Genomic DNA, 72,089 nt, shown 5'->3' on the forward strand with positions numbered 1-72,089 from the left:
GTTTGGGTTTTGGGATACAGGGGTATTTTAGGGTCCTGGGCTAGGTTTGGATTTTGGGGTACAGCGGTATTTTTAGGGTTCAGGGGTAGGTTTGGGTTTTGGGGTACAAGGGTATTTTAAGGGTTATGGGCTAGGTTTGGGTTTTGGGGTACAGGGGTATTTTAGGGTTCAGGGGTAGGTTTGGGTTTTGGGGTACAGGGGTATTTTTAGGGTTCAGGGGTATGTTTGGGTTTTGAGGTACAGGGGTATTTATAGGGTTCAGGGCTAGGTTTGGGTTTTGGGGTACAGGGGTATTTTTAGGGTTTAGGGATAGGTTTGGGTTTTGGGGTACAGGGTAGATTTATAGGGTTAAGATGGGTTAGTGTTTAAGGGTGTTGGGGTATTTTATAGCGTAAGGGTGGTTATGATTATGGGGTGCAGGGGTATTTAAAGTAGGGGTGGGCGGAATTGGCGCGAACTTGGTACAATAAATCCGCAATATTTCGTTCCGTCAGATTTCCAATTATTAAAACAGAAACCTCATATATTCCAGGTAAAATAACAAGTATTTCTACATGCTAAAATGCATATAGTCATTTCACAAAAGTGAAATTAGCTTCTAGCAAGCAGTGAGAGAGGTGATGAATTTGAGATCAAGCCCCTGCAAACCATTATGGGACGAGATTAGCAGTGGGAAGTGAATATTATAGTATTCAAATAATTTTACAAAGAGCTGCAGTTCACCTCGTTCTCCCCAGTTGTCCCCAAGAGGCAAATGCAATAGCATTTAAAATATTATACATCAAGCTGCAGTTCACCTCATGGTCCCTAGATGTCCCTGATGAGGCAAACGCAATAGCATTTAAAATATTACACATCAAGCTGCAGTTCACCTCAGGTCCCTAGATGTCCCTGATGATGCAAATGCAATAGCATTTAAAATATTATTTATCAAGCTGCAGTTCACCTCGCCGTCCCTAGATGTCCCTGATGAGGCAAATGCAATAGCATTTAAAATATTATACATCAAGCTGCAGTTCACCTCGTCAGCCCAAGATGTCCCTGATGAGTAAAATTCAAAAACATTGAAACCCTTTCATGAATGCTAAAAATTATGCTAAGCTTATCCCATAATGCTTTGCAGGGCCTTTTAGTTGTATTTTTGCCCATAACTGTGCTTGGGGTGGTTCTAAGAGAATGGGACCACCACTGAATTACTATTTAAAGGGAGCAGGAATGTATAGAACCTGGGAAGAAAAAACAACCCTCGTGACGGAATGCCCCCAGCGATTGTCACTCCCCCAGCACACACCCACAGCACAATGCAGACACGCCCACAAGGGACTACTTTGCTGGCACGGTTCTTTTACATTTTAAATGTATATGGTGGGCGTCTGCATAGCCTATGTCCTTCTGCTGCAACTGCCCTTTCCAACTCTGTATTGGGTGTTGTGATTGATGGTGTGGTTCCTGAGTTTACCTGGCCAAAAAGTGCAAGTTCTCTCTTTATAATAGTAGTATAGATAGATATATGAGGTTTCTGTTTAAATAATTGGAAATCTGACGGAACTAAGTATTGTGGATTTATTGTACCAAGTTTGCACCAATTCCGCCCACCCCTACTTTAAATACCCCTGCACCCCATAATCATAACACACCCTTACTCTATAAAATACCCCAACACCCTTAAACACTAACCCATCTTAACCCTATAAATATACCCTCTACCCCAAAACCCAAACCTATCCCTAAACCCTATAAATACCCCTGTACCTCAAAACCCAAACCTACCCCTGAACCCTAAAACTACCCCTGTACCCCAAACCCCAAACCTACCCCTGAACCCTAAAATGCCACTGTACCCCAAAACCCAAACCTAGCCCATAACCCTTAAAGTACCCCTGTACCCCACAAACCCAAACCTACCCAGAACCCTAAAATACCCCTGTATCCCAAAACCCAAACCTAACCCTGAACCCTAAAAATACCCCTGTACCCCAAACCTAGCCCTGAACCCTTAAAATACCTCTGTACCCCAAAACCCAAACCTACCCCTGAACCCTTAAAATACCCAAACACCCCAAAACATATACCTCAGTACCCCAAAACATATACCCCTATACCCATACTTGCCTTATCCAAACATTTAAAGAAAACATGCTTTTATCATTCATGCATTTACAACGAATTTCGTTGTAAATGTATGCGTGGTAAAAGCATATAAAATGAAATGCCACGCGTTATAATGGCATTGCGGAATCATGGTACTTTCGTAATGAAAGTATGCGGAGTGATGGTATGCGGAAAGAAAGTTGCAGAATAATGGGTGTTTATCCTCCCCCGTAAGTACATTGGTGGCACGGCGGCCCACATCTCCAGCAACATACTCATATTTTTTCACCACCGATTGGAAAAATGCACAGGTCTCTCTCATTGATGCCCAGCACCGACATACACTTTTAGACACACCTCCCACCACAAGTTCTAGAATTGCGAACTTTAGAGATGGGGAGCTACGTTCGAATCTTGGCATCAGCTCAACATCCTGTGATTCCAGACAAATCGCTTTGTCTCCCCGTGCCTACCACAAATGAATGTGTTCTTCTGTGATGTAAATTGTGCTCATGCCATGTTGTCGAGTTTGCGCTATATAATATTGCAAGGAAAATAAAGTAGGGAAACTCGGGTTCACACACTACTGAACGCACACTCTTAAGTGCATCAGCAGTGCACTGTGAATCGAAGCGTTTCACAGGCCTGTCACAGATAAGAAATGCTATCAAAACTAAATCCTACGAAACAATATACTACTGGCCGGCAGTGATGGTATGCGGAAAGCAAGTTGCGGAATAATGGGTGTTTACCCTCCCCCGTAAGTACATTGGTGGCACGGCGGCCCACATCTCCAGCAACATACTCATATTTTTTCACCACCGATTGGAAAAATGCACAGGTCTCTCTCATTGATGCCCAGCACCGACATACACTTTTAGACACACCTCCCACCACAAGTTCTAGAATTACAAACTTTAGAGATGGGGAGCTACGTTCGAATCTCGGCATCAGCTCAACATCCTGTGATTCCAGACAAATCGCTTTGTCTCCCCGTGCCTACCACAAAGTCAAGTCAAGTCAAGTCAAGTAATTTATATAGCGCACTACATACCCAGAGGGTCTCAAGGCGCTTAGGAAGGGGAGGAGGATTACTTGTCAAATATCCACGTTTTAAGTTGCTTTCTGAATGCTAGGTGGTTCTGGGTAAGGCGAAGGTAAGTGGGGAGTGAGTTCCAAGTTTTAGCGGCCAGGTATGAGAAGGATCTGCCTCCCATGGTGGTCTTGTTGATGCGAGGTACAGTGGCGAGGGCTTGGCTGGAAGAACGTAGTTGGCGGGAGGGGGTGTAGAAGGACAGTCGTGAGTTGAGGCATTCTGGTCCGATGTCGTAGAGTGATTTGTGTGCGTGGGTTAGCAGTCGGAAAGTGATTCTCTTATTGACGGGTAGCCAGTGGAGGTCTTTCAGGTGACCAGAGATGTGTTCGTTGCGCGGGATGTCTAATATGATCCTGGCTGAGGCGTTTTGGATTCGTTGGAGTTTCTTCTGGAGTTTGGCGGTAGTACCTGCGTAGAGGGTGTTTCCGTAGTCCAGACGGCTCGTGACCAGAGCATGGGTGACTGTTTTCCTGGTTTCGGTGGGGATCCAGCGAAATGTTTTTTTGAGCATGCGAAGAATGTTGAAGCAGGATGAAGAGACGGCGTTGACTTGTCGGTTCATTGAGAGTGAAGAATCCAGGATGACGCCTAGGTTCCGTGCGTGGTCTGTCGGGATGGGTGCTTTTCCAAGGGCTTCCGGCCACCAAGAGTCGTCCCATGCAGAGGGGGATGTACCTAAGATGAGGACTTCTGTTTTATCTGAGTTCAGTTTCAGATGGCTGTGTTTCATCCATTCGGCAACTTCTTTCATTCCTTCGTGTAGGTTAGTTTTGGCGGTGCCGGGGTCATTGGTGAGAGAAAGGATCAGTTGAGTGTCATCCGCGTAAGAGATGATGTTGAGGTTGTGTTGGCGGGCGATGGCCGCGAGGGGGCTCATGTATACGTTGAAGAGGGTGGGGCTGAGTGAGGATCCTTGTGGTACGCCACAGATGACTTCAGAGGCCTCGGACTTGAATGGTGGAAGGCGGACTCTCTGGGTTCTTCCGGTGAGGAACGAGGTGATCCATTCAAGTGCTTTTCCTTGTATTCCGATGTTTCTGAGGCGTTGTAAAAGGGTGCTGTGGCAGACTGTGTCGAATGCTGCAGAGAGGTCGAGGAGGATGAGGGCGACTGTGTCTCCATTGTCCAGTAGAGTTCGAATGTCGTCTGTTGCTGCGATGAGGGCGGTCTCAGTGCTGTGTTTTGCTCGGAAGCCAGATTGTGAGGAGTCGAGGGATTTGTTGGCTTCGAGAAAAGCGGCGAGCTGGTTGTTGACAGCTTTCCCGATTACTTTGGCCGGGAATGGAAGGAGCGAAATGGGGCGGTAATTTTTGAGTTCGGTGGGGTCCGCTGTGAGTTTTTTCAGAAGGGCGGTGAGTTCAGCGTGTTTCCAGTTTTCCGGGAAGGTGGCGGAGTTGAAGGAGCAGTTGATGACGTCTCGGAGGTGCGGTGCTATGACGGAGTCTACTTTGTTGAAGATGTGGTGAGGACATGGGTCTGTGGGTGATCCTGAGTGGATGGAGTTCATCAGGCGGATGGTGTCCTCAGTGGAGATTGGGTTCCAGTCGTTAAGGGTGTTCACGGGGGGAGAATGTGCAGCATATGGTTGGGTGGGTTGGTCTCCAGTTTGGTTGTCGAAGCTGTTGTGGATGTCTGCAATCTTGTTGTGGAAGAATGAGGCTAGGGAGTCGCAGAGGGCTTGAGAGGGTGTGATGTCGTTGGAGTTGGCCGAGGGATTGGAAAATTCCTTGACGATGTTGAAAAGTTCCTTGCTGTTGTGGGCGTTGTTGTCAAGTCGATCCTTGAATGCTGTTTTCTTGGCCTTGCGGATTAGTTGGTGGTGAGTGCGGGTGGCGTTTTTGAAGGCGTCCTTGGTGCTAGTGGTTGGGTCTTTTTTCCAGGCCTTTTCAAGGGAGCGGCAGAGTTTCTTGGACTTCTTAAGATCATCGCTGAACCATGAGGCCTTCTTGTTGCCAGGTTTGCTTTGACGTTTTTTCAGTGGTGCTAAGGTGTCGGCGGTGTTGGATAACCATAGGGTGAAGTTGGCGGTGGCTTGGTCTGGGTTGGAAGAGTGGACTGGGGTGTTTAGAAGGAGCGATGAGGAGATCTGGTCGGTGGTGATTTTGTTCCAGTTTCTTTGCAGAGTTGGTTGGAGGTGGTTGGTGGGTTTTGGCTTGTTGTAGGTGAAGTGAACGCAGCTGTGGTCAGTCCAGAGGAGATCCGTAGTGTGGCTGAAGGAGACATGATTGCTGGAGGTGAAGATGGGGTCGAGTGTGTGACCTGCGATGTGGGTGGGGGAAGTGACCAGTTGTTTAAGTCCGAGGTTGGCGAAGTTGTCCAAGAGGGTGGTGGTGTTGCGGTCGTTGATCTTTTCAAGGTGAAAGTTGAGGTCTCCCAGAAGGATGTAGTCTTTGGAGGGGAGCGCGTGTGGAGTGATGAAGTCCGTGATGTCCTCACTGAATTTTGCGCGGGGTCCTGGTGGTCTGTAGAGGAGGGTGCCTCTGAGTGTGGTCTTGGGGTCGATGTGGATCTGGAAGTGAAGGTGTTCGGAGTTGGCGAGGTTGGCGTCAGAGCTGGTTGAGATGCGGATTGATTTCTTATGGACGATAGCGATTCCTCCTCCTGTGTGGCCGGTACGGTCTTTGCGAGTGATCTTATAGTCTTCAGGGATGGCAATGGTGATGTCTGGGGCGGAGGAAGCGTTCATCCATGTTTCCGTTAGGAAGGCGATGTCTGGAGAGATGGTGTCTAGTAGATTCCATAGGTCAATGGCGTGTCTGTGGACCGAGCGGGTGTTGAGAAGGATGCATTGTAGGTGGTTGGGGTCGGGAATCTGTGGTGTGGTCGTGGCGGAGATGTTGTCGGTGCCGCTGAATTTGCAGGAGTAGCAGGAGAAAGGTCCATGGGTGTGTCCAGGAGCAGCTTGGACGCAGTTGGGGGCGCGACCGGGGTTAAGGGCTAGGAGGGTGGTGGCATCGTAGGTAATGCGAGAGGGCTGGGCAGCGCGAGGGCCAGGGGGTATGGCGCTGGGCGCGGTCCAGGCGCGAACGGGCGTAGACGGGCTTACCTTTGGCGCACCTTCAGCGCGGATCGGGCGCGGTCGCTGCGCGTAAACGCTGCGAGCGGGAACTACTGTCATATATGGATAGTGAAGGGGGAGGGGCGAGGGCGGCTCAGCTGGGAGGCGGGGCGGGCTGCGCACGACAACAACAAACAAAATGGAGGAGGGGGGAGCACAACAGAGCGCTTGGGGAGAACGCGCTAATGCAGCATAAAAGTACAATCACAATCAGGTTAAAGCGCCTACAGAGCAAAGCGGCAGCCAGGCACAGCTGAAGGCTGAAATCGCGAAGCAAATTCGGCAAGAGCGCTAATGCAGCATAAAAGTACAATCACAATCAGGTTAAAGCGCATACAGAGCAAAGCGGCAGCCAGGCACAGCTGAAGGCTGAAATCACGAAGCAAATTCGGCAAGAGCGCTGCTAACGATACCAGTGAGGCGCTAGGGGCACTGGGAGCGACCACTCCGGCAAAAGCGTAATGTGTTCTTCTGTAATGTAAATTGTGCGCATGCCATGTTGTCGAGTTTGCGCTATATAATATTGCAAGGAAAATAAAGTATGGAAACTCGAGTTCACACACTACTGAACGCGCACTCTTAAGTGCATCAGCAGTGCACTGTGAATCGAAGCGTTTCACAGGCCTGTCACAGATAAGAAATGCTATCAAAACGAAATCCTATGAAACAATATACTACTGGTCGGCAGCAATTCATACCCGGACAACGTCGGGATGGGCTGCTAGTCATATATAAAACGCATAAACTGAAGACTAACACCAACTGTGTCCAATTCTACATGGAACCACCTCACTCAACACTCAATTGGCAAGCAGTGATGGTCATGCACACCTCAAGTTGCTTGACGTGCTTCATACAGATGTGAAACACATAACATTACATATTCCGTCTTTCATACCTACTCTTGACAAACAGTCCGCTTAGACAGGAAACACCCACCATCTGGGGTTCAAGTGCTGTATGCGAAAAACTCAGGTTTCTTCCAAAAATGGCAAGCACTAAAATACATCTAAATACATCCATACACACTTTGTTACTCATGTCGTAGCTGTCATTTGGAACGGTTACAAATGTGTTTGCAACTATGTACAATGTGAGCTAGTTAGAGTGTGTGTGTGTGCAAGAGAGAGAGAGAGAGAGAGAGAGAGAGAGAGAGAGAGAGAGAGAGAAAGAGAGAGAGAGAGAGAGAGAGAGAGAGAGAGAGAGAGAGAGAGAGAGAGAGAGAGTTTGCACGCGCCTGTGTACCTTTTGTAACGTGTATTTAGGACATTTAAACGAGTTTTGGTTAAAAACTCTTGTCCTATCTTATCAGCATTTACTGTTGTTTACCACGCACGTGGACTGCAGTTCTGTAACTGATCTGCAAACACAAAGCATGCTCAGTAAATCCCACTCCCCCTAATTCAAAGCGGAGCTACAGAAATAAACAGAAGGCGCTTTGCCAGCCATTAGGGCCCTGCTTACCAATTAGCATTACCGTCAGTGAAAATCACTATGGGCCGTTTGCAGAGGTTGTTAGGCCCAGTGTAAACAGTAGTATAAATAACACAGATTAGGTGAGGGAGGGCTGGCCATGGTGGGCTCCAGAAAGGATATTGTCAGAGTGTTAATTTCCCAACAGGGACAGGTCACTTGGAAAAACCAGTTACTTGATTTATCTTTTACACTTGACCCATGAATTAAAGACAACCTACACAAGCGAAGGAGGGAAAAGGATTCTATGGGAGGGAAGCCATGAAACATTCTACACTGTGAAAGGAGGGCAGCCTTTTCTAGCTGTGCTGGCACAATACAGAGCAACACCCAAACAGTTCCCAACACCCCGCAATCTCATGCAGCTCCCATATGACTTCTAAAACAACAAGACACACTGGCAATGGCCACAACTGTGGAGAGAGACGGCCCAGGCTGAAACCACTTTGCAGCAGTGAAAAACACGCGTCTGTTGTGATGGCACTTGTGAACAGTAAATAAGGGCAATCTACAATGAACGCTGCTGAACCTCTGCTGCATAATTTGACCCTCTCCTGTCGCATAATTCCAGTTGCCCTGATTATAACCATCTGTGGTTCAACAGCAGGACTGTTCGCGGTCTAGTGCTTTACTGGAATTATCAGCTGTAAAAAGACTGGCAAATACTTAAAACTAATCCAAAGCTAGATAACGAGGCTGCAGTTGGGCCAGATTAGGACCCGTTTCAAGATAAGGCTGACAGTTTTCTGTTGTATTAGTAAAAGTGAAGAAATTGTGCCTGACCTTGGTACGGTCGCCACAAAGGCAGTCTCGCCCATGTGCATGTGTGGTGCTTGGTGTCATGGCTGTCACTACTGCTGTGCGTGTTTGGCCCCACAGTTTGCTGATGCCAGGTAGAACAGGGATCAGGGGTCTGTCTGGTTCAGCTTGTGATAGCATCCCCACAGACTGAGGCCAGAGAGGTTGCGAGAGTTGTTGCAGGAGCTGAGGAAGCCACAATGCAAGAGAGGCAAAGCCAGTCCCTGGTAGACCACTGAGTGCTACTGTTCCCCGGGCAGAGTAGCTAGCACCCAGGCATGGTAAGGGAGGGCGTCTTGCGTACCCTACAGTACACAAGATGTTTACTACAGCAGAGCTAGTAATGGGCTATGATCTGCTGCACCTCTGCCAGCACGGTCCCCGAGAACAACTGGATAGGACCCTTTACTGCCAGCCTGCCCTGTACTTCTCCTCTTTGCAAGCGGCCAAATTACTCACCCAAGAGCAGCCGAAGGTGAGAGAATCACAAGCCCAGGGCATCTGACAAAACGTAAGTATTGACTCTCATGAGTTAAGTGACGCGGAAGGTAAAACAGCAGGATTTGGGCTGTCAGTGGCAAAAGAGTTCAAAGCTCCATTAGGGATCTGAACTCATCTGCTGTGCAGTGTTGCCACATTTTTGAACCCTTCTTTCTGAATGTGGTGTAACGGCCAGAGCAGCTGACTTTGTACTCTTTGTACACGTCTATACCCTTATCACTTAGCTACTTGTGTAGCAATATGCGGCCGTTCCGCATTCAGATTCATGTTTCACAGCTGCCACATTGAAATCCAGTGCCTGAATAGTGGGGCAGTGAGATGGTGACGTTACAAGAGCCTTCATATAGGGGTGGGGAGAGCGAGAGAGCTGCAGTAAGCGGGCGTGTAGGTAAAAGGCACGCTGTCCCAAAATTAAAATAATGAAAACCTGCGATTGTGAAAATAAAAGCGGGCATTTAGTTAAAAGGCGGCATCCTCCAAATTCAAATATTGAAAGTTGCAATGGTAACATTAACAACTAGATTTGGGCACCTGAGCTCGCTAAAGTTAAAAAAAAAGCGCACGCGCCTCGCACTCATAAACAAGTTTGACGAGAGGCAGCAGGGTGAAGGGAGAGAGGACGGGGGCTGAGCTTCCCTTGCGGGAGTGAGCAGGAACCATCTATTTGTAATTAACAGATGGTTTGAAAGCTCGCTCCCTCAAGGGATTTGCCAAGTATGCACGCGTTTCCATTCAAAGCAATGCAACGCGTGCACGTTTTTGCCTGCAGGGCAAAGCTGAAGCGATTACTAAAGGTCGTTTCCTATGCAACACATATGCGCTGCGTAGGCGAGACCAATAAATGAAAGTCCCTCAGCAGAAAGCAATTCTGGTATTTTACTGACCTCTGCTGGTTGGTTTTCTATCAAGACAGTTAAGTAGAGGCAGTTGAACAGGAAAAAAGTCACTAAGTGAAAGCAGCCACAGATGGATCCAGACAGATACAAGAAAGACAGTCACCCAGGCCCTTGTCAGCAGCAGACTCAACTACGGAAACGCCCTCTATGCGGGAGCCCCGACCAAGCTCATCAATCGACTACAACGCATCCAAAACACCTCGGGACGACTGATCCTCCATGTACCACGACACGGCCAAATCACCCCCACCTGAGAAACCTGCACTGGCTCCCCGTCAACAAGAGGATATCCTTCAAGCCCTCATCCACGCACACAAGGCACTCCACAAGACCGGCCCAGCCTACCTCAACAGACGGCTCTCCTTCTACACCCCCAACCGCCAGCTACGCTCCGCCGACCTCTCGCCACCGTCCCGCGCATCCGAAGAACAACCACCGGCAGGAGAAGATCCTTCTCCCACCTCACCGCCAAGACATGGAACACCCTCCCACTGAGCCTACGACAGACCCAAGACCTGCTGACCTTTAGAAGGATACTAAAGATTGATTGAAGTTCTAGGGCTGATCTCCAGAACCCTCAAAGAGGATATACATATACTACTAAAGTATATATATATAGTCAAGTCAAGTCAAAAGATCTTTATTCGGAATTAAAAACATCCATAAAAGTACAGACAAAATACAATCAAAGCAATCAAAACAATACAGTACAATAGTATGACATCTGGAAAACAGGATTTAAGACCGATGAATCAATATCAATTTCATTTTCACATTTACACACAGATTGTCCCTCCTTGTTAAAAACAGCTTTAAATACAATTAAAAGATGAGTTATAAAACATAGTTAAAAAGAAAAGAAAAATGGATGAATAAAACAGCATAGTTAATAAGTCCACATTAATAATGTGCAAAGCAGCAAAAATGTGCAAATAGGAAATTTAAAGTGCATAAAAAAGTGCAAATGTGCGAATATTATACATCAATATGTAAGGTGGTTCGTGATCTAACGGCAGCTTTGAGAAAGCAGCTCACCCTAAATATTACTTCATCCGTTCCCAGTAATAAAAAAGACCTCAGTGCTATTCTAAAGCTAGTCAATTTCTGTTTTCTACAGTAGGGCATTAAGTAATGAGCGGAAAGCTTTTTGTAAAAACCACAGAGGAACAAAAAGTGCATAAGGCTCTGTTTCATGTTAGGGTTACATGGACAATTCAGGGTTTCAAGGTGTCTATTGTAACCCAAGGGGAAGTTTAGTAAATTTACTATACTCCCATCTTGGAAGCGAAACAATAAGCTCCTATTCCATCTGCCAAGATGCAAGCATAAATACCTGTGTGGGGGGCCTGGGTGTTTAATGTGAGGTTCAGAATAGCCCATGTTTTTTATAACAGTGCATTTAGACAGGTTCTTCCTTTCTCGCTCTTCTCTATACAGAAAATATAGTGCCCTAAGAATGATGGTCTTGTGAGAGCGATTTATTAAACTGGGCGAAGTAAACAAAATACCATGTCCTACACTATCAAGGCAATCTTTTACCGCTTTTAACCACGGTATGCAATGTGCCCTGTCGCAGTTTAAACAGTCCAAAATTATATCACGGGTCAGAGTGGCAGCCGGGTTGATCCATATCTTTAGCCAGAAGAGTGCTGGTCTAGATCTTACAAAGTCTTCTATATATGAAATGTTTAGTTCGTTGTGACATACATAGTGAGGGGAGCAAATAACCCCACCCAGCACCTTCCGACAGAACCTATTTTCTTCCGTTTGGATACTGGTGCAGTTTGTGTAACCCCAAACCTCGGCGCCATAAGTGCCAGTTGGAATACATTGGGTTTGGTAGATCTTAACTAGTGGTGTTATTACATCGGCATAGTTGGGTTGTTTCAGGGAGGTGACACCATTTATGGCTTTACCCAACTTGTTCCTAGCATAAGATAGATGTGCATGCCACGAACCAGTATTTGAAAATAGCAGCCCCAAATAGGGAAAAGTGCAAGTGCTTTTCAAAACATTTGACCCTGATTTAATCTCGGCAATTTTATAATTTTTGGGACCACAACTCATGATTAGGGATTTTTTTAAAATTAGTGGTCAGGCCTAAATCGGCCATAAAGAGAACAAATCCTGAAATTAAAGTGCGAAGTGCCTTTGGAGTGCGGCCCATCAGGACCGCATCGTCGGCATAAAGAATGGTAGGTATAGGGGCTCCATTTACATGTGGTACATCTTTTGTTAAAGTATTCAATGAGCTGCTCAGATTATTAATATATAGAATAAAAAGGAGGGGGGCCAGCACGCACCCCTGTCTGACCCCCCGACCTATGCTTATGTCGTCAGAAACTTCGCCAGATTGGTTTATACGCACATGTGCTCTTAGATCGCTGTGTAAAAAAGCTAAAAAGTGGACCAAGTAATCATCCAAACCATAATCAAGAAGGGTGGACCATAGGCGGGAACGGTTAACAAAATCAAATGCAGAACTTAAGTCCATAAAACCAAAATATAAAGGGGATTTCTTAGCAATATTATATTTTGCCATAATCAGACTCAGGTTCAAACATTGTTCCACCGTACCAACATTGCTGCGAAAACCGAGCTGGCTTGGATGTAGGATCTTACTCTCTTCCGCCCAGGTTCTAATTCTTTTAAAGATAACCCGCCCCAGAACTTTCAAGGTGTTATCGATTAACGAAATGGGGCGGTAACACCCAGGGTCCAGCCTATCACCCTTTTTGAAAATGGGGACGATTGTACTACAAGACCATGTTTCTGGAATGTGTTCGTTTGTTAAATTGTTAAAAACATTACATAGTAATGGAGCCCAAAAGTCAGGCTCACACTTTAGCTGATCAATTGAGAGCCCATCAGGGCCGGGCGCCTTGTTTCCAGCGCTTCCGGATATGGCATCCTCGACCTCCGACAAAGAGATATTAAGGGGGCTTAAAGGGGGGAGGGTCGGAGCGGGGTTGCTGGGTGTGGCATAAATTTTAGCAAAATGTTCAACCCATGTAGGTCCAGTGATGTTACAGTTAATTGCCGTTAAATTTGAACCTATAGATCTTATCTTCTTTACCTCCCTCCAAAACCCAGTAGTGTCTTTCAATTCGGCCGAGCGTGCCAGGGAACCCCAGTGTGTCTTAAGCAATTCATTTGATCTGGTTCGTAGGGTAGATTTGTACTCTGCTCTGAGTAACCTTATTTGGGGGATGTCCCTGGGTTCGGCTTTTAGGGCAGCTCTCAACTTCCTATTTGCCTTTGAACAGGAGGCATCAAACCATCTAGGTGTTTCCTCAGCTTTACTCGAAGCAGGTCTGGAAATCTCACCTTTTATTACAGAGCAGAGTTCAGTAAATGATGTAATAATATTAGCCCCGTGACCCTCACTAGTAAGACAATTTTCAATCAGAACTGGGTGTTTTTTAATGATTTTTGCCAGCGTTCCCCTATTATCCACGCCCCTCCAAATTACCCTCAGTTTATCAGTTGAAACTTCAAGGTTTTTAGCACCTATTTCATTTCGTGAGCACTTACCCCTCGGGAGCAGTAGGTGAATAACAATAGGGTAATGGTCGCTATAAACTTTACATACAACTTCAGCCTTTGTTAAAGCATTTGCGACAGGAGGTGAAACAAAAACGTAATCAATTGTAGTTCCGCTCCCATGGCCAATGAAAGTGGGTAATGGGGCGGCACTAGTTTCTATACCAACATATTCCATGCAGTTTACAAGGTCTCTAGTTGCAAGGAGATTTGACAGTTCTATGCCCCTTCTACAAGGGGGATGTCTCGGATGTATATGGGCATTAAAGTCCCCTCCTAGACAGATACCGTCAAATTTCCCATATTTCTGTCCATCCATGATCCCATCAATAAAATCAAATAAAAGAATACAATTGCGATTTGGTTGGGACAAAAAGTCGTTGTTATAGAAATTGATCAAACATAGCCTTGTCCTTTGGATATATGATAATGCCATAAAACTCGGGCAATCAGTTTGGAGTATGTCGATTTTAACTTCTGCAGATATTTTGACCCAAATAGATAGTCCCCCACTAGGACGACCAAAAGGGGGGGCAGAAACAATCCTATTATAGCAGCTGTACCCCTCAAACAGCAAGTCATCAATACACCAGGTTTCTTGAAACATTAATATATCATGGCAATTGACCCAGTCCTTCCAGGAGTTAATTTCCATCTTGGCCTTCAGGCCGGCGATATTCCAGCTAAGGATTGACAGATTCTTATCTAGCTTCAGGCAGGGGCCCTGGTCAGTTCCTGGGGAAGATGTTACTGTAATATGCCCCTCTTGTTCACATGATGTTTTAGGTGCAAAGGTCTTGGCTATTTGTAGGGGTACCTTAGATAATGTTTCCACTGTCTGGTCAAGGGCAGAGCACACAGAAACAGGTTCTTCAATGGTGGGAGACAGTCAATCCAGTGTTCCCAAGTCATGGAATACTGAGAACCTGTTATGCAATGGGAATAAGGGTGGGGGCTGCATCATTTTATGTGGGGGACGGTAAAAGTAATTCAACGGTAAAGGGGTCACCACAGTAGATGGACCATGTTGAACAAAGTTTTTATTCAACAGAAATTTTGCAGTGCCCGGGTTCCTGAAGTTAATTACGATACAGTCCCCATTAACATTTTTAAAAAGAGGACCTACCCAAGTTACTCGACGTGTGGATATGATCTCTTTGGAAATATCATAACCCGCCCCCTTATGCTTCGTTAACCAGTCAATACACTTGTTATGCAATTGAACCCACGATTCTCCTTGCCCTTCCCTGAGGGGTGGGATGCCAGCCAGAACTAAGACATAAGGACACGCCTCAGGTGGAAGATGTAAGGCGGGGCCTTGATGTTTAATAGGCCTGGTGTCTTCATGTGGAGTCTTATTATAACGCTGGCTGGAGTTCGTAGAGGCCTTCTGTGTTGTAGTGCCTATTACAGGGTTACTTTTATGATTTTTCATTGGGGCACTGGTAACAGCATTGGGAGGGGAGGAAGATTTAGCCGAGGAATCAGGGGCACTGGTAACTGCATTAGACGGCAGAGAAGATTTGGACAAAGAGTTAGTCGAATTACTTCCTCTTATGCTTTTAGTCACTGCAGATGTTTTAGTCGGTGGTAAGTTAGTGGCAGCCTGTGGTTCCTTAGCCCTGTTAGTAATTTGATCACCGCTGGTGAGCACACGGGTGGTGGATTCCAAGTCTTTTAATAGACGTTCAACTCTTAATTTATCCAAACACGCTGTGCCTTTTCTCTTGGCATCGTCATTTTTGATTAAGTTTTCCAGCCTGTCGAGTCTTTTAAAAATATTATTAAATTGTTTGATCATTTGACCTTCCAGTTGCTTAAAAATTGTATCCGTAATGGTCTCAATGAGATTCCCTTCTGATTTAGGGTAGTAACTATTTGCGTTGGGGAGCTCAGTCTGAGTGGAAGTAGACACTGTATTTGAAGCGTCATTATTTATTACTACGACATCACCAAGATGAGATTGGTCCTGCACGGATACTGTCTGTTGAATTAGTTTCTGTTTCTTTCCCCTGCTCCACATGCTTTGTGGTGTTGGTTGGTTAGCACTCCTAAGGGGCTGCTTCCTCTTGTTGTAAGTTAATTTTACTGGGCCCCTTTTTCGTTTAGCTCCTGTATTCTCAGTGACCTCAATAATAACCTCAGTAGTTGGTAATGAAGAGGCAGGGTCTGGAGCTATATATGTGACGGTATTTTCGTCATCAAGGACGATGGGCACACTAACAGCAGGATGTGATGGTTTAACCACGATGACTTCAGGGATTATGTGCGTGTTTCCATTTGAACTACCTGTTGCACTTGATTGATTGATGGTAAGAGAACCCATGGAAAACCTCCTCTCAGTTTCGACAATCTCATAAAATGCAGTGTCTATCAATGTCTCAAAAGATGTAATGAGAGAGGCAGAGGTATCAACACCCTGGGTTAATACGTCAGTGTTATTGCTGATAGCGGTACAATCACCCATTTTATTATCCGAGCAGAATGCTCACCTTTTGAGGGGAATGTTAGAGGGGTGGCCCGCCCGACCACTGATGACCTCAGAGGGCCTCAGAGGGCCCGCCCTTTGCCCGGGCTTAGCCCGGCGCCGTCCTCCGCGTCGCGGAGGTGACTCCCTGTTTAAGTAGCGCCTCCGGGCGCGCAGCGTCAGGAAGTGGCCAGCCGGAAGTCGTCGCACTGCCCTCTGGGAGCTGTAGTCTCCAGCCGCCGCGATGGCGTGGAGCGGCGAGACCACAGCGTCAGGGCCCCAGGGGCGAAGTGGCGTCCGGTGGCGAGATGGTCTCCAAGTGGCTGGAATGCTCTTCGAATGCTGCTATTAACTACTGCAATGTAAACAACCAGGTTCGGAACTTTCATCCTAGAATACCTTCCATGTTGTTAGACTTTATCGTTTCAGGAGCTTATTGTTTAAATAAATAACTCCTCAAAAAATTGGTGTAAAGTATTCTCCAAGAAAATGCCATCATATGACGATACAGTCCTTCGTTCATACGTTGTACTAGTAAGTGTAAGTCACCGTTCACTGTTAGCAGCGGAATACAGTGCAGACCTAACCACGTCATTCTTAAAATTTGCACCCTCAAAAGTGTCTTTTTTCCCACGAGAAGAAAAAAATGTGTTTAGTGTTTCTCAGAGAACCCTGAATATTCTGATTTTGAACAGAGGATTGTGGGAATGAGACGTCATTAGAGCGCCGGAGGAGGCTGTCCCCCGGTTGCTCTTCTCTGATTGGGTGGCTCACTGCTGCGTCAGGAGTGACGCGTGTCTGCTCGGGAAGTCCGGTATTCCTTTCTCGTCATCTATCATCCTCTGCAACAATTGTATTGATTTTTGCTTCAAACATCTGGTGCTTAAAGCGGCTGTTTGAGTGACGGTCCTACTTTCACCTCAACAAAAAGAGCTGGAAAGCTGGAGGGGGGTGAAACTTTGGGAAGTGTTGGATATTGTAGGACTTGATACAATAAAAAATATCATGAATGAGAAGAGAAATCAGTAGCTTATTCCCTTATATCTCACAGCAGCGATTCCTTCATCTGCTCGTTTTCCTTATTTTAGAGCATGAGCCCCGCAGACTGACTGATGTTTTCTTATGAGCGTTAAGGTGCAGTACCACAGGCCGCCAATAGATGTCCCTGCAGAGCCAGCGGTACCAGGTGCAGTGCTGTGGGTCATTATTAGGGTCCTCATTTACCTGAATCTGGCTAAGCGCAGCGCAGCAAGTCAGCCTGCTGTGATGTCCTACCCAAAGTGACAGGGCTGGAATGTACCGTATTTATGTAATACAGTGCATTCCTGTCCTTTCTCCCTGCGCTGATGCCTATGAAGGTATGGTAGCTTTGCACCATCTTCAAGAAGGAAAGATCGATGGCCCAATCCTTTTCAGGCAACGCGGTGAGAATCTGGAACTCACTTCCGGACCACCACCTCCCCCCAGGCCTTCAAAACTGACCTCAAAGTTCTCCTCCTTCAAAGACACTTCCAAAGTTAATTCATGCCCTCTCTATTATCTGAAGGAAGACCTCCCATTACTGAAAACTCTGGGGCATATTACCAACAACTAGCGATAATTATCGATATGTTAGCTAATGCTCTTAGCCATGTTATCTACCTACCATTGGATAACATGGCTAAGAACTGCTCAGGGGCAGGTGTTAGCTTTTGGAGATATTCGCGCTTAGCGCGAATATCTCCAAAAGTTGGTAATAGGAGATAGCGATGTTAGCGACTGTTTCCAGTCGCTAACATCTTGCGACGCCCACTTTGCATGTCATTAGTGATACATTTCACTGACATGCAAAGCGGGGCCCAAGATGGTCGCTATCTCCTACTCTCATACCAGGAATTACCACAGACACACTTATCCCCAATGTATTCCTATGGGAGGGCAGGCCAATCTCAACACATGCACACAGAGAGCACACGTACTTTACACTGGAGCATACTGCTAAAGTGCTCAGAGGCTGAAAATCATCAATACCAGGTTACAGTAAAAGGCTAGGAGAATGCAAAAAGTTTTGGGGTGAACCTGCCAAAAGGGCCAAGTCCAACACTTCACGTTTGCGATTTAGTCACGCCTTTGTTAACCTTAAGTATTGTGGGGTCTTAAACTACAGGCAGAGTAGCGGTTTAGATATAGAGACGACTCCCGGCTTGTGATTGCATCGAGATGTTTATCTCGCTAGGGCTCAGAAATACTTGTAACTTTCCATGACAAGCCCTTCAAGAGATATATTTAAAACATGCTAGTAATGTTTCAGGTTACTCAATTGTTTCCAGAATTGTAGATAACACACAAGAGAACTTCTGCAACTAACACCGCAGTGGTTTGGAGCCGCACGGCGGTAGTAAGCTGATTTAAGATACAGCAAGTATGATTACCATAAAACAATATATCTATGTATTTCCTCAGCGAACCACAGTCCACTTTGGGTATGTAGACAACAAGATATATTTTATTCCGGATGAAATATTGTATCCTCATCCTTAGCCCTTCAATACACATATGAGTATCTAGCAAGAATGCTTCCCCCCACACTGTTGTTTTTACAAGAATATGTCTCACATGAACACACATGTAGATCGGTGCCCAAAATGAAAGTGCCTAGTGGGTGATGTACAATCTTATTTATTTTCAGAGCGTGACCCCTTCCCCTTAGCTGTTGCCAGGTAGAGGTAAGGCCTACTTATCCAATATGTTTGGGTAAGGGAACTTTTTCTCCATAGAAAGTTGAATATGGTTTACCGCAGATGGACAGGTGGTCGTTTCGGCATTAGCAATATGTGTTGTACCTGTTATGATGGATTAGAGTTAGAAAATATGGGGGCATATTATCAAGGGATTTATCTCCGCTTTTATGGCTTTAAAAGCCAAGAAAGCGGAGATAAAATTATCTCCCTATCAGCAACAGGGTCCTAACACGCAAATTCACATGTTAGCACCCTTTTTCTCTACGCTTCCTCTTGCATCTATAATGAGATGCAAAGGGGGCGTTCCAGAGAAAAATAATAGGAGAAATGTTGTTAAACGACATTTCTCCTATTATCAAGGATTTCGCTAACCCTGTTAGTGATAAAAAAAAGCAGCGCTAACCACGGTTAGCACTGCTTTTTTTACACCTGGGCCCTTATTTATGAGGCCTTGCGTCAGTTTTGCGCCACCGGTGCGTCACTTTTTGTGACGCACCAGCGGCGTACAAAATGCGCCTTGTTGCGCCATATTTAAAAAGTGACGCATCTAGGTAGATGCGTCACTTTTTAAACCCCTGCGCCACATTATACCTGCATCAGGTATAATGTATGCAGATGGGGCGTTCCCCCGCAAAAAGCCTTGTAATAGTGACGCAGTGAAATCTATGAGATTTCCCTGCGCCACTTTTAGGATGCTGTTGCATCAAAATCTTGCGCCTGCCTCACAGCAGGCGTAAGACTGACGCAAGCCCTTTCACATGGGGCTTTCCCCATGTGAAAGGACGCATTGCTGGAGTTGCGTCACTTTTGTGACACACTCCAGCAATGCGTCACTTTTGCGCTTACAGATGCATCAGAAATACTGACGTATCTGTAAGTCCTTGCGACATGATGCGTCATACATTAAATATGACGCATCATTGATGTCGCAAGGAGTGCGCAGTGAAAAGTGACGCATCGCTGTTTTCACGCAGCGATGCGTCACTTTTCATAAATGAGGCCCCAGGTATTTTCCTGAGTTAGCCATGATATCCTATGGAAGGTGGATATCATGGCTAAATTTGTGAGCCCCTATCATCAAGCTAACTCCAAACTTCGAGAAATTATCGTTGGTTTTCCAGCGATAATCTCTCAATTGGCAGTTAGAGCGAGGATTTTTATCACTACTGAGATAAACCTTGCTAATAGCAAGTTATCTCTGCGATAATTTCCAGCGATGCTTAGCGTTAAAAAATGTGTTGCTAAGCATCGTTAGCGGTAAATATCGCTAAACGTTGGTAATATGCCCCATGGTCTTCTGTTTTTTGTCTCATTTACACAGATAGCTCCAGTCATACCAAATCAGCAGATACAAAGGAGTACTGGTTGTGTATCTTTTCCCTTATTTTTCTCTTATATCACAAGCAGCAGCTTTACTCTTTTAGTCTGGTCCTGAAGAAAGTCTTGATACTTGGTTCAGATTACCGTTTTTGATATATAGTAGTTTTTAATCCATACTGATATTTTTGGAGTGCTTTTTAATCCTATCAGTGCGAACGATTAAATAAAATGTTTCTTGCCCCACTAGGTGGTTTTATTCTCACCACTGCACATTCACGCATTTACTTCTTTTGCGCTGCGCCTTCACCACACCTGAGATTCACATATGGGATTTTAGCATCCATAGAAGTTTTCTAACATTCTAACAAAAATATCCCAGAGCTCCTCTCTCACAGTGAGGGGGTTGTAGCCCTCAGTGGGACTAGGTTTCCCACTGGGAGGAGAAACCCATATGAAGAAGCATGCCACCTATGGTGGGTGAGGGTTTTCACCCTGAAAGGGATTTCCCCCTTTTTGGAGACATAATGGGACTGTAATTTTCTAATCCTTCATTAGCCCCAGAATTTAATATTGCGCTTTTGCGAAGCCCCGAGGAGTTTTTGTGGTATCATAGTATTATATTAGGGGATATTCTCCACACAGGTCTATAAACTTTCTCCCTTGGACCCTCCGCCCTTGTTGTTATGTTAGTAATAATGTGAATGCTCAGGTACAAAGATACAGTGCGGATGCTGGATTCCATACAGGTGACAAGTTGGTAAGAATCCAAATGTACAAATGGTTTCACAATACTGGTTACAGTATCCTGAGAGTGATTCTGATGTATCTAAATGACGGTGCCTGAGGGGGGAGGAGGAGTACGTGCTTTGCGCATCTCTTTTTTTTTTTTTTAAATTTTTGAAAACCTTTATTTGTGCATCCATAAAAGTACAAATACGGGCCCACAACCCTCAGGCCGGCCACGAATACTGTTTAGGCACTAGCGCATGCAATACGGCGACGCAATAGCACACCATTATCAATAAGCGAGCATTCAGCAGTTACACTGTAAATCACGTGCTACCACGCCTCAGGAGCATTGAAGGTTAATTTTAAAAGTTTTCTGTAGCAGCTATTAAAGTCCAACTGTTCCGTTGTAATTGAAAATAGAAACTATAAACTAAAAAAGCAGGGTCCATGTAGGCGTGATATGACAGTAGCGACAGAGTCACACATAGCCAAGCAACCCAAATGTCAAATCCCCCCAGGCGGCATGGCGGCCCATAAAGTGTGCAGCAAGGGTATCAGAGCCAACATCCTAACAATTGTCTACCGCCACCCGCCCACCAGCAACATCGGCACGGACCCAAGGTAGAAAAGAAAAGAAGAAATAAAATAGAGAAGAAAAACAAGGCACCATAGAAACAGAAAAGAAAACTAAAAAACCCATCCCCCAACCCCCACCCTACACGCATGCAGAGGCTACGGCCTACCCCTTCCCCCCCCCCCCAGCAGTGTGTCTGTCGCCCAATAAACCCGAAATATAAAAGAAGAAAGTAAGAGAAGGAAAAAAGAGAGAAGTACCATAACACCTAAGATATAGGGAGCAAGAAAAGAGTAACCTAATCTAAAACTCCCATGAAACACCTAACCCCGGAGGAGGGCCACAATCACTGAGTCCCGGACTCCACTGCCCGCACAAAACCTCCAGCCCATTCACAAGATCAAAAGAACACATCAGTTGTAAACGCAAGTGGGGAGGGATAGCACAAATAGAGCCTCTAAGTATACCGAAATAGCGTTCCAATCCGGGTCCCCGCCAGCCGATCGGACAAAAATACAGAGACCACCAGCAGCAACACTTACCCCCGGACCCCCAGCCCGCAAAAACATCCACCCCGTTAAGAAGGATCAAAAACCGGACACATCAATTGCAACCTGAAATGGAAAAAGACCATTGCAAATAGCGCATACAAAAGTGTCAGGAAAGCGTCCCAGTTCAGGTCTTCGCCAGCCAAGTAGATAAAATCAGCGCAAAGTTAGGCAATCCAGGGTAACATAAACAAGAGGAGAGAGAACCAGTACGACTCAGGCAGTTTGGCACATCAGGCACATATAGTTCCAATGAATATATCGTAAAAAACATTCCGAGTCGAGTCTCCGCCAGCCAGTCTATAACGAACACGGATGAAGATTCACTCAGCCCTGGCCAGATCGTGACCGCCTCTTCAAACATGGCCTCCGGGGGAGGTCCGATCCAAACAAAGCCGGAGGACAAAATGGCCACCACCGATGAAGAAAAGGGAGGCAGAGACAAAATGGGCGCCTCCAGTCACTTGTCGAGCCGCAGGCACACAGGATAATCACCCCCAAACACATGAGACGATATCCAATCCATCGCCCAGAGAAAAATGCTTGGAGGCTGCAGGTTCAAAGGGGACCGGTGTCAGCAAAGGCAAAGTTTGAAACACTAACCTCTCCGTAGACAAAGTCTCAGACCCCGACAAAAGGGGAAACATTGTAGCGCCACTGAAGCTGTTGGACGGCCGTTCACAAGCATCACGGCAGATAGGGAAAGTCAACACCTCCCCGCACTCGCTCCGCATCCTGGTGTCCCCCACAGAGACAGACAAAGGCAAACCAATACAGTGCTGAGAGTTGGTCGGTCTCCCCCGACCCGAGAGAAGGACACCGTCGAGTTGCTCACCCAGCTCACCGAAGAGGGCACGCCAGTCACGGCGGAGCTCGGCAAGTGCGGCAAGAATGGTCCTGTACGTTGGCTTCGGTTGCAGGCACTTTAGCTCCACATTAGGGGATGGTTCACTGAGTGCAGCCCCCAGCTCGCTATCGGGCAGGGTGGTATAGTTGCAATGCGAGATAGCACTCGCCATCTCGGGGAAGGCAGCCGCCATGTCTTCCTCCTCGGGATGCGTACACGGAGAAGGGGGCGAGCGCGGTATCGAGTGACCGCAATCCGGGTCTCCGTTGCAGGCACAGCACACGGCTTTGGAGCGCCGCACGGGGGATATCATTGCCGCTCCGTCAATAGGCAAAGGCAAACACGGGGGCGACCCACAAGATGGAGCGGCTTAGAATAGTCTCAGTGCCACCCAGGGGAGTTGTCCACAGCGGGTACACGTCTGCACGACGAGTCGTTCTCATGGAGCGAGGCACTCGGGTGTTCAAGGTTTCGTCAGACTCCCCCTGTGACGGCGGCGTGGATGATCACACCGGCGCACCTCGGGTTCAGCAGACTGTTGCCGGTCCAGCGACTGTCGGCGGAGAGGAGCTAAACGGGTCCCAGAGCCAGGGCTACGGCGGTCGTCCCGTCAGCACGATGATAACTCTCCCAATATGGCACGCAGGGACCTCGGAAGAGCACGGGCAGATTCAGCGCGGTCACAGCATCGCTCCGCTGCGGTTAAAAGTCAGGATAGAAGGCAGGATGTCGGTGCTGGATGTACAGGCTCGCGGAGCCGGGAATCGGAACGTCCGTTCAGGTCGCCATCTTGGCTCCTCCCCCTTTGCGCATCTCTTGAGCTAGATCAGTGTGGTCCTTTTGTCGATGGGGACGTAGAAGGTAATGTTATTACATTCCTTGTGGACACTGTGCTACCCGTTATACTGTGAGAATAGCAGCAATTCCAAACCTATCTCTCTTGGGAGATACTATCCAAGTTGTGGGTGTCTCAAATCAGCTTATCACAACTCTAGTGACAAAACCAGTGAAAATGCTCATTGGAGAATTAAGAGATTTGCATCAATTTGTGGTATGTGATATGAGTCCGGTAAACCTTATGGGTAGAGACTTGTTATGTAAAATGAATTGCACCATCTATTGAACACTGGATGGCATTGCTTTCCAAACACCAGATGAAGATGTTGCGTTCAAAGTGATGATGGTAAGGCAAGAGACAGAAGAGAATGATTTTTATCCTTTGTTTACAGCGAAAGATTTGCCTGTTGAATTGAGAGAAACAGTGATGACTGATGTGTGGGATTTTTAAGAGAAAGACATTGGATTGATGAAAGGAGTTGATCCTATCCAAATCTCAGTCAAACAAGGAGCAGAGTGTCCAAAAATGCCACAGTAAAAAATAATTTACAACAAGGGGTGGTGAGGGACAGAGTCTCTGAATTAAGCAGAAAGCTCTCACCCAGTCAAGAGATCAGGGCTAGATCCAACACCGTTTTTTAGCTCACTGCACCATCCCAGTTTCAGAACCCGGCTGTATGCAAATTAGTCTGTTCCTGTCCCAGTGCATGATGGGAACAGGGCAAACCAAACTACAAAAGCCAATTCTTACACTGGGAAGGAAACAAGCTCCCGGGGACCGGTTTCTGGCATCACAGCCGTCTTCGGCCCGGTTTGCTTGAATCCTGATGGTGCAATGAGCAAGGGTGTCACATCTGAGAATACCCTTCCACGCTTAGGGTGGACAAAAATATTTACAACAAGGGGTGGTGAGGGACAGAGTCTCTGAATTAAGCAGAAAGCTCTCACCCAGTCAAGAGATCAGGGCTAGATCCAACACCGTTTTTTAGCTCATTGCACCATCCCAGTTTCAGAACCCGGCTGTATGCAAATTAGTCTGTTCCTGTCCCAGTGCATGATGGGAACAGGGCAAACCAAACTACAAAAGCCAATTCTTACACTGGGAAGGAAACAAGCTCCCGGGGACCGGTTTCTGGCATCACAGCCGTCTTCGGCCCGGTTTGCTTGAATCCTGATGGTGCAATGAGCAAGGGTCTCACATCTGAGAATACCCTTCCACGCTTAGGGTGGACAAAAATATTTACAACAAGGGGTGGTGAGGGACAGAGTCTCTGAATTAAGCAGAAAGCTCTCACCCAGTCAAGAGATCAGGGCTAGATCCAACACCGTTTTTTAGCTCACTGCACCATCCCAGTTTCAGAACCCGGCTGTATGCAAATTAGTCTGTTCCTGTCCCAGTGCATGATGGGAACAGGGCAAACCAAACTACAAAAGCCAATTCTTACACTGGGAAGGAAACAAGCTCCCGGGGACCGGTTTCTGGCATCACAGCCGTCTTCAGCCCGGTTTGCTTGAATCCTGATGGTGCAATGAGCAAGGGTCTCACATCTGAGAATACCCTTCTACGCTTAGGGTGGACAAAAATATTTACAACAAGGGGTGGTGAGGGACAGAGTCTCTGAATTAAGCAGAAAGCTCTCACCCAGTCAAGAGATCAGGGCTAGATCCAACACCGTTTTTTAGCTCACTGCACCATCCCAGTTTCAGAACCCGGCTGTATGCAAATTAGTCTGTTCCTGTCCCAGTGCATGATGGGAACAGGGCAAACCAAACTACAAAAGCCAATTCTTACACTGGGAAGGAAACAAGCTCCCGGGGACCGGTTTCTGGCATCACAGCCGTCTTCGGCCCGGTTTGCTTGAATCCTGATGGTGCAATGAGCAAGGGTCTCACATCTGAGAATACCCTTCCACGCTTAGGGTGGACAAAAATATTTACAACAAGGGGTGGTGAGGGACAGAGTCTCTGAATTAAGCAGAAAGCTCTCACCCAGTCAAGAGATCAGGGCTAGATCCAACACCGTTTTTTAGCTCACTGCACCATCCCAGTTTCAGAACCCGGCTGTATGCAAATTAGTCTGTTCCTGTCCCAGTGCATGATGGGAACAGGGCAAACCAAACTACAAAAGCCAATTCTTACACTGGGAAGGAAACAAGCTCCCGGGGACCGGTTTCTGGCATCACAGCCGTCTTCGGCCCGGTTTGCTTGAATCCTGATGGTGCAATGAGCAAGGGTCTCACATCTGAGAATACCCTTCCACGCTTAGGGTGGACAAAAATATTTACAACAAGGGGTGGTGAGGGACAGAGTCTCTGAATTAAGCAGAAAGCTCTCACCCAATCAAGAGATCAGGGCTAGATCCAACACCGTTTTTTAGCTCACTGCACCATCCCAGTTTCAGAACCCGGCTGTATGCAAATTAGTCTGTTCCTGTCCCAGTGCATGATGGGAACAGGGCAAACCAAACTACAAAAGCCAATTCTTACACTGGGAAGGAAACAAGCTCCCGGGGACCGGTTTCTGGCATCACAGCCGTCTTCGGCCCGGTTTGCTTGAATCCTGATGGTGCAATGAGCAAGGGTCTCACATCTGAGAATACCCTTCCACGCTTAGGGTGGACAAAAATATTTACAACAAGGGGTGGTGAGGGACAGAGTCTCTGAATTAAGCAGAAAGCTCTCACCCAGTCAAGAGATCAGGGCTAGATCCAACACCGTTTTTTAGCTCACTGCACCATCCCAGATTCAGAACCCGGCTGTATGCAAATTAGTCTGTTCCTGTCCCAGTGCATGATGGGAACAGGGCAAACCAAACTACAAAAGCCAATTCTTACACTGGGAAGGAAACAAGCTCCCGGGGACCGGTTTCTGGCATCACAGCCGTCTTCGGCCCGGTTTGCTTGAATCCTGATGGTGCAATGAGCAAGGGTCTCACATCTGAGAATACCCTTCCACGCTTAGGGTGGACAAAAATATTTACAACAAGGGGTGGTGAGGGACAGAGTCTCTGAATTAAGCAGAAAGCTCTCACCCAGTCAAGAGATCAGGGCCCGGTTTGCTTGAATCCTGATGGTGCAATGAGCCAGGGTCTCACATCTGAGAATACCCTTCCACGCTTAGGGTGGACAAAAATATTTACAACAAGGGGTGGTGAGGGACAGAGTCTCTGAATTAAGCAGAAAGCTCTCACCCAGTCAAGAGATCAGGGCTAGATCCAACACCGTTTTTTAGCTCACTGCACCATCCCAGTTTCAGAACCCGGCTGTATGCAAATTAGTCTGTTCCTGTCCCAGTGCATGATGGGAACAGGGCAAACCAAACTACAAAAGCCAATTCTTACACTGGGAAGGAAACAAGCTCCCGGGGACCGGTTTCTGGCATCACAGCCGTCTTCGGCCCGGTTTGCTTGAATCCTGATGGTGCAATGAGCAAGGGTCTCACATCTGAGAATACCCTTCCACGCTTAGGGTGGACAAAAATATTTACAACAAGGGGTGGTGAGGGACAGAGTCTCTGAATTAAGCAGAAAGCTCTCACCCAGTCAAGAGATCAGGGCTAGATCCAACACCGTTTTTTAGCTCACTGCACCATCCCAGTTTCAGAACCCGGCTGTATGCAAATTAGTCTGTTCCTGTCCCAGTGCATGATGGGAACAGGGCAAACCAAACTACAAAAGCCAATTCTTACACTGGGAAGGAAACAAGCTCCCGGGGACCGGTTTCTGGCATCACAGCCGTCTTCGGCCCGGTTTGCTTGAATCCTGATGGTGCAATGAGCAAGGGTCTCACATCTGAGAATACCCTTCCACGCTTAGGGTGGACAAAAATATTTACAACAAGGGGTGGTGAGGGACAGAGTCTCTGAATTAAGCAGAAAGCTCTCACCCAGTCAAGAGATCAGGGCTAGATCCAACACCGTTTTTCTCACTGCTCCATCAGGATTCAAGCAAGCCGGGCCGAAGAGGCTGAAATGCCAGAAACCGGTCCCCGGTAGCTTGTCTCCTTTCTGGTAAAGAATTGGCTTGGTAGTTTAGTCTGCCCTGTTCCCATGATGCACTGGGCCAGGGACAGACTGATTTGCATATAGCCAGGTTCTGAGCTGGGATGGGGCAGTGAGATAAATAACGGTGATGGATCAAGCCCTGATCTTTGGACTGGGTAAGAGTGGTCTGCTCAATTCAGACACTCTGTTCATCACCACCCCTTTTGCAAATCGATTTTGGCCACTATAGGTGTGGCAGGGTATACTCAGACATGAGTCCCTTTCTCACTGCTCCATCAGGATTCAAGCAAGCCGGGCCGAAGAGGCTGAAATGCCAGAAACCGGTCCCCGGTAGCTTGTCTCCTTTCTGGTAAAGAATTGGCTTGGTAGTTTAGTCTGCCCTGTTCCCATGATGCACTGGGCCAGGGACAGACTGATTTGCATATAGCCAGGTTCTGAGCTGGGATGGGGCAGTGAGATAAATAACGGTGATGGATCAAGCCCTGATCTTTGGACTGGGTAAGAGTGGTCTGCTCAATTCAGACACTCTGTTCATCACCACCCCCTTTTGTAAATCGATTTTGGCCACTATAGGTGTGGCAGGGTATACTCAGACATGAGTCCCTTTCTCACTGCTCCATCAGGATTCAAGCAAGCCGGGCCGAAGAGGCTGAAATGCCAGAAACCGGTCCCCGGTAGCTTGTCTCCTTTCTGGTAAAGTATTGGCTTGGTAGTTTAGTCTGCCCTGTTCCCATGATGCACTGGGCCAGGGACAGACTGATTTGCATATAGCCAGGTTCTGAGCTGGGATGGGGCAGTGAGATAAATAACGGTGATGGATCAAGCCCTGATCTTTGGACTGGGTAAGAGTGGTCTGCTCAATTCAGACACTCTGTTCATCACCACCCCCTTTTGTAAATCGATTTTGGCCACTATAGGTGTGGCAGGGTATACTCAGACATGAGTCCCTTTCTCACTGCTCCATCAGGATTCAAGCAAGCCGGGCCGAAGAGGCTGAAATGCCAGAAACCGGTCCCCGGTAGCTTGTCTCCTTTCTGGTAAAGAATTGGCTTGGTAGTTTAGTCTGCCCTGTTCCCATGATGCACTGGGCCAGGGACAGACTGATTTGCATATAGCCAGGTTCTGAGCTGGGATGGGGCAGTGAGATAAATAACGGTGATGGATCAAGCCCTGATCTTTGGACTGGGTAAGAGTGGTCTGCTCAATTCAGACACTCTGTTCATCACCACCCCCTTTTGTAAATCGATTTTGGCCACTATAGGTGTGGCAGGGTATACTCAGACATGAGTCCCTTTCTCACTGCTCCATCAGGATTCAAGCAAGCCGGGCCGAAGAGGCTGAAATGCCAGAAACCGGTCCCCGGTAGCTTGTCTCCTTTCTGGTAAAGAATTGGCTTGGTAGTTTAGTCTGCCCTGTTCCCATGATGCACTGGGCCAGGGACAGACTGATTTGCATATAGCCAGGTTCTGAGCTGGGATGGGGCAGTGAGATAAATAACGGTGATGGATCAAGCCCTGATCTTTGGACTGGGTAAGAGTGGTCTGCTCAATTCAGACACTCTGTTCATCACCACCCCCTTTTGTAAATCGATTTTGGCCACTATAGGTGTGGCAGGGTATACTCAGACATGAGTCCCTTTCTCACTGCTCCATCAGGATTCAAGCAAGCCGGGCCGAAGAGGCTGAAATGCCAGAAACCGGTCCCCGGTAGCTTGTCTCCTTTCTGGTAAAGAATTGGCTTGGTAGTTTAGTCTGCCCTGTTCCCATGATGCACTGGGCCAGGGACAGACTGATTTGCATATAGCCAGGTTCTGAGCTGGGATGGGGCAGTGAGATAAATAACGGTGATGGATCAAGCCCTGATCTTTGGACTGGGTAAGAGTGGTCTGCTCAATTCAGACACTCTGTTCATCACCACCCCCTTTTGTAAATCGATTTTGGCCACTATAGGTGTGGCAGGGTATACTCAGACATGAGTCCCTTTCTCACTGCTCCATCAGGATTCAAGCAAGCCGGGCCGAAGAGGCTGAAATGCCAGAAACCGGTCCCCGGTAGCTTGTCTCCTTTCTGGTAAAGAATTGGCTTGGTAGTTTAGTCTGCCCTGTTCCCATGATGCACTGGGCCTGGGACAGACTGATTTGCATATAGCCAGGTTCTGAGCTGGGATGGGGCAGTGAGATAAATAACGGTGATGGATCAAGCCCTGATCTTTGGACTGGGTAAGAGTGGTCTGCTCAATTCAGACACTCTGTTCATCACCACCCCCTTTTGTAAATCGATTTTGGCCACTATAGGTGTGGCAGGGTATACTCAGACATGAGTCCCTTTCTCACTGCTCCATCAGGATTCAAGCAAGCCGGGCCGAAGAGGCTGAAATGCCAGAAACCGGTCCCCGGTAGCTTGTCTCCTTTCTGGTAAAGAATTGGCTTGGTAGTTTAGTCTGCCCTGTTCCCATGATGCACTGGGCCAGGGACAGACTGATTTGCATATAGCCAGGTTCTGAGCTGGGATGGGGCAGTGAGATAAATAACGGTGATGGATCAAGCCCTGATCTTTGGACTGGGTAAGAGTGGTCTGCTCAATTCAGACACTCTGTTCATCACCACCCCCTTTTGTAAATCGATTTTGGCCACTATAGGTGTGGCAGGGTATACTCAGACATGAGTCCCTTTCTCACTGCTCCATCAGGATTCAAGCAAGCCGGGCCGAAGAGGCTGAAATGCCAGAAACCGGTCCCCGGTAGCTTGTCTCCTTTCTGGTAAAGAATTGGCTTGGTAGTTTAGTCTGCCCTGTTCCCATGATGCACTGGGCCAGGGACAGACTGATTTGCATATAGCCAGGTTCTGAGCTGGGATGGGGCAGTGAGATAAATAACGGTGATGGATCAAGCCCTGATCTTTGGACTGGGTAAGAGTGGTCTGCTCAATTCAGACACTCTGTTCATCACCACCCCCTTTTGTAAATCGATTTTGGCCACTATAGGTGTGGCAGGGTATACTCAGACATGAGTCCCTTTCTCACTGCTCCATCAGGATTCAAGCAAGCCGGGCCGAAGAGGCTGAAATGCCAGAAACCGGTCCCCGGTAGCTTGTCTCCTTTCTGGTAAAGAATTGGCTTGGTAGTTTAGTCTGCCCTGTTCCCATGATGCACTGGGCCAGGGACAGACTGATTTGCATATAGCCAGGTTCTGAGCTGGGATGGGGCAGTGAGATAAATAACGGTGATGGATCAAGCCCTGATCTTTGGACTGGGTAAGAGTGGTCTGCTCAATTCAGACACTCTGTTCATCACCACCCCCTTTTGTAAATCGATTTTGGCCACTATAGGTGTGGCAGGGTATACTCAGACATGAGTCCCTTTCTCACTGCTCCATCAGGATTCAATCAAGCCGGGCCGAAGAGGCTGAAATGCCAGAAACCGGTCCCCGGTAGCTTGTCTCCTTTCTGGTAAAGAATTGGCTTGGTAGTTTAGTCTGCCCTGTTCCCATGATGCACTGGGCCAGGGACAGACTGATTTGCATATAGCCAGGTTCTGAGCTGGGATGGGGCAGTGAGATAAATAACGGTGATGGATCAAGCCCTGATCTTTGGACTGGGTAAGAGTGGTCTGCTCAATTCAGACACTCTGTTCATCACCACCCCCTTTTGTAAATCGATTTTGGCCACTATAGGTGTGGCAGGGTATACTCAGACATGAGTCCCTTTCTCACTGCTCCATCAGGATTCAAGCAAGCCGGGCCGAAGAGGCTGAAATGCCAGAAACCGGTCCCCGGTAGCTTGTCTCCTTTCTGGTAAAGAATTGGCTTGGTAGTTTAGTCTGCCCTGTTCCCATGATGCACTGGGCCAGGGACAGACTGATTTGCATATAGCCAGGTTCTGAGCTGGGATGGGGCAGTGAGATAAATAACGGTGATGGATCAAGCCCTGATCTTTGGACTGGGTAAGAGTGGTCTGCTCAATTCAGACACTCTGTTCATCACCACCCCCTTTTGTAAATCGATTTTGGCCACTATAGGTGTGGCAGGGTATACTCAGACATGAGTCCCTTTCTCACTGCTCCATCAGGATTCAAGCAAGCCGGGCCGAAGAGGCTGAAATGCCAGAAACCGGTCCCCGGTAGCTTGTCTCCTTTCTGGTAAAGAATTGGCTTGGTAGTTTAGTCTGCCCTGTTCCCATGATGCACTGGGCCAGGGACAGACTGATTTGCATATAGCCAGGTTCTGAGCTGGGATGGGGCAGTGAGATAAATAACGGTGATGGATCAAGCCCTGATCTTTGGACTGGGTAAGAGTGGTCTGCTCAATTCAGACACTCTGTTCATCACCACCCCCTTTTGTAAATCGATTTTGGCCACTATAGGTGTGGCAGGGTATACTCAGACATGAGTCCCTTTCTCACTGCTCCATCAGGATTCAAGCAAGCCGGGCCGAAGAGGCTGAAATGCCAGAAACCGGTCCCCGGTAGCTTGTCTCCTTTCTGGTAAAGAATTGGCTTGGTAGTTTAGTCTGCCCTGTTCCCATGATGCACTGGGCCAGGGACAGACTGATTTGCATATAGCCAGGTTCTGAGCTGGGATGGGGCAGTGAGATAAATAACGGTGATGGATCAAGCCCTGATCTTTGGACTGGGTAAGAGTGGTCTGCTCAATTCAGACACTCTGTTCATCACCACCCCCTTTTGTAAATCGATTTTGGCCACTATAGGTGTGGCAGGGTATACTCAGACATGAGTCCCTTTCTCACTGCTCCATCAGGATTCAAGCAAGCCGGGCCGAAGAGGCTGAAATGCCAGAAACCGGTCCCCGGTAGCTTGTCTCCTTTCTGGTAAAGAATTGGCTTGGTAGTTTAGTCTGCCCTGTTCCCATGATGCACTGGGCCAGGGACAGACTGATTTGCATATAGCCAGGTTCTGAGCTGGGATGGATCAAGCCCTGATCTTTGGACTGGGTAAGAGTGGTCTGCTCAATTCAGACACTCTGTTCATCACCACCCCCTTTTGTAAATCGATTTTGGCCACTATAGGTGTGGCAGGGTATACTCAGACATGAGTCCCTTTCTCACTGCTCCATAAGGATTCAAGCAAGCCGGGCCGAAGAGGCTGAAATGCCAGAAACCGGTCCCCGGTAGCTTGTCTCCTTTCTGGTAAAGAATTGGCTTGGTAGTTTAGTCTGCCCTGTTCCCATGATGCACTGGGCCAGGGACAGACTGATTTGCATATAGCCAGGTTCTGAGCTGGGATGGGGCAGTGAGATAAATAACGGTGATGGATCAAGCCCTGATCTTTGGACTGGGTAAGAGTGGTCTGCTCAATTCAGACACTCTGTTCATCACCACCCCCTTTTGTAAATCGATTTTGGCCACTATAGGTGTGGCAGGGTATACTCAGACATGAGTCCCTTTCTCACTGCTCCATCAGGATTCAAGCAAGCCGGGCCGAAGAGGCTGAAATGCCAGAAACCGGTCCCCGGTAGCTTGTCTCCTTTCTGGTAAAGAATTGGCTTGGTAGTTTAGTCTGCCCTGTTCCCATGATGCACTGGGCCAGGGACAGACTGATTTGCATATAGCCAGGTTCTGAGCTGGGATGGGGCAGTGAGATAAATAACGGTGATGGATCAAGCCCTGATCTTTGGACTGGGTAAGAGTGGTCTGCTCAATTCAGACACTCTGTTCATCACCACCCCCTTTTGTAAATCGATTTTGGCCACTATAGGTGTGGCAGGGTATACTCAGACATGAGTCCCTTTCTCACTGCTCCATCAGGATTCAAGCAAGCCGGGCCGAAGAGGCTGAAATGCCAGAAACCGGTCCCCGGTAGCTTGTCTCCTTTCTGGTAAAGAATTGGCTTGGTAGTTTAGTCTGCCCTGTTCCCATGATGCACTGGGCCAGGGACAGACTGATTTGCATATAGCCAGGTTCTGAGCTGGGATGGGGCAGTGAGATAAATAACGGTGATGGATCAAGCCCTGATCTTTGGACTGGGTAAGAGTGGTCTGCTCAATTCAGACACTCTGTTCATCACCACCCCCTTTTGTAAATCGATTTTGGCCACTATAGGTGTGGCAGGGTATACTCAGACATGAGTCCCTTTCTCACTGCTCCATCAGGATTCAAGCAAGCCGGGCCGAAGAGGCTGAAATGCCAGAAACCGGTCCCCGGTAGCTTGTCTCCTTTCTGGTAAAGAATTGGCTTGGTAGTTTAGTCTGCCCTGTTCCCATGATGCACTGGGCCAGGGACAGACTGATTTGCATATAGCCAGGTTCTGAGCTGGGATGGGGCAGTGAGATAAATAACGGTGATGGATCAAGCCCTGATCTTTGGACTGGGTAAGAGTGGTCTGCTCAATTCAGACACTCTGTTCATCACCACCCCCTTTTGTAAATCGATTTTGGTCACTATAGGTGTGGCAGGGTATACTCAGACATGAGTCCCTTTCTCACTGCTCCATCAGGATTCAATCAAGCCGGGCCGAAGAGGCTGAAATGCCAGAAACCGGTCCCCGGTAGCTTGTCTCCTTTCTGGTAAAGAATTGGCTTGGTAGTTTAGTCTGCCCTGTTCCCATGATGCACTGGGCCAGGGACAGACTGATTTGCATATAGCCAGGTTCTGAGCTGGGATGGGGCAGTGAGATAAATAACGGTGATGGATCAAGCCCTGATCTTTGGACTGGGTAAGAGTGGTCTGCTCAATTCAGACACTCTGTTCATCACCACCCCCTTTTGTAAATCGATTTTGGCCACTATAGGTGTGGCAGGGTATACTCAGACATGAGTCCCTTTCTCACTGCTCCATCAGGATTCAAGCAAGCCGGGCCGAAGAGGCTGAAATGCCAGAAACCGGTCCCCGGTAGCTTGTCTCCTTTCTGGTAAAGAATTGGCTTGGTAGTTTAGTCTGCCCTGTTCCCATGATGCACTGGGCCAGGGACAGACTGATTTGCATATAGCCAGGTTCTGAGCTGGGATGGGGCAGTGAGATAAATAACGGTGATGGATCAAGCCCTGATCTTTGGACTGGGTAAGAGTGGTCTGCTCAATTCAGACACTCTGTTCATCACCACCCCCTTTTGTAAATCGATTTTGGCCACTATAGGTGTGGCAGGGTATACTCAGACATGAGTCCCTTTCTCACTGCTCCATCAGGATTCAAGCAAGCCGGGCCGAAGAGGCTGAAATGCCAGAAACCGGTCCCCGGTAGCTTGTCTCCTTTCTGGTAAAGAATTGGCTTGGTAGTTTAGTCTGCCCTGTTCCCATGATGCACTGGGCCAGGGACAGACTGATTTGCATATAGCCAGGTTCTGAGCTGGGATGGGGCAGTGAGATAAATAACGGTGATGGATCAAGCCCTGATCTTTGGACTGGGTAAGAGTGGTCTGCTCAATTCAGACACTCTGTTCATCACCACCCCCTTTTGTAAATCGATTTTGGCCACTATAGGTGTGGCAGGGTATACTCAGACATGAGTCCCTTTCTCACTGCTCCATCAGGATTCAAGCAAGCCGGGCCGAAGAGGCTGAAATGCCAGAAACCGGTCCCCGGTAGCTTGTCTCCTTTCTGGTAAAGAATTGGCTTGGTAGTTTAGTCTGCCCTGTTCCCATGATGCACTGGGCCAGGGACAGACTGATTTGCATATAGCCAGGTTCTGAGCTGGGATGGGGCAGTGAGATAAATAACGGTGATGGATCAAGCCCTGATCTTTGGACTGGGTAAGAGTGGTCTGCTCAATTCAGACACTCTGTTCATCACCACCCCCTTTTGTAAATCGATTTTGGCCACTATAGGTGTGGCAGGGTATACTCAGACATGAGTCCCTTTCTCACTGCTCCATCAGGATTCAAGCAAGCCGGGCTGAAGAGGCTGAAATGCCAGAAACCGGTCCCCGGTAGCTTGTCTCCTTTCTGGTAAAGAATTGGCTTGGTAGTTTAGTCTGCCCTGTTCCCATGATGCACTGGGCCAGGGACAGACTGATTTGCATATAGCCAGGTTCTGAGCTGGGATGGGGCAGTGAGATAAATAACGGTGATGGATCAAGCCCTGATCTTTGGACTGGGTAAGAGTGGTCTGCTCAATTCAGACACTCTGTTCATCACCACCCCCTTTTGTAAATCGATTTTGGCCACTATAGGTGTGGCAGGGTATACTCAGACATGAGTCCCTTTCTCACTGCTCCATCAGGATTCAAGCAAGCCGGGCCGAAGAGGCTGAAATGCCAGAAACCGGTCCCCGGTAGCTTGTCTCCTTTCTGGTAAAGAATTGGCTTGGTAGTTTAGTCTGCCCTGTTCCCATGATGCACTGGGCCAGGGACAGACTGATTTGCATATAGCCAGGTTCTGAGCTGGGATGGGGCAGTGAGATAAATAACGGTGATGGATCAAGCCCTGATCTTTGGACTGGGTAAGAGTGGTCTGCTCAATTCAGACACTCTGTTCATCACCACCCCCTTTTGTAAATCGACAGTAAAAAATAAGCCCAGAGACTATTGCAGGAGTTTTTTTTGTTGTAAATCTGTTTATTGCACAGGAAAGCAATCCAGTCGTTACATACAAATGTGACATTGTAAAAATAAATAAGCACTGATCGGCTAAACAAACGATAATTGAGTATATCACAGTGGGACTGCAAACTGTCTGCATGACTCATTATGATGGTACATTTTTGCTTTTTTATAAAACGAGAAAGAAAAAGGGAAATCATGGTACAACTCAAAAAAAAGCGGTCATCCATGTACAAAAAATGATAAAAGACCTGTTTGTTTGTTCTACGGAGGTCCTTTCGCCAAGCACAGAGGCATAGCAGCATTCTTTCCAGCAAACCCGCCCACTCCTCGCCGCACCCACTCCGCGGGTGCTGCTTCGCTCTGTGGGTCACTGGGCAGCATCACTGACGGAGCAACGACCAAGGCGGCACCGGGTGAGAGGCATCAGCGGGGCTGCGAGCGTGCGGGGACTCCAACATCCAGGAGTCCCTGCAAGACCGACGGCCAGCTTCCGGTCCGCTCTCCCTGCTGGCCCGCCCCCCGCCCAACGGAGGCCTCTTAAAGCGTTCCTGACCTTCTACTTGTGGGATACCTGTTTGTTTGTTCTACGGAGGTCCTTTCGCCAAGCACAGAGGCATAGCAGCATTCTTTCCAGCAAACCCCCCCACTCCTCGCCGCACCCGCTCCGCGGGTGCCGCTTCGCTCTGTGGGTCACTGGGCAGCATCACTGACGGAGCAACAACCAAGGCGGCACCGGGTGAGAGGCATCAGCGGGGCTGCGAGCGTGCGGGGACTCCAACATCCAGGAGTCCCTGCAAGACCGACGGCCAGCTTCTGGTCCGCTCTCCCTGCTGGCCCGCCCAACGGAGGCCTCTTAAAGCGTTCTTGACCTTCTACTTGTGGGATACCTGTTTGTTTGTTCTACGGAGGTCCTTTCGCCAAGAACAGAGGCATAGCAGCATTCTTTCCAGCAAACCCTCCCACTCCTCGCCGCACCCGCTCCGCGGGTGCCGCTTCGCTCTGTGGGTCACTGGGCAGCATCACTGACGGAGCAACGACCAAGGCGGCACCGGGTGAGAGGCATCAGCCTGGCTGCGAGTGTGCGGGGACTCCAACATCCAGGAGTCCCTGCAAGACCGACGGCCAGCTTCCGGTCCGCTCTCCCTGCTGGCCCTCCCCCCGCCCAATGAGGCCTCTTAAAGCGTTCCTGACCTTCTACTTGTGGGATACCTGTTTGTTTGTTCTACGGAGGTCCTTTCGCCAAGCACAAAGGCATAGCAGCATTCTTTCCAGCAAATCCGCCCACTCCTCGCCGCACCCGCTCCGCGGGTGCCGCTTCGCGGGTGCCGCTTCGCTCTGTGGGTCACTGGGCAGCATCACTGACGGAGCAACAACCAAGGCGGCACCGGGTGAGAGGCATCAGCGGGGCTGCGAGTGTGCGGGGACTCCAACATCCAGGAGTCCCTGCAAGACCGACGGCCAGCTTCCGGTCCGCTCTCCCTGATGGCCCCCCCCCCCGCCCAACGGAGTCCTCTTAAAGCGTTCCTGACCTTCTACTTGTGGGATACCTGTTTGTTTGTTCTACGGAGGTCCTTTCGCCAAGCACGGAGGCATAGCAGCATTCTTTCCAGCAAACCCGCCCACTCCTCGCCGCACCCGCTTTGCGGGTGCCGCTTCGCTCTGTGGGTCACTGGGCAGCATCACTGACGGAGCAACGACCAAGGCGGCACCGGGTGAGAGGCATCAGCGGGGCTGCGAGCGTGCGGGGACTCCAACATCCAGGAGTCCCTGCAAGACCGACGGCCAGCTTCCGGTCCGCTCTCCCTGCTGGCCCGCCCCCCGCCCAACGGAGGCCTCTTAAAGCGTTCCTGACCTTCTACTTGTGGGATACTTGTTTGTTTGTTCTACGGAGGTCCTTTCGCCAAGCACAGAGGCATAGCAGCATTCTTTCCAGCAAACCCGCCCACTCCTCGCCGCACCCGCTCCGCGGGTGCCGCTTCGCTCTGTGGGTCACTGGGCAGCATCACTGACGGAGCAACGACCAAGGCGGCACCGGGTGAGAGGCATCAGCGGGGCTGCGAGCGTGCGGGGACTCCAACATCCAGGAGTCCCTGCAAGACCGACGGCCAGCTTCCGGTCAGCTCTCCCTGCTGGCCCGCCCCCCGCCCAACAGAGGCCTCCTAAAGCGTTCCTGACCTTCTACTTGTGGGATACCTGTTTGTTTGTTCTATGGAGGTCCTTTCGCCAAGAACAGAGGTATAGCAGCATTCTTTCCAGCAAACCCTCCCACTCCTCGCCGCACCCGCTACGCGGGTGCCGCTTCGCTCTGTGGGTCACTGGGCAGCATCACTGACGGAGCAACGACCAAGGCGGCACCGGGTGAGAGGCATCAGCGGGGCTGCGAGTGTGCGGGGACTCCAACATCCAGGAGTCCCTGCAAGACCGACGGCCAGCTTCCGGTCCGCTCTCCCTGCTGGCCCTCCCCCCGCCCAATGAGGCCTCTTAAAGCGTTCCTGACCTTCTACTTGTGGGATACCTGTTTGTTTGTTCTACGGAGGTCCTTTCGCCAAGCACAGAGGCATAGCAGCATTCTTTCCAGCAAATCCGCCCACTCCTCGCTGCACCCGCTCCGCGGGTGCCGCTTCGCTCTGTGGGTCACTGGGCAGCATCACTGACGGAGCAACAACCAAGGCGGCACCGGGTGAGAGGCATCAGCGGGGCTGCGAGTGTGCGGGGACTCCAACATCCAGGAGTCCCTGCAAGACCGACGGCCAGCTTCCGGTCCGCTCTCCCTGATGGCCCCCCCCCGCCCAACGGAGTCCTCTTAAAGCGTTCCTGACCTTCTACTTGTGGGATACCTGTTTGTTTGTTCTACGGAGGTCCTTTCGCCAAGCACGGAGGCATAGCAGCATTCTTTCCAGCAAACCCGCCCACTCCTCGCCGCACCCGCTTTGCGGGTGCCGCTTCGCTCTGTGGGTCACTGGGCAGCATCAGTGACGGAGCAACGACCAAGGTGGCACCGGGTGAGAGGCATCAGCGGGGCTGCGAGTGTGCGGGGACTCCAACATCCAGGAGTCCCTGCAAGACCGACGGCCAGCTTCCGGTCCGCTCTCCCTGCTGGCCCTCCCCCCGCCCAATGAGGCCTCTTAAAGCGTTCCTGACCTTCTACTTGTGGGATACCTGTTTGTTTGTTCTACGGAGGTCCTTTCGCCAAGCACAGAGGCATAGCAGCATTCTTTCCAGCAAATCCGCCCACTCCTCGCTGCACCCGCTCCGCGGGTGCCGCTTCGCTCTGTGGGTCACTGGGCAGCATCACTGACGGAGCAACGACCAAGGCGGCACCGGGTGAGAGGCATCAGCGGGCCTGCGAGCGTGCGGGGACTCCAACATCCAGGAGTCCCTCCAAGACCGACGGCCAGCTTCCGGTCCGCTCTCCCTGCTGGCCCGCCCCCGCCCAACGGAGGCCTCTTAAAGCGTTCCTGACCTTCTACTTGTGGGATACCTGTTTGTTTGTTCTACGGAGGTCCTTTCGCCAAGCACAGAGGCATAGCAGCATTCTTTCCAGCAAATCCGCCCACTCCTCGCCGCACCCGCTCCGCGGGTGCGGCTTCGCTCTGTGGGTCACTGGGCAGCATCACTGACGGAGCAACAACCAAGGCGGCACCGGGTGAGAGGCATCAGCGTGGCTGCGAGCGTGCGGGGACTCCAACATCCAGGAGTCCCTGCAAGACCGACGGCCAGCTTCTGGTCCGCTCTCCCTGCTGGCCCGCCCCCGCCCAACGGAGGCCTCTTAAAGTGTTCTTGACCTTCTACTTGTGGGATACCTGTTTGCTTGTTCTACGGAGGTCCTTTCGCCAAGAACAGAGGCATAGCAGCATTCTTTCCAGCAAACCCTCCCACTCCTCGCCGCACCCGCTCCGCGGGTGCCGCTTCGCTCTGTGGGTCACTGGGCAGCATCACTGACGGAGCAACGACCAAGGCGGCACCGGGTGAGAGGCATCAGCGGGGCTGCGAGTGTGCGGGGACTCCAACATCCAGGAGTCCCTGCAAGACCGACGGCCAGCTTCCGGTCCGCTCTCCCTGATGGCCCGCCCCCCGCCCAACGGCGTCCTCTTAAAGCGTTCCTGACCTTCTACTTGTGGGATACCTGTTTGTTTGTTCTACGGAGGTCCTTTCGCCAAGCACGGAGGCATAGCAGCATTCTTTCCAGCAAACCCGCCCACTCCTCGCCGCACCCGCTTTGCGGGTGCCGCTTCGCTCTGTGGGTCACTGGGCAGCATCACTGACGGAGAAACGACCAAGGCGGCACCGGGTGAGAGGCATCAGCGGGGCTGCGAGCGTGTGGGGACTCCAACATCCAGGAGTCCCTGCAAGACCGACGGCCAGCTTCCGGTCCGCTCTCCCTGCTGGCCCGCCCAACGGAGGCCTCTTAAAGCGTTCCTGACCTTCTACTTGTGGGATACTTGTTTGTTTGTTCTACGGAGGTCCTTTCGCCAAGCACAGAGGCATAGCAGCATTCTTTCCAGCAAACCCGCCCACTCCTCGCCGCACCCGCTCCGCGGGTGCCGCTTCGCTCTGTGGGTCACTGGGCAGCATCATTGATGGAGCAACGACCAAGGCGGCACTGGGTGAGAGGCATCAGCGGGGCTGCGAGCGTGCGGGGACTCCAACATCCAGGAGTCCCTCCAAGACCGACGGCCAGCTTCCGGTCCGCTCTCCCTGCTGGCCCGCCCCCCGCCCAACGGAGGCCTCTTAAAGCGTTCCTGACCTTCTACTTGTGGGATACCTGTTTGTTTGTTCTACGGAGGTCCTTTCGCCAAGCACAGAGGCATAGCAGCATTCTTTCTAGCAAACCCGCTCACTCCTCGCCGCACCCGCTCCGCGGGTGCCGCTTCGCTCTGTGGGTCACTGGGCAGCATCATTGATGGAGCAACGACCAAGGCGGCACTGGGTGAGAGGCATCAGCGGGGCTGTGAGCGTGCGGGGACTCCAACATCCAGGAGTCCCTGCAAGACCGACAGCCAGCTTCTGGTCTGCTCTCCCTGCTGGCCCGCCCCCCGCCCATCACGCGCTCTATATCATAGCCACAATCTCCCACAGCGCGGGACGCAGCTCGGGGCGAAGACCGGGCAAAGACCGGGCCGTTTCAGGCCGTTCCAGACCGAGTAAGACCGGACCGGGCCACCTCCCTTGGCTGTATCTGTTACGGTATCCAGTTCGATTGTGCCCCAATTATCCCTATTCACTCACAAAATGACGTCTGTGCGCGAAACCCGGAGTAGGGCCACAAAGCCTGTGAAAAAGGCTACAGGGACCCTGGATGACTTTATTACAAGGACTAGCATATCCATTGACAATGAGATTACAAAACGTCATCATAGAGTGTCCCTGGAGTTGGAGACAGCCAGAAGGCAGTCCATAGATATAGCATTAAGAAAAAAATCTTCGTTAGGTAGCATTGCCTCCTCGAAAACTCCTGAGCGCACTACCGGCCCCATACCTATTATTACCTTGGCCGAAGTGCATCCTATTCCTGAGGAAACAGCTCCCTCTGCCAACCTTGATTTAGACCCCTCACAGTTACCCGTCAGTGGTGTATCTGAAAACATAACGATTTCGGATCCACTAGTAGAGGATGTTGAGGGGGAGAAGGCTCTGGGGAAAGCAGCTTCTAAAAATAACCAGGGAGTCATTAAGGCAATACCCAAACAAAAGAGAAAACGGAAAAATCTGTCTGTGTACGCCAGGAAAAAGGCAAAGGTAGCCTCAAGCCAGTGCATTACAGGGGGGGCCTCACAACTAACTATTGCAGCCAGTAAGCCCGACCAGACGCTTCTAACTGTGCAAACCAGTAATGACAACATAGAAGCGTTACATTCAGATTTAAGGGTTGACCATCCCATTGTTGAGGGCGAGAAAACTCCCTTATCCATGGCTGAGCCAGAGGGGGATAAGGAAGAGTTTTTGAAACTTGTATGGGAAACTCTTAAAAAACTCCTCAGGCCGCTAGAAGTCAAGCTAACCTGTATTGATAATCAGCTACTTGAGGTGGAAAAAAGTATTATCACCTTATCTAGTTTAAGCCTTAATGGTAGTGATGTACCTGCAATTCCCACACAGGCTCTAACCATGGCCCCTGTGATATCCTCAAATACAAATCCATCTAGCCCACAGCATCAAAAAAGGGTATAGTAAAAAATATAAGTACAAACCCGACAACGAGTACTGCAACAAAACCTAATGCCACACCCTTGAACCTGCCAACTGTTAACACTACTAGCAAACCTTCTTTGAAGGGTCCTGTACAAAGCAAGAAGTCACAGATAGCAAATGTTGTTGTCACTCATTCCCCTGCCCCCAAAACTCCCGTTCCACAAAAGTCTCCAGCTGACATACCTCCCCCTACACACACTACTCTGGGTCTAAATAAATCCCTGGCTGATAGATCCTCTTCCAACAGAACGAACAAACTTAATTACCAAACAACCCATGCCTATGACAACTTTAAGGGAGGATATATAGATCTGCCCCCTGATGCCAGTCCCTATGTAGTTGTCCTTACTGGGGTGCCTGAATTAGAAAACCAATTTGAAGAGAACTCCTTATCCCTAAAAAATAAGGTGATCTACTGGTTAAATTCAAACAAACCTGTTCCAAACCATATGAAAAGTAGAATCCTTATGGTCCGCAGGGTACCATGGGTAGGTCCTATAGTCAAATCAATTCCGGGTGACTGCATAGTTATTTCATTCGAGGAACCCCATAGTGCCCACCAGATATGTACATGGAAATCATATGGAGGCACTTCATCTATTGAAGCCAGGCCCTTATCGTTTTTCTGTCCCCCACCTAGGCCCCCCAACTATGGGTCCAATTGGAATACTGTTAAACAATATTCCGGTTATGTACCCAATCTGGCCAGCCAGGTTGACCGAAATGTGTGGAATGGAATTCCCACTTTCAACAGGTTTAGTTGCTTAGATGCAATTGACTGACTTGAGATCTCGCCAAATTGCATTCCTAAGTCACATGGCACCTACTGTTCACCCGGTGATGGGAATATCTACCCCAGAAGTAGAAATAGCGAGAAACCACAGAATGAGGGTGAGGGAGTTAAAAACTATTGCAAAACGTGGGATTCCCAGAATACGGAAAGTTTTGCAGTAGCGAACCCACAATGTCACGACGTGGATGAGGGTTGTCTTGGTGATGTAATTAACATTGCAGCAGGGGTTCCGACCACCGAAACAGAGAACCAAATTGCTGACTCACAGTTAGATAGTGTAAATCTTCTGTTGGTACCAGTGCTGTCCACTGACGATTCCACCCGTCCTGGTAGTGGGTCAACCCCAAAGTTGCTTATTTTGTCATGGAATATTGCTGGAGTCAGCAAAAATCTGATGGACCCAGATTGGGCTGATTATGTTGACACCAGTGATTTCTGTCTATTGCAAGAAACATGGGTGATGGATATTCCGCACAGGATAGGATTTAAAACCTTTGGTATAGAGGCGGTTCATTCTAACAGGGGGAGGCCGTCTGGGGGATTGATTATATGGCTCAAAGTTACATTGAAAATAAGGGTCGAACCAATAGACACAGGAACCCCTGACATTCTGGCACTAAAACTTGTAAATTTGAATGGGGACGAATGTTATATTGTCAATGTTTATAATAGACCCCTTGGTCATTCCAAGGTTTCTCCTACTTTGGAAACCTTGGATGGCTTCTTGAAAAGGGTGGTTGGGGATGTCTCTGTGATTCTGGGAGGCGACTTAAATTGCAACTTTGAACCGGTTTTTGGGATTACTGATGTCTTTGAGGATAAAGATCAAGCATATAATATCCCCCAGCTTGAGACTTCAAACTGCGTTAAATGCTCTACTCTGGCCGTCCAACTAATGAGGCTAACTGCAGATCATGGTCTCAGAGCATGTAACGGCCGTCTCCCATCTGATTTAACAAAACAGCCAACTTTCGCGAAGTCTAAAAGTAATTTAGACTTCATACTTGTCTCATTAAGCATTTGGCATTTCATGGTTGATTTTAAGGTGGCAAACAGGGATGAGAGTGACCACTATCCCCTTGAACTTTATATTGACGCACACATGTTTAGTGACATCTCTGCTTCAACATCGATTGAGACTTCCAACCGTAAAATGTGCGAGCAGGTACATGTTAATAATAACAGACGTGCATTAAAATGGCCGTACATTCTAGCCGAGGGTAAGGCCTTAGCTTTGGTTTATTCACTTTTTGGGACGATGTTCGGGCCTATAGTTGGTCAACCCTTCTTACCCGACCATTACGATCATTTTGTTGAATTACACAAGATTTTTTTCAATGAGTTAAAAACCCGTTTGTCCAAAATGCCAAAGAAAAAGCAACAAAATGTACGAGTGGGAGGCCATGGTAAACTATGGTATGACCATTCATGCAAGTTGGCTAAGAGGGAGCTTCTGCTTGCCATTAAAAATAAATCAAAGGAAGATGTTAGACTTGCAAAGGAAGTGTACAAGCATGTCCAAAAAACTTCAAAAAAATCATGGGAAGAGTCGATCTGGGCTGAAATGCTGGTTGCTGCCAAATCTAATGACAATGTTGTCTTTTGGAGGCTGGTTGCAAATGAGGGTCACGCAGGTAGAGTTGTGAAGGACACGTTTTTAGATGAATTGACTTGGGTGACACACTTCACATCTCTTTACAAACAATATGATAGTGGTGTTGATGAGACTCTATGGCTGCCTCCACCTATTGAATGTCTTGACTTTACACTAGATGAAACAAAAAGGGCAATCAATGAACTAAAAAACAGTAAAGCTCCTGGCCCTGATAAAATACCGGGCGACTTGTATAAACACGAAATTGAAGTATGGGCTCCATATGTAAACCGCTTGTTTAATGTTCTGTCTAATAATTGTCAATTTCCTGATAGCTGGCGCGCAGCAGAAGTTGTTTTAATTTTCAAAAAGGGAAATAGATCTGTGCCTTCAAATTATAGACCAATTAGTCTAATGGACACCCTGCAAAAACTCTATGCCAAACATTTATTATTTCGGATAAATGATTGGCTGGAGGAAAAATCAATACTTTCCAAATTTCAAGCCGGCTTTAGGAGCAAGACCAGTACCATAGACCAGGTCCTCAGATTTTGTTGTATATATTGGAAATATGTGCACATTAGGAAAGGTCATTTGTATGTAGCTTTCGTAGATCTGAGAGCGGCATTTGACCTTGTCCCTCGCAACCTGCTCTGGAGATCCCTAAGCGAAGCCGGTCTGCCAGGGTGTCTTTTGGTTCAAATAGTCGAGCTACATGCTAGGAATCATGCCAACATTAGGTGGGGTCCAAATGGTGAACTGACGCATAACATTCCAATTGAGCGTGGTGTCCGGCAAGGATGCGTCCTGGCCCCCACCTTATTTTCTTTATTTGTCAATGACGTTCCTGATCACTTGAATGGCTGTTCCAATGATTCACCTCAGCTTAATGGAGAAAGGGTGCCTTCGTTGCTCTTCGCGGATGACACCATTTTAATATCCCAAACCAAGAAGGGCCTCCAGGCACTCCTAAACTCATTTAGTAGCTATTGTGTGATGAAAGGATTAGAAATAAACGTTGACAAAACCAAGTGTATGGCATTGAACCCCAGTAAACCGGATAGAGGGATCCTGACTCTAAATGGTCAAATTTTAGGAACTGTGGATAACTTTTCCTATCTGGGGGTTGTACTCGACTCAAATTTAACATGGAAGGCCCAAATCGAGAAAAGCAAGGTGTCGTATGCCCATAATGTCAAGCCAATCATTAGCAAACTTAATGCTAGTACAAGTAAGAGCGTGACTCCTGTGCTTGAACTTTTTAAATTTAAAATCCAATCTGCCGCTCTGTATGGGGCTGAGATATGGGGACCTTGGGCAAGGGATAGCTTCCATGGTCTGGATAATAAATTTAGGAGAACAATTGTAAGGGTTCCCACTAGTACACCACTGACCCCTCTTCAATTTGATTTAAATTTTAAAAGAACTGATTATTTTACTACCATTAGACCATTAATGTTCTGGATAAGGATATGGTCTACCCAAGAACTATCCGAATATAGGAACGGCCTTCGAGAGATATTGGACCTAGATTCTTTTCACTCCATTCTATGGCTTAGACATATTAAAAAATGGTTCTCGATTCTGGGCTTGCCCCAGCTGTGGGAGAATCCAGATAATTTAAAACCATTCGCCAAGTCCATAGTAAAGCGAGCCTTCTGGTCCTACATGACTAATAGGCTAGTGTATGAAAATAGAACTGGGTCCTTAATCCAAGAATTTTTAACTTTTAAAGATGAACCCTCCTTTGAAATTTTCTTGGACGAAATAGAGCCGCCCGTTGCGAAGTCTCTATTTTTGAAATTCAGGTATGGGAACCTCATGCTGAATTCCAATATAGAACGTTGGTCCAAGAGAAAACTGGAATGTCCAAATGCAACAAGTGGGAAATATTCTATGTGCTTAGATTCTTGTACGGAGAATGAGGTCCACATGTTGTTTATATGCAAAGCATATTCGAAAGCACGAAAGAGATGGCTCAAGCCCATGTGCACTATCCTAGGAACAAGATCTTGTATCACGGCATATAGGATTATAAACACTAATACTTCCCAGTTTATTGTATTCAGTATTAGTAGGTTTCTTTACTCTGTGTATATTGTTCGCAGGAAATTTGGTCAGATGCTTTGAGTAGTAATCCTGTATATGCTTATATTCCAGCTGCTAAATGAAATGGAGCACCTTGTGTTTAAAAGAGGATGCCGGAAATTAATCTTGTACTGTATTTTAAAAGATATCTGTTTTTAAAGCATTTGTGTATGTACATTGTTATGACCCTCTGTTTTATGCATGTATATATGTGTGTCTTTTATGGCCAACTGGCTGAAATAAATAAATAAATAAATAAATAAATAAATAAATAAATAATGTTGCGAGCACAATCGAGCAGGTCAGTCAGCCCAAAATTCTGATTTTTCCGCAGTATGGCACATTGAGAATGGAACATCAAGTCCTTCAGAGACAGACCGGACATTTGTCAAACTCCAAAAAGATGATTTCGGAACCCCACAGTGAGAAAGGCAACATTCAATGTGGTCGCAGAGAACATTCAGCAAGTCGCCAGGGCGGCCAATTCCGTGACCCAGTAATCTCAGCTATGCAAGCCCGCAGTGCAAAATAGTGCTGGAGGTAACTCCAAGCTGTAATGTGGCACTTCCTATCCCACCCCTGCAGGGACAAAGGAATGAATCGATTGGGATTGTGTCTCCTGGGCTAGCTTCTCAATATATTTCCGGTATGGCCCCCATATATCTAGCGGTCTGGAGGCAATAGGAACCATCTCGGAGTATTCTGCACTGTTAAAATTACAATAGGCCATACTACGGAGCCAAGCACGGGCTGTTGGAGTGCACCTAGCACACAAGAGCAGCGCCACTTCACGTTTAGCTAAAAGGAGGCCAATGGACGCCAGTTTTCGAAGCGGGCTTCGGAAGTTGGCGACAAAACCTTGTGCACTTGCAGCCAGTAGGTATGCAGTTTCGGACAAATCCAGGAAAGATGGGCAAAATCAGCCTGTGGGCCTTTGCATTTAGGGCAAGTGTGTGGTCTGCTGGGGTCAATCCTATGGACGAGTGCAGGAGTGTGGTACGCCCTCCTCAGGAATTTAAAATGTATAAGTTTATGTCTGGTGTTAATGGATACATCTCTAGTGGTGGCACAACATGCAGCCCATTGATCGTCCGTGATTTGGGTACCCAGGTCGCCCTCCCAATCTGCGCGCACCTTAGCGTCGAGTGAGGGAACTGAGGCCAGGCACAGCCTATATAACTTAGATACTACATGCGCCCTTTTTTGGTTCTGTATTATGAATGTGAGCGCGGGGGTGTCATCAGGAGGGAGCGGGAATGTGGGAAATTCAGCCCTGAGCATTGAGCGGAGTCTAGTCAGTGTGAATGAGTCCATGAAGGTCCTGTCCGTGAAGTGGTGATCTTCTGTAAGGGAAAAGGCCTGGCCGTCTGGGAAGAGGTCCCCGACAGTGTGTATTTGATATTTGGATAGCGTGCGTTGCACCACCGATTCGCCTGTGATGGGGAGCCAGTGGGGATTGGGCAACGGCAGTGCAGGTGAGTATAGTTTCTCGAGGAGTAAGAGGCGTCAAATTTTGTCCCAAGCCCAGCAAGTGGTGGACAAAGGCTGTATGTCTTGCGAGTCTCGGGGGAGTCCCTTAGGAAGTACGGAAGAGAGGGCCACAGGGAGCGCCAAGTCAGCCTCTGGTCTCAAATGAGGAATCCTGGCATCAGGGTGAAACCAAGGGTATGCGTAAGAGCTCTGCGCGACCAAGTAATACTGAAAAAAGTCTGGCACACCGAAGCCGCCCCGTTCGTTAGGGAGTGTTAATGTACGCCAGGACACACGTGGGTTTTTGCCTCCCCACACCAGACGCAGAAGTGAGGAGCGAAGTTGGTAAAAAAAATCTTGGTGAGGGGATCAGAATATTGTTAAATAAATACAAAAACCGGGGGAGTACAATCATTTTAATGATGGCAATCCGACCAGCCATAGACAGCGGGAGGCGAATCCAGCGCTCCGTGTTATCTTCCAAAAAATCCAGGGCGCGGCCGTAATTCAGTCGGACAATGGATACCGTGTCAAGGTGAATGTGTACTCCCAAATATTTCACTGAGTCCATGCTCCATTCAAGAGGGAACAAGCAGGTCCACTGCACAGTGGGGGGGGTGAGCGGGAAAATTACTGACTTATGGCAATTTATTTTAAGGCCCGAGTAGTCTCCAAAGCGGAAAATCTCAATCAGTAGAGGTTCCAGGTTGGACTGGGGAGTCCGAACATACAAAACAGTGTCATCGGCATATAACGAGACCAGCAGTGGTCCGGTGCGAAACTGGAGCCCGCGGTGGAGATGATTCTCTTGGAAGTGTCGCACCAGGGGGTCCATCGCAATGATGAACAGGAGCGGGGATAGTGGACATCCCTGTGAAAGTGTGAAGTTGTCTGTAATAGTGCCGTTTAGCCGTATCTGGGCGGTGGGAGCCGAGTACAACAACTCCACCGTCGCCACAAACATAGCAGGCATCCCCATTCTCCTCATAATTGACAGAAAAAAGGGCCACTCCAGGGTGTCAAACTCTTTCTCCACGTCCAGGAACACTGCTGCAGCCGGTGTGGAGGGCTCTATTCTGTGTAAAACAGAAAACAGTGTCCGAAGGTTTAGAGAAGTGGATCGATGTGGGACAAATCCGGACTGAGCCGGCGAAATTATAGTTTCCGCTAGGAGCGCTAATCGAATTGCAAGGACCTTGGCCAGAATTTTGTAGTCCAAGTTTAAGAGAGATAGGGGTCTGTAGGAGCTGCACAGTGAGGGATCACTTGTTTGGGTAGTAAAACAATAACCGCTTCCCGGAGCGCAGGAGGAAGAATGCCCGCCTCCAGTGCCTCCGTGTATACCTCGACAAGTTTAGGGACAAATTCCTCCTTGTACTCCTTGTAAAAGTCGGCTGTGTAGCCGTCAAGGCCGGGCGCAGAAGAGCTCTGCAAGGAGTCAATTGCCTCAATTATAAAATCCGATGTAATGGGCATGGCCAAAAACTCCTGCATGTTTTTCTCTAGGTACACCATGGCAATTTCATTTAAATACGGTCCTGGATGGCGGTGCTCCCCCATGAGTGTGGAGGTGTAAAGGGTTTTGTAATATGATAGAAAGGTGTTGGATATTTCGGGAGTGGAATGTTGTTGTGTACCATGGGCGTCAATCACCTCGGTAATGTAAGCAGCTTGGTGTGGTGGTCGAAGCATTTGCGCTAATAGTCTGCCTGTCGCCCTCGCCGTATTGTCGTGCAGTGTAGTATTTACCCATGAACTTCACCTCTCTATCTGCTGCGTCCCAAAATTCAAAAAGTAGCCTCACGATCCACCGAAGGATCCTCAAGGATCTCCTTCTCTATCGTCGTGATTTCTGTTTCAATGCGGGTCAAGGTGGAGCGAATCTCGCGCAGGGACCCCACTCTCTTGGTGATGCAAACCCCACGTAATGTAGCTTTGAAACCTTCCCATAGCGTGGACCAGGAGGTAACGGAGCCTGTGTTTATGTCAAAGTAGTCGTCGATGGCGGTGCGTATGTCCTCTTTAAAAGTCGGATCTAGTAGAGCCCTACCAGGAAATCGCCACTGTCTTTCATGCCCCCCTAATCTGGGGACCGCTAGAGTCAAAACAATGGGAGAGTGGTCTGACAGGGTGCGAGGTAACGTGGAGAGGCCATCCACCCAACCCGCAATACCCGGGGAGAGGAGCCAATATTCAATTCTAGTGCTAATATTGAGGAAGCCAGAGTGATGCGTGTAGTCAGGTGTGTGGTGGTGCAGTTTAGCCTCTATGTCCACTAGGGAAAAGTGGGAGCAGATTTCCGCCAGCACTGCACGGGATTTTGGTTTGCAGTCCGGAGAGGGAGAAGTGCTGTCTCTATCAGGATTCATCAATATGTTGAAGTCTCCCCCCAGAACCAACAAATCAATGTCGGAGTGAAGCAGCGTCATCTGCAGGTCCTGGAAAAAAGCAGGAGAATCTACATTGGGGCGGTATATTCCCACCAGTGCGATTTTGTATCCAAACAGAACTCCCATAATAAGCGCATGTCTGCCCTCCTCATCAGTTTTGCAGCCGGTCATTACAAACGGGACACGTTTGTGCACAAGAATCACTGCACCTCTGGCATATCTACTATAGCAGGAAAACACTTTGTGTGATCCCCACCCTCTGGCCACCGAGGCCACGTCCGGCTGCACCAAATGAGTCTCTTGCAGAAAGAGGACATCCACCCCATGTCGTGCCGCAAAAGCCAGAACCTGTTTGTGTTTCCTCGTGGTGTTTAACCCTCACACGTTCCAAGTCATCAAAGTCAGTCTTGAAGGACCAGTCTGTAGTCCTATCCTGGCCATACTTCCACTTTCAAGATATTCTGCAACAAGTGTGCATACGACAGTCTGCTCAAACGATACCCGCAGCTAAGCTTTAATATACATGACCGCAGAAACAAAACATATCCCATCCCCCACCCACCTCCCAGCCTCCCAGAATCCCACGAGAGGCAGTCCCTGGACCATTGCTGAACAATAGTGCAAATTACAGAAGTTAATAACCATTCAAAGAAATATTAGAACTGCAAATAAAAATGTGATAAAGCCCCAGAAAATAGAAACAACATGGCCCGCGCCATTGGAAGTGACAACGCCACTCCAGGCGGGCATCCCAACAAGCGGCCACCAAACAGGAGACCAGACAATAAACGTTGGAAGAACCACATCCAGATAACAGTGTTTCAAGAAGGGTGCAACAGTGTTCAACACTGAGCGGTCAGCCCTGGCCAGTTTCAGCAAAAAGGTCAGCGCTGGATTGTGTGTCGTTACGAGGTGGAGTGTTCAGTGGTGAACTGGTAGCTGCTGATGAGCCCTGTTTCTTGTAGTCATGGCAGAAATCTTGCGCTTCCGCGGGAGAGTCAAAAATGCGGAATCTGCCGTTCACATAAACTTTCAACCTAGCTGGGTACAGCATACCATATTTCAGGCCTAAGTTCCAGAGGGTGGATTTAACTCCGTTATATTTGCGACGTGCCTCCTGGACCATCAGTGTGAAATCAGGGAAGAAGGACAGATTGCTGCCCTGCCACTGTATTTCTCCAGCCTCGCGTGCCGCATGCAGCACAGCGTCACGGTCGCGGAAGTTCATGATTCTGGCAATAATGGGTCGTGGTAGTTGGCCAGGGCGAGGTTTAGAACCCCAGAGACCTATGTGCACGCTCAACCACAAAGCCTGCAGTGAAGGTGTTTCTGCCAAATGGTTCGATCAGAAGAGTTTCGACAAAAGTGTCGAACTGACCCGTGGCCGTTGTTTCTGCCACGCCAAGAATACGAATGTTATTGCGCCTGCTGTGCACTTCCAAGTACTCGTTTTTGATGGCCACGTCTTTAAGTATTTTTTCAACCCGCTCCAGTCTCTTAAGCGATTTCGATGCGCCAACTTCAATGTTCGATATTCGTGATTCAGCCACATCGAGCCTTCTGTCATGGGCCTGCACCCTGGAGCTCATGTCCGTTAGCTTTTGCTCCAGACTGTCGTAGCGGGTGTCTAGCGCTTTGAAGCCTGCACGCATTTCACCCATCATGGTGGCGACCATAGCCGCCGCGTCACCCAGGTCAGTAGAGTTGGAGGCCCCGGCCGCCGAAACAGGCGGGGGGTCCGTAGCAAGAAGAGGGGTCTTGTCAAAGCTAAGTTTCCTCTGGTTAGGATCTCTCTTCCCCATCTCCACGGTAGCCCGGAGAGCATAGTTGAGTCGGGAGAGGCGGCGTGGATTGTTCGGCAATAGGAGAGAGCGGTAGAATAACACCAAGCTCCAGAAAGTTTCAGTAAGTTCCACCAACAGTAGGGTCTCAGCGACCGAATTGTGCTCGGGCCAGGTGGTTGAGGACCAGGTCAGCCTCAGCAGGGGCCTAGGCCCAAGGTCTGGTTCAACGAATGGAATGCACCCCCAGTATGATGTGGGGTGGGGAGCGGCCCTCTCCTGTTGCTCAGAGCAGGAGGAATGGAGGGGTCATAGAGCCCCACGAGTGTTACTGAGGCGGGCCACCAAAAATCGCGTAGCGGCACCCCCTGGCAGCCCAGCCGCCGAGCTCACATACCCCCCCTGTCCCTCAGCGAGAGTCCCCGCCCGCAGCCCAGCATCCGGCCCAGGCCCGCAAATGGAGGCCCCGGTCCCGGCACCCCTTAGGCCCTTGGGCCAAGACTGTACCGAGAACCAGCAGCCCCCAACCGGCAGCCCGAAGCGGACGGGCAGCGCGCAAGAAACCGAGCAGGAGACGCCTGTGGGGGCGAAGGCCCGGCGACCAGGCTCCGCGCGGCACTCACCAGCGATCCGGCGCAGGGAAAGAAGATGGCGCGAGGTCCGAAGGCCCGTTTCTCCTCCGCCGTGCACTCTCAGCAGGCCGCTCCCGCGTTCTCCCAATTCACCCAGATGATCGGGGCGACATCAGTGTTCGGATCCGCAAGGATGTGGGGAGCAGGAGTGGCGGTTTACATCTCAGTCGCCGCTGTCAGGATCCCGCATGGAGGAGCTTCACGGAAAGGCAGCCATTCCGATCGCTGCCGTGGCCACGCCCCCCCTATTGCAGGAGTTACGCCTGTAATAGAGCAAATGATTGCACAAGGCATCTTGAGAGACATACTTGGGAGTCCTTGTAATTCACCTAATATGGGAATTAAGAAACCGAGCGGTAAGTACAGGATAGTTAAGGACCTGAGAAAGGTGAATAAGATTGTGGTACCTTATTGTACAATAGTGCCATACCCAGCAGTGATTCTTTATCAAATTCCCTGTGACGCAGAGTGGCTCACAGTACTTGATTTGTGCTAAGTATTTTTCTTGATACCTTTCCATCCGGATAGCCAATATATTATTGCGTTCCAGTTCGGAGACCATGTTTCCGCTTTGGGAATTTGCAGAATTTTGGCAATTCCGCATACAGCGGAGAACGTGGAATTGCAGAAAACTCTGTGATCTGCGGCGTAGCATAATTCTTTCCTTGTTCCCGCTTTCAAAATGTGTGTTTGCGCACGTGGTAATGACTTACCAGGATCCCTGTATTCATGAATGAGTTTTCCTATCCGTTCTCGTGCGCCCCAAGATTTTAGTAGCTGGCCGCTCGATCCAGCGAGACTGTGCAATTGCAAACACGTCATTCGGACGCGCCATCGGACATCCGCGTTCGCGAACAGGAAACTTGCATCGCGAACGGGCGGGACAAGTGAAACAAGATGGCCGCACCAAATGGCGACTGCATGGGCAAGTTCGCAAGATATTTTCCCCTGGGCACGCAAACAGCATCCCCGAACAGGAAAAATGTACCGCGAACAGGCTGAACAAGCAATTCCGCGTGCTTGCAGAATTCTGCGTAGCTCGCGGAGATTTTTTACTGTTTCGCTGAACTTTGCGTAACGCGACTATGCAAATTCCATCCACCCCTAGTTTTGTCATGGTGCAGAATTCTTAAAGGGTATACAGAGAGTCCTTCAATTTTCAATCAGATATTGAAAAAGTGTCTAGAGTCATTGGTAATGCCAGAATACTCGGTGTTAGTGCAGTACATAGATGATCTATTGGTCGCATCAAAGACGCAAAAAGCATGTGTGACAGATACAATTGCTCTACTGAACCATTTGGCAGAAGGTGGGCATAAGGTATCACCAGCTAACTTACAATTTTGTCAGAAAGTGGTTAAAAATTTGAGACACAAGATTGAGAAAGGAGTCAGGAAAGTATCACAAGATCGAATTGCTGTGATCTTGCAAATGGGTCCTCCCAGAACACAGAAAGTAGTTCAAATGTTTCTGGGTATGGTTGGATACTGCAGACAGTCATTCAGTGGTTTCTCACTGACAACCAAACCATTACAGAGATTGACTCACAAATATGTAGTCAATCCAATTCAATTGGATGAAGAAAGCATTAAGGCCTTAGTAGATTCGGGAGACAATCTTTGTTTAGAACCTGCATTGGGAATGCCAGATTATTGGAAGGACTTTGCACTATTCTGTTGTGATAACGATGGATGTGCACTTTAAGTTCTTAAGCAAACGCATGGAATAGCATGTCGTCCAGTGGCATACTTTTCTGTCACTTTGGATTCAGTGGTGGCAGCATTGCCAGGTTGTCTGAAAACAGTGGCTGATACTTGTGTGAGTTTGGAACAGAGTGAGTCAATTGGGATGGAACATCCAGTGAAAGTTTTTGTGCCACATTTTGTTGAGATTCTGTTGACAAGGACGTGTACGCAACATCTCACAAATAGCCGTTTGACTAGATATGAGAGAGTGATATTGGTAGCTAAAAATGTGACTGTGACGCGATATCCAACATTGAATCCTGTAACCTTGTTGCCAAGTACAAGTTGTAAGGAAGTGGTGGCTAAAGCAGATCATGATTGTCTGGATGTGACAGAGTTGTGTACCAAACCTAGGCCAGATATAAAAGACAATCCATTGCCAGAGTCAGATTGTGTAATGTTTGTGGATGGCGCTTGCTTGAGAGATGAAAGAGGTGCTTTGCGTGCTTCTTATGCTGCTTGTATGGTGGCCATGGTTATTGAAGGATCGTGTCTAAAGGGAGTAAATTCAGCAAAGATTTCTGAACTGGTTGCTTTAACCAGATCGTGCATAATTGGCAAGAATCTTAGAGTAACCATATTCACTGACAGTCAATATGGTTTTGGGGTGGTGCATGACTTTGGACAGTTGTGGATGCAACATGGTTTTCTGACTTCTTTAGGATCACCGATTACAAATAGCAGAGATGTAAAGGATTTGTTAGCTGCGCTACTGGTGCCCAAAGGAATTGCAGTGGTTAAATGTTCGGCACATGAATCCGGAAAGGTATACAACCGTTACCACACATCTTTTACCACGCAATACTATTACCACGAAACTTTTACAACGCATGTGTATTTACAATGCATGACATTACATCACAGATACTATTACAACGCATACCATTAATACGTAAGTATAGGTAAGTTTATCTTTTTTTTAAACATTTATTTAATTTTAAAAAAATTACATTTATTTAAATAATTTAAAAAATATTTAAATTAAATTAAATAAATTAGGGTTTAGGGATAGGTATGGGTTTTGGGGTATAGGGGTATTTTTAGTGTTCTGGGCTACGTTTGGGTTATGGGGTACAGGGGTATTTTTAGGGTTCAGGGCTAGGTTTGGGTTATGGGGTACAGGGGTATTTTTAGGGTTCATGGCTAGGTATGGGTTATGGGGTACAGGGGTATTTTTAGGGTTCAGGGCTAGGTTTGGGTTATGGGGTACAGGGGTATTTTTAGGGTTCAGGGCTAGGTTTGGGGTATGGGGTACAGGGGTATTTTTAGGGTTCAGGGCTAGGTTTGGGTTATGGTGTTCAGGGCTAGGTTTGGGTTATGGGGTACAGGGGTGTTTTTAGGGTTCAGGGCTAGGTATGGGTTATGGGGTACAGGGGTATTTTTGGGGTTCAGGGCTAGGTTTGGGTTATGGGGTACAGGGGTGTTTTTAGGGTTCAGGGCTAGGTATGGGTTATGGGGTACAGGGGTAGTTTTAGGGTTCAGGGCTAGGTTTGGGATATGGGGTACAGGGGTATTTTTAACATATATATTTACAAATTCTTTATTAAAAATGTATTTAATTAATTAAATTATTTAAATAATTATTAATTACATTATTTTAAAAAATTATATACTTACCTATACTTACGTTGTAATGGTATGCGTTGTAATAGTATCTGCGATGTAAAGTCATGCGTTGTAAAGGCATGTGTTGTAAAGGATCCTGCGTTGTAAAAATTGCGTGGTAATGGTATGCGTTGTAAAAGTATGCGTGGTAACGTAATACATCCATCTGGAAATGACCATGTGACGAGTGGGAATCGTTATGCTGATCAAGTGGCACGATTCTGTGCACAAAATTCTGTTTCAACTAACAAAGGAACAGAAAAACAAAATACAAATTGTCGCTTAATGTTCTGTTCTGTGGAAACATGGGAGGGAATTAGACAACTGCAGGAAGAGGCCAGTGAGGAAGAAAAAGAAATTTGGATATAGTCAGGATGTACTCGAAGAGTGGAGGATGAAGTGTGGGTGTATACTGATGGGAGGCCAATAATGCCAGATAGCTTATTGTCTCAGATGGCAAGGGTGTATCATGACTTAACACATGTAGGGAGAGAAGCCATGATTAGGCTTTTCAAACAGTCTTGGTATAATCCAAAGTTTAGGGTCATTGCATAGATTCTTTGCCAAAGATGTCAGCAGCAGAATCCAGGGAGAAAGACTGTTGTCAGTTGGGGATGAATTGGGAAAGCAGCAGGACCATTTACACGATTATAGGCAGATTTTATTGAGCTCTCTTTTGTAATGAACTGAAGTATGTGTTGGTTGTGGATTGTCTGTTTTCTTGGTGGGTAGAAGCATATCCGACAAGAAAAATGATAGAATCATAGTCTAACAGTTGCTAAATTGCTTTTGAGAGAGAGATAATACAGAGGTTTCCAGTCTCTTTAGAAACAGATAGAGGGACTCATTTTACCAATGAGATGTTTTGGATGATTTGTGCAGCATTACAGATTGAACAAATGCTGCATTGTGCCTATTGACCAGAAGCCTCAGGTGTATTAGAGCAAATTAATGGCACTATGAAGTCGATACTGTCAAAAGTCTGTGCATCCACAACACTAAAATGGACAGATGCTTTACCTTTGGGTTTGATGAGTCTAAGAAGCATTCCTGATAAAAAGACTGGATTCTCTCCGCATAAAGTGATTATGGGGAGAGCAAGGAGACAGCCGTTAGTACCAGCAAATCAACTGATGAATATTACTGATGATCTAGTGCTCGATTATTGCAAAGAATTGGCTGATGTGGTGCATTCTGTATTTGGAGAAGTTGCTTCCACGGCTCAGCAAGAACAAGCGCATGATCCAAGTCCAGGAGAGTGGATTCTAATGAAGAACCATGTGAGAAAGTCATGTTTGGAGCCACGCTGGCATTTCAAATCAAGTGATACTGGTGAAAACAACAGCAGTAAAGTGTGGAGGCTTGCTCAATCTCGCCCTGCCTCGATCCTAGTCTGCTGCCATTTTGTTGTTGTTTGTTGCCTCCCAGGCCGCCTCTCCACCCGCTCCCGCCTCCCTGCCGACCCTCCCTCCCACTGGAAGTTAGGGGCTGACCTCTACGATCTTAAGCTGTGACCGTCCTGACTCGATCTAAGGCGGTCGCTCCCCACGCTCCCTGCTCCACTACCGGTGTCTTGGCGCTTGACTGCACTGTGGTATCGTAGCGCTTTGCTGCTTCTCTGCTAACTTCACCACCTATTAGCATCTATTGCATTTATTTGCCTGTTTACATTGTAATTTCTGTAACGCTAGTACATTTATTTACCTGCTTGACGGTAATTGCCATAACGCTGTGAGCACATAGCCCACATTGCGGGCACTGCGTGTTTGTAACTCTGGGACTTCGTGGCGCTTTCTGGGAAGGCTGCATTGCCAGCAATATTGTTGCCTGTGCCCCAATCTCGCCCTGCCTCGATCCTAGTCTGCTGCCATTTTATTGTTGCTTGTTGCCTCCCAGCCCGCCTCTCCACCCGCTCCTGCCTCCCTGCTGACCCTCCCTCGCCCCTCCCCCCTCCACTATCCATATATGACAGATGCCTTTCCGCGCAGCATTCACGCGCAGCGGTCGCGTCCCATGCGCGCCGAAGGTGCGCCAAAGGTAAGCCCGTCTACGCCTTTCCGGGCCTGGACTCCGCCCAGCGCCAGACCCCCTGGTCCTCGCAAAACCCACGCCTCCCGCACTACATACGATGCGGCTGCCCTCATTGCCCTTAACCCCGGTCGCAAACCACTATGCTGCAAGGCTGTCCCTGGACACACCTGTGGACCCTTCACCTGCCACTCCTGCAAATTCACCTGTGTCAGGACCTAGACCAAATCCACTAACTCCAAACACAGCTCCGACCCTACCCAGCTGAAGTGCATCCTGCTGAACACCCGCTCGGTCCACAAACACGCCACTGAACTCTGGGACCTACTCGACACCACATCACCAGACGTCGCCTTCCTCACAGAAACCTGGATGAACGCCTCCTCAACACCCGACATCGCCATAGCTATCCCGGACGCTTACAAGATCATCCGAAATGACCGCACCAACCACACAGGGGGAGGCATCGCCATCGTCCATAAGAACACCATCCGAATCACGACCAGCTCCGACGATAACCTCGCTACCGCCGAACACCTTCACTTCCAGATCCACACCGACCCCAGGACCACACTTAGAGGCACCCTCATCTACAGACCACCAGGAACCCGCACACAATTCAGCGAAGACTTCACAGACTTCATCAGCCCACATGCCCTCACCTCCGAGAACTACATCCTACTGGGAGACCTCAACTTCCACCTGGACAAGAAAAACGACAGCAACACATCCACCCTTCTGGACAACCTGGCCAATCTCGGACTCAAACAACTTGTTGACACCCCCACCCACTTGGCCGGTCACACGCTCGACCCTATCTTCACCTCCAGCAAACACATCTCCTTCGACCACACCACAGCTCTACATTGGGCGGACCACAGCTGCGTCCACTTCAGCTACAAACAGACCACGACCCAAAACCCCCCACAACCTATTCCTCGAAGAAAATGGAACAAAATCACCACCGACCAACTCTTCACATCGCTTAACCAAAACCCTCCTACCATATCTTCGGACCCAAACCAAGCTGCCACCAAACTCACACAATGGATCACTCACAGCGCTGACGAATTAGCACCCTTGAAAATCCATCAAATCAAACAAGGTAGCAAAAAGGCCCCCTGGTTCAACGATGACCTTAAGAAATCCAAGAAGTTATGTCGTACCCTCGAGAAAACCTGGAGAAAAAACCCAACCACTGACAACCTGGCCACCTTCAAGGACGCCACCCGCAAACACCACCAATTGATCCGCTCCACCAAAAAAATCAGCATTCAAGGATCGACTCAACAACAATGCCCACAACAGCAAGGAACTATTTAACATCGTCAAAGAATTTACCAACCCCACCGCCGGCACCAACGACATCACTCCCTCCCAAGACCTCTGCGACTCCTTATCCTCCTTCTTCCACAACAAAATCGCCGACATACATAACAGCTTTGAAAGGCAGTCCGAAGAACAGTCCACTCCACCCACCTCCGAACCAAAACAGCACCCTAACAACCTTTACTACTGAAGACACCATCCGCCTGATGAACTCCATCCACTCAGGTTCGCCAACCGACCCATGTCTCCACCACATCTTCAACAAAGCAGACTCCATCATCGCACCCCATCTCCGCAATGTCATCAACTGTTCCTTCAATTCCGCCACCTTCCCGGAAAGCTGGAAGCACGCCGAACTCAGTGCCCTTCTGAAGAAACTCACAGCAGACCCCACTGAACTTAAGAACTACCCCCCATCTCGCTCCTCCCATTCCCCGCCAAAGTCATTGAGAAAGCCGTCAACAGCCAGCTCGCCGCCTTCCTCGAATCCAACAAATCCCTCGACCCTTCACAGTCCGGCTTCCGAGCCAAACATAGCACTGAAACCGCCCTCATCGCAGCAACTAACGACATTCGAACACTACTGAACAACGGAGAAACAGCTGCCCTCATCCTACTTGACCTCTCCACCGCCTTCGACACAGTCTGTCATAGCACCCTCATACAACGCCTCAGCAACGTCGGAATACAAGGAAAAGCTTTGGACTGGATCATCTCGTTCCTCGCCGGAAGAACCCAAAGAGTCCGCCTCCCCCCATTCAAATCAGAAGCCACCGAAGTCATCTGCGGCGTACCACAAGGATCATCACTCAGTCCCACCCTCTTCAACGTTTACATGAGTCCCCTCGCATCCATCGCGCGACAACACAACCTCAACATCATCTCCTACGCAGACGACACCGAGCTGATCCTCTCCCTCACCAAAGACCCTAACACCGCAAAAACCAATCTACACGAAAGAATGAAAGAAGTAGCCGAATGGATGAAGAACAGCCGTTTAAAACTAAACTCGGACAAAACAGAAGTCCTCATCTTAGGATCATCCCCCTCTGCCTGGGACGACTCATGGTGGCCACCGGCCCTGGGTACAGCACCCATACCCACAAATCACGCACGTAACCTGGGCTTCATCCTAGACTCCTCCCTCTCGATGACCAGACAAGTCAACGCCGTCTCATGTTCATGCTTCAACATCCTACGCATGCTCAAAAAAATCTTCAGTTGGATCCCCACCGAAACAAAAAAGACAGTCACCCACGCACTGGTCAATAGCCGACTCGATTACAGAAATACCCTTTACGCCGGAACCACAGCCAAACTACAGAAAAAACTCCAACAACACATCCAAAACGCCTCAGCCAGACTCATACTGGACATACCCCGTCAAGCTCACATTTCCGGTCACCTGAAAGACCTCCACTGGCTCCCCGTCAACAAGAGAATAATGTTCTGTCTCCTCACCCACGCACACAAGGCCCTCTACGACCTAGGACCCGAATGCCTCAACACACGACTGTCCTTCTACACACCCACCCGCCAACTACGATCATTCAATCAAGCCCTCGCCGCAATTCCGTGCATCCATAGATCCCCCATGGGAGGAAGATCCTTCTCCTACTTAGCGGCCAAAACCTGGAACTCTCTCCCCACTCACCTCCGCCTCACACAGAACCACCTCTCCTTCAGAAAGCAGCTAAAAACCTGGCTATTCGATAAGTAATACACCCACCCTCCCTCAAGCGCCTTGAGACCCTCTAGGTGAGTAGTGCGCTCTACAAATCTCTGTACTTGAACTTGATATACGCAAGCCACACAAGAAGAATCCCAAGTCCGCTTGAAAGACTGGAAGAGGAAGAACGCAGAGGGTAAGAGGGTAAAGAAAAGTCTGGAACTGAGCCTGAGTTTGAACCTGAGCTTGAACTTGAGCAAAATTGAATACATTGGGCACCATCTACTGGGTCTTGGGAGACTGCTGTTGAAGTCAATGAGCAAGAAGTGTTGAGTGAAAATATAAATCAAGAGCAAGTACAGCAGAGAAAAGAATCAAACAAAATAAATTGTGAAGTTGGCCTTGAAACTGAAACTGTGAAGGTTAAGAAAGCCAGATAGCCAGAAGTATCAAGCCAAACAGAGCAAACAGACTCAGAATAAGATAAAGCTCGGAGAAAAATAGATCAAGAGTTCCGAACAAGGTATACACAGCACCTGAATGGACATATGAGGTGTCCAAAGAAGCTGAGCACACAGACCGGTGCAGAGAGAACACTGGTGCAGAATTGAGTCATGCAAACAGCTATAATCCACTGTAAATGAACTTTGTGAAAACTGGAGTGCAGAAAATTAAAAATTAATTAGAAGGAGTGTGGAAAATTAAAGCTGTAATTATGTCGAAGGCTGTGAAGTTATAAAAAAGAGGGGTGAAGCAGGAAGGCCTAAAAGTGTTTTAGTCAGTATAAGATGTTATAGAAATGGCTGAGGTAAATACTGTAGAGACTGGATATCAAACTCGAAGTATTAAATGTAGATGTACTAATGCTTGCTTTATTGTTTTTTTATTATTAACGATGGTTTGGTTAACACTAATCGTTGTTGTGCTTTACTTAATGTTTCCAAATGGAAAAAATAATACTAATAGTGTTATGAGGGTGAAAGTAGATGTGGATAATCTTAAAGTAGATTCACAAACTAATATGAAAAGGATGATTGATCAGATATTACTGAAAATAGTTGCTCTTAAAGCCGAAGCTATGGATGGGATGGCGAAAAAGACAGTTGAGAGGTATATAGCAAATAAAGAAAAGGTATATGAACTCAGTGAAAGAGTTGGTCACATATTGGCTGTGCGAGCCAGGCAAAGGGATGGTATGGCTGATATCAAGGAGATTAAAAATTCCCAGGGAGTTAGGGTTAAGGAAGCTGAACAGATCAGAGAGGTTTTAAACAATTTTATACGGCGCTTTACACACTAGATGGTCAGGAAAGAGAGGAGGATATAAGGACTTACCTAAGTGAGATAGAGCCCTCAGTGCTAGCAGAGGCGGACAGAAAGGGGTTGGAAGAGATACTGCAGTTGGATGAACTGGTTGAGGCTCTGAGGGACTTACCATCTGGGAAAGCAGCTGGTCCGGACCAGATACCCGTAGAATTTTACAAAATCTTTCAACCCTCTATTTTAAAAGAAATGTTTAATGTGATGCTGCTTGCACAAAAGGGCGAGACTGTTCCAGAATCATGGGGGAGGGGGGGGCGCAGATATTATTGTAATACCGAAGAAGGGTAAACCCACAGATGTCCCGGGGTCCTATCGCCCCATTACTCTAATGAACGCAGATGTCAAGGTGTTCTCTAAAATTCTCGCGAAAAGGTTATCTAGGGTAATCGAATCATTGGTAGCTCCTTCTCAGCATGGGTTTATTCCGGGTAAGAGAACAACTCAGCATACCAGACAAGTAATCACGGCATTCGATGCAGCAAGCACTTTAGAAGATCCTACGGCAGCTCTCTTTCTGGATGCTGTGAAAGCATTTGACAGGGTCTCCTGGAGGTACTTGTGGGAAGTTTTGAGATGGAACGGTATAGGGGCAGGATTTATAAAGGCCCTGCAGACCTTATATATAACCCCGACGGCCAAGATTAGGGTTAACAGAGGACAATCATCAGCAGTTACCATCCAGAGAGGAACAAGGCAGGGGTGTCCCTCTTCTCCTCTGCTTTTCGCTTTATACCTTGATCCCTACATACGTAAGCTGGAATGTAATGTTCGGATTCCACCGCTAGTTCTAAATGGTTGTAGATTTAAAACGTTAGCATATGCCGACGATGTGGCTATTCTGACTGCAAAACCTACAGTCGCTATTAGGGCAATTAAAGATGAAGCTGTGCGATTCGGACAGTTTTCAGGATATAGTTTGAACAATACTAAAACTCAGATTGTCATGGTATAGAGGCTTTATGTAATAGCTTCATTTGGGCACACGGTAAGACCCGGAGGGCCTATAGATTTATGACACTTCTGAGGGAAAAAGGGGGATGGGGTGCACCAGATTTCCGTTTATATTATATGGCTACTGTTTTGCAATATATACAAGGACTAATTGGGGGAATATTGATGATGTAAGAATGCAAAATATGTCCACTGAGGTTTATGCTGTTGTACTAGGGGCAAATGTCTATAATTGTTTTCTAAAATGTACAGATTTTAGTTACTTCAAGAGAACCAGGTTTAAAACTGTTATGGCGGCAGTTACGGTATGGAATGCTTTTTTAAAGAAAGTCAAGATGGGGAGGTACAATAGATATGTCTCCCTGATTAATAACAGATCACTCCCAGCGGAAATATTGCTGATCAAACAATGGCAGAGTGGGCATTAAGCGGGATTATGCAAATAGGAGATTTGTTTATTCAGGATGGGTTTAAGCAATTCTCAGAAATACAGGAATTAATTGCCCCCGCTGCGATGCGTTGGAAGCAGATAACATACACATTTTTGCAGCATGTCCCCCGCTACAACCATTGATTAAAGAGATAGAGGGGTTTTTAGCAAGGTCCTTGGGTATTGTGATTTCTCTTACACCATCTTGGATTATGTTAGGGGTGGCTGAACGAGAGCAGGATCAGTATGCAGAATTCTTGTTTTGTAATAATGGCTGTTTACAGATTGACAATAGCCAGGGCTTGGCTAGATAAAAATCCCCCAAAATTTCAAATTTGGTTGGCAAATACGCTACATGCATACAATATAGAGGAGAGGAAGACGCTTGGGGAGAAGAATATGGGAGCCATTAAGTAAATGGAAAGAGAAGCAAAGAAAGGATGATTAGGGGGGGGGTTGGGAAGATTGTGGGGACTTTAATTTCCCCGTTTTTTTCTGTTTTCTTACTTATTGTTTGTTCTAGATTCCTTTATTGTTTAATGTGCTAAACTAATTTGGTTGAATTTATTCTCTGTATGGTATATTCCAAAGATGGAACTTATATATTAGAAATTAAGCAAAATACTGTAATTGTAATTGTTAAAATGTACTCAGTGTAAGTTAAACTGTGCTTATTTTGGTGAAGAAAATAAAAACTCTAAAAAAAAAAAAAAGAAAAGGATGATTGATGACAGCGTCTATCACCAGGATAATTCTATGAAAGACATTTCGTTAAATGTTTTTACGAAATTACTGTACGACTACGTTGACACGATGGATGCACAAGATTGTTTTGTGTGCATGCAACTACCATTGTCTGTGTCCGAGGGAGTAACCTACCATAATTTACCTTTAACATATGGTTTCTTGTAGTGTATTAACTAGTCTATTTTACGAGAAGGGGAGTTTACAATTCTACCATTTGAACCTTGATTTAGGATTTTCTGAAGTTCCAATAAGAAGAAATATGAATAAAGTAATGAGTGCTAGATATTCAGAATACATGGGAGAATGTTTTCATTCGACCAAAACTATTGATATAATATGTGGGCATTGAAATAACTTAACCTGCAGATTGCGTCAGGAAGCGATTCAGTTTATTAATATGGTAGAGTATAGAAGACAGAGTTTTAGAAAAAAGGCTGATGAAAGAAGTCCCATGAACCTCCATGGGCTTTTAGAGAAGGTGATTACAAAAGGTACACATACACTGCAATGACTCTAGATTGGAATCATAGAGGAAAGCTTTGCTCACTTACATTAAAAACGGACTATGATAACTATTTCATTGGTTGTAGGGACTGTGATAATGTTTTCTTAATAACGGGAGGTTGGGAAATTAGGGGAGGAACTGATCCTGTGTTCCCTGGAATCTATTATGTGTGTGGTAAGAATGCCTATTATAGATTGCCTGCACATTGGTATGGGTGTTGTTATATGGGAATAGTTTTTTCCCAAGGTTTACAATTTAGACGAGAATCATGGAATCAATGAAAAAAAGAGTGAAATAATTTGTAGTAAGAGGGGAATAAGTGTTTCAGAAATTGTAGGTGATATTCTTGGAGCACTGACACCTTCAGGTGGGGTGATTCTAAATTCACAAAAAATTAGAAAATTGTCCACAGTGGTTAATCGTTTATCAACAGACACTGTTTGTGGTTTCTTGATTATTGAACCTTAAATGGTTGCTATAAGATCTATGGTTTTGCAGAACAGACTTGCCCTTGATATTTTATTGGCTCAATAGGGTGTAGTCTGTGGTATGTTAAAAATCCAACAATGTTGCACATATATCCCTGATAAGAGTAAAAGTTTAGAGGGGTATATCAAAAACATTACAAATCTTCGAAAGGATTTGGCAAAATTGAAGGTTGACAGTGCTTGGGAGAGACTTGGTAAGGGTTTCTCTACAGTGGGAAATTGGTTTTCTACTTTTGGTAATAGTTTACTAGGGAGGATACTAACACCAATAGTTGCGGTTGCTACAGCAATCCTAATGATCCTAATGATATATAAATGTTGCAATTGTAGGATATAGATGGAGTTATGCTGAAACAAAAGAGAACTCCAGCTTTCTAAAATGATAAAATGGAGAGAAATTATATTTGTGGGTTATTTGGAGATGACTCAAAGTCCTCATCAAAAGGGGGAATGCTGGAGCAGGGTTTTTGCAAAATAAAACCTGCTTGTATTAAACTCCCAAAGTGTGAAATTATTAATAGTGTGATGTGCAAATTAAATGCGAAAAGGGCTAACATAAGGGAAAATGAAAACTGCGCAAGCGAAAACTAAGATGCCGGAGTATGCCGCAAATGCTTATGACTAATAGAAAATTAAAGGGCTAAAGCTACTTGATTGTTCTATATTAATATGTGTTGGAAATAACTTTAACTTGGGATGTGCATGGGCAAATGCAACACGCAGGGTGGGTACGCTATGGTGAAGCAGTGATTATTAACTTAATTGTTTTCCGTAGAAATTTGGCTTTCTGCTCTGCAGGAAAGGCCCGGGAGTCGTTTTAGAAAATAAATGCGGACTTTATCTGAACGAGTAAGGGAAGGTGGAAAACTGTTCGTCCTTCATGGGTCCTGCGTGCTTGCCAAAGTTTACGTGGAGAAACAAACTTCCTTAGAGAGCGGTGCAATTGAACAAACAAGGCGCAAGAGTTGTTACCTGACAAAGATAGGGTATATGTGTACTATGATAGCAGCTCAAATTTGTATATCCTGGGCTGGAAGTTGCTAAAATTAGTAAAGTAGACAATGGACTGTTTAACAGAAGCATCATGACAAGAGTGGTGTGACATTACACCCACTTCCTTAACCAATAGAATGAAGAGAAAATGTGTGTTATGATACAATGGGTTGTTTTTTTGGGTTTTAGAGTATAATAGGTACTAGGTGGGAGGGGTTGGGTGGTTGCGTGTTTTCCTTCTTTGTGAGCGGAGAGAGCTGCATTGCTGTCTCCTATTTGGGCTGCCTGCTTTCTGTTTGCTAAATCTTGACTTAGGGGGTGATTAGCAGCGGTCTGCCAACTTAATTATGATGCGACCGCCACCGCGGTACTAAGTATCACCACTTCTATGCCCTGCCTTGAAACCTTAACCAATTTAAAGGTAGGAGCAGGCTGTTACTCAGCCTGCACACGTGCATTACCTCGTGCTTGCTTCATGTGCACCATTGTCTCTGCACGAAAATGACAGTATCCGAGACCAAGACATTCCTCAGTAAACTCTAGAATCTCGCCCCATAATGCTTTGCTGGGCCATAGGTTGGCATTGCATTTTTGCCCATAACTTTTCTTGGGGTGGTCCTAGGAGGATGGGCCCACCACGGAATCATTCAGCATGATATGCTCTTTGTGTTCAAGGCATCTGCTTGCCCTCCCCCTAGGTAAGGGGTGTCCTCAAAATCATTAGCTCTCTCATTGCCTGATGTGTCTCAAAGTTCACTAATGTGATTTGGTTATATGATTTTTAGCATGTAAAGGTAAAGTTGGGTACAGTAGGTAACTCCATTGTGGAGTGAGAATTTAATTTCTGTTTTTTTCAATGAAATGCGTATCAGGGTTAATTGACAGCATTTGCTTGCCTGTCGCCTCATATGGAGCTGAGGTCTGGGGGTTGGGAAGCAGCTCATGTATTCAATGGGAAGAAAGCCGTTTTTGTAGGAAAATATTGGGCGCTCCAATCTCATCCTCTGATTATATTTGCCACAGTGAATTAAATCTTCCATACGTAAGCGATTTTATTAGAGCCAGACCAGCACTTTTCTGGATCAGAGTTTGAAGGAACAACGCTGCCACCCTCACACAAAATATTATAAAAGACTGTTTAAACTGTGATCATGGGATGGCGATCCGATGGCTCTCAGGAGTTTTCAAAACACTGAGCGCAGTGGATAGAGGCAATTTATTCTCAGATCCTACTATGATCGAATCTAAGGATAATGTTGAGGTTAAAAATGCACTGTACGCACTTTATAATACTGAACGCATGGGAAGAGAATCTTTGAAATCAACAGTCGCAAAATATCTGGGAAACGAACTGTGTAGACAACCACTCCCGCCCTATCTCTCCCTACCTATGACTAGCTGGGAGAGATCACTTATGTTTCGCTTAAGAGCGGGTTCAGTGAAATTTCTGTTGTCTTTCCCATTGGGTTACCGACATTGCATTGACTATAACCCGTGCCCCTGCGATGGTGTTAGTTCACAGGATGATTTGCACTTCCTATTCTTTTGTAAATTTTATGTTAGATATATTAAATGGTTTTTAACTCCTTATTTTAAGAAACATAGACCACTCTCACTTAATGAGTCTTATAGAATGTTGGTTTCCCTGGATTCTGATGAACTAATTTTCCGCACTAGTACTTTTCTGAGACTGATAACACGAGTGCGCAAAATGATGGAAAATCCCTGAAATTAGTCTTAATAGAGCTGAACTGTATTAAATTTTAAACTATGACATTCTTAATTGTAAAATTTCTGTAACAATGTATAATGTAAATGAATTGTTTTTTTAACTGCGGTACTTTTATGAATTTTATGAAATTCGAAGAAAGGTCTTTTGAACTTGAACTTGAAAGTAGTGAACGATTTTTCACAGATTTTACTGGAGTGTTTTGTGATGGGTTGGGGCTTCTTAAGGGTTTCAGCCGGGAGCAAATCCTTGTGTACATAAGGTGCGCAGGGTACCCAGCATGATGGTTGAAGCACTAAAAGTTGAACTTAAGAGGCTTTTGGATTTAGGTATCATAGAAGAGATTGAGGCCTCGGAGTGGTTGGCCCGAGTGGTTCTGGCACCCAAGGATGGAAGCAGTAGTGTCAGGATGTGTGTGGACTTGCGGGAGTTGAATGAGTGGATTTAGGTAGACCGCCAACCCCTTCCTAAAATCTCAGAATCCATCAGTATGTTGAAGGGTGCAAAGGTTTTCACTGTTTTGGACCTTTCTTCAGCGTACCACCAAGTGATGCTGTAATGGGACTCTAGGTCCCTAACTTCCTTCGTAACTCCATTGGGGGCATATTGTTTTGCAAGAATGCCTTTTGGGTTGGCCTCAGCAGCAGCCTATTTTCAGAGGATTATGAAAATGGTGCTTGGTGACTTAAGTAACCTTCTCTTTTTCCAAGACGACATCCTGGTCTATGTCATGATTCTTCACTTGGTCCTTGCCTATTTAAGAAGCAGAACCCATTGTCTTAAAGAAATCCCGCCCCATTCCCGTGCACCTGCACGTCCTGAGTGTATGTAGTGTTCATTGCTTGTTTTTGTGTTTTAAAAGACATTACGTGACATTTATTTCATTTCGTTTTTACATGCCCAATTCATTGTATTTCTTGAAGTATGGCGCTATTGCTTAGTGCGCTGTAATGGTATAAATATAGCCTGGATTGTTTTGGGAGACTTCCTGAGAATTCGGAGAATGTTTCCTTGAAGCTGCTTCGAGCACATCTACACGCAGCAGCCTTGCGCGAACGTGCACACTATTTCCTCTGGGTGCGGTCTACTATTTAAACCACACCCAGGCTTCTGGAACACGCTTTGCCTTCCGGATTTCATCGGAGAAGGATCACGTCTGAGGGCTCCTTCTGCAAACTCACCTGAGGGCCTGAATACTTCAGCAGAACGACTTCGTTTAGGCAATCCGAGTTTCCTGTCACCTGTGAAAACAAAAGACAAGAGAATCCAAGATAAGTACATTTATGTTTTAAAGAACAGGCGCCCAACGCAAGCAAGTCTTTGGAAACATTATCGTTTTTTACAGAAAAATATGAAAAGACGACGGAAAATCATTTAAAGACAAAGAAACATTGTTTTTTGAAAGTGATTGATGGTTATTATGTTGATGAGACATTGCATGAGAATATTGTGATGCATTTTAGAAACTAATGAGGAAAAGACTGTTTAGAATTGTTTAGTCATTTCATTTAGGGTGTTGGCATAGGAAGTTGTGTTTTCTTCTTTTGTGTTGACAACAGGTTGGGACACAAAGAAAAAACGGAAACCCAAATTAAAACTTTGAATGAAAGCAATTGCAAGTATGTCATAATTGGAGAAGAGTTTTAACAGGAAATATTTAAAGAAGGTTATTAAGAGATTTTGTCTTCATTTTTTTCCTCAGATATTTATTTGCTTCACCCCTCAAAATAAAGAACCCCCTAACAAGAAACTCAGACGACTCACACACACAAGACAAAGAAATACTGGACTAAGGACTAAACTACGCTGATCGCAGGTAGGAGTCTAGTTAGAATAAAGTGCTTAGTAAAATTTCTATGAAAGATCTCGTAGTAGGATTTCTTTAAGAATTAAAAGAGGAAAGGCTAGGTTATTACTAAAGTCCTTGCTGCTTGTTGTTTCGCAGGTCGACAGCAAGAAACCTATCTACAACGTCCAGTACTGGCCCTCCTCCCAAATTTCTAGTTTTAATCTAGCTGTTATTTACAATCAGCAAGTTTATAGTTAGATATTGGGGAAGTTGGTCCCTTGCCTCTCTGCGAAATCTTCTACGTCCTCCAAGAGAATTTTGGTGCAGGTCAAGGTAAGGGACGACGTAGCTTGGTCTTGACAGTCTATGGGAAGGATGTTGGAGAGCATGATAATGTGTTGAGGCATGTGTTGAAGAGGTTGAGTGAGAGGGGGATCACAGTGAAGAAACAGAAATGCCGGATTAGGGTGACATCTGTTTCATACCTGGATCATATCATCTCAGCGGAGGGCATACAGCCCAAGTTTGAGCTGGAGGAAAGTATACAGAAAGCCCCAACTCCCAGAGACAAAGAACAACTAAGATCATTCCTGGGACTTGCAGAATTTTATTCAAAGTTTGTCATGGGGTTTGTTAGTGTGGTTGAGCCTATCAGAGTACTACTGAAGAAAGGAGTGCAGTTTAACTGGTCTCAAGAATATGAGCAGGCTTTTGGAACTAAATTAGCAAAATGCCTGCATTGGGACATTTTGACGCTAAACTCCAGACTATTCTGACCACTGATGCTAGTCTCAGGGTTCTGGGTGCAGTTGAGGTTCCATGACGATTTGAACCCGTGTTTTCAATATTGTCGGAAATACATAATATTGGTATCAGCGAACCGCAAATGATCCATTTAGCATATCCTGGTGTTTTCGCTACGCTACGAGCAAGAGCGCTCCTGTTATGAACACATTTCTGATCTACCCACGGCATCCATCTTAGATCATGGCAGCCATTTTGTGTTTCTTGCCCTCACATACGCAATAACCTCTGATCACTTCATTTCGATTAAGGACACGTAGCCTTAGCCGGAGATTCACCTCTTTCATGACACGTGCACCTTAAACCAGATCACGCTGTAGCTGCATGACTCGACAAAGGCTGCCTCCTCTGCCCGAGGCCAGCCCCACCAAACTGGTCTTCGTGTCCATTGTCCTGATCATGATTAGGCGGCCGAAGCCGGTAGCCTTGCCCATTTACAACCTACAAACATCTCTTATCCCGCTTTTCTATCTTCCACACCTGGCTCCGTTTCTTTCTTTCTGAATCTTTATTAGGGGGAGGTAACGAAATTTACGATGAGGCGGTCCGGCTCTTGAATGCAATATTGACAAGGGATTGTGATGAACTAGTGGGAACCCCTCTTCATAGATGTTTGGTATCAGATTTTATCGACGGTTCCTGTGTAACGCCAAATATTTATTGTTTAGGGCACAAAGGTTTTGGGAATGTACCAACATGTGAAGAATTCGCCTGAAGGCCAAAATTTAGTATATAAGGAGCAACCCTCTTTGTACAATTTGAACAGGCTCCTAGAATCTGCCCATGTGTGGTTTCTGTGACTTCTGTGTCCCTGCAGTAATAAACCTTTGGTCTTTGACGCCACAATCGAGAAGCCCGTGTTTCTGTTCATTTGCGCACCAAGGCAGGTGGAACTCCGGGGTCTTTGGGTGTTGTTCCCTGACACCTCTGGACGGAACCAAAAAGTCCAGAACTCCAATTGGCGCCCAACGTAGGGCGACGTCATTCGGTACCGGTCCAAAAGCCTGAAGAGTTCGAGAAGCTTCGTG

The sequence above is a fragment of the Lissotriton vulgaris genome, chromosome 1_1, assembly GCF_964263255.1.
Source record: "Lissotriton vulgaris chromosome 1_1, aLisVul1.2, whole genome shotgun sequence".
NCBI lineage: Eukaryota > Metazoa > Chordata > Amphibia > Caudata > Salamandridae > Lissotriton > Lissotriton vulgaris.